This window comes from Plecotus auritus (genome assembly GCF_963455305.1).
Source record: "Plecotus auritus genome assembly, chromosome: 2".
NCBI classification, from domain to species: Eukaryota; Metazoa; Chordata; class Mammalia; order Chiroptera; family Vespertilionidae; genus Plecotus; species Plecotus auritus.
The window spans coordinates 220,964,123-221,034,158 of NC_137771.1; the positions used below are offsets into that span (position 1 = coordinate 220,964,123).

A 70,036-nucleotide genomic window follows, 5' to 3' on the forward strand; every position below is an offset into this window, starting at 1 on the left:
CCTCGCTCTTCTTCCTCACCTCTCACCTCCACCCCCACCGTGGACACCATCCAGCTTCCTAAGCCCCCAAGGAACTCCCTCCCCCCGCTCCTCCTCCTTCTCCCTTTCTCTCTCCCCCTCCTCCTCCAGCCCTGCCCCCACCCACGCCCGGAGAACTGAGCCCCCTAAGCCCCGCCCCGGAGTGCCACGCCCCTCCCCCACTGAGCTCCAGTCCTGAACCCGCCACCCAACTCCATACTTCGCTTAGCATCCCTTTATTGAACCCCCTCACCCTGCCCCCAAGCCCCTTCCCTCCCACTGAGCACTTAACCCCACCCCACCTCTCCTCCCCCTCCTCCCTTCCGGAACTTTCTATCCCACCCACCCATATAAGCTGCCTGCAGGAGCTCCTCACCCTTTCACCCAACACCCCTTCACACAGAAGGTTGCTCACCCCTCCCCCGCACATCTGGGGGACCCTGCGCCCCCTCCCCTAGTGCTCCTCAGCCCCACACCCAATGACCCCCAGGCCTCCCACCTGACCTGCTTCCTGCGGGTGCCTGGGAGGCCCCTTCCCCTGGTCCCATGGCCCTCTCCTCCCCTGGGATCCTGAGCCTGGAGCGCCTGGACAGCCCGGACCCTGACCCCGCCGGGCAGCTGGAAGAGGAGCTGTGGCAGCCGCCCTGTGAAATCCGTGAGGCCCTTTCTCCTTCTCCCTCGCCTTCCGCCTTGAGGGTCCAGCAGATCTGCGGGACACTTGCAGGCGGGAGCACGGGAGTGGCCGTGGGGCCCACAGCTGCTGGTGGGTGCAGATGGAGGTGGGGGCTGCATGGGTCTTAGCTCTGGACCCCTCCAAGGCCTCTCCCTTTGTGGAGAGAAGACCGCCTGACCTCACGCTGTGGCTGGGGCCGAGGTGGGGAGGGACCCGGCACAGGGGCCACACCAAGCTCCCTCTCAAGGTTGGCACTCACCACCAGCCTTCCTGCCAGGAAGACCTTTCCCGGGGTTGGGAGGGGTGGGTGTCACTGTGGAAGGTGGGTGGGGGCTGAGCTGCGTGCTGGGCCCCGTCGCCCTTGCTGGGGGCCAGGGGCTCCAAGGCAGAGGCTGACGGGCCATTTTCTCCCCCGCCCCCCACCCCCGCTTGTGCCTGTCCTGTCTCCTGGGCGGTGTCCAATGGCAGCTGCCCCAGCCATGGACCCAGAGGCAGAGTGCAGCATGGACATCATCCTGGTGGGCTCCAGTGAGCCCCGCAGAGGTGAGGGCTCTTTTGGGTGCTGGACCCATCACTTGGGATGCCAACCCCAGGCTTGGGTTCCAGGCTTCTCGAATCTTCACGCCTAAATCAGATGCTAGGGCAGGGGCAGGAGGGCCCCACCCAGAGGCTGTCCCCACCCTCAAGCTTGGGTGGGTAACATTCCAGGAAAGATAGGTAGAGGGCTGGGGTGGGGGTGGGGGTGGGGTCCTCTGGCTCCTGTGGCTTCAGACAATCAACTTGTGACACTCACTTGTGGCTGTGTTTAAACTACCGACCGACCACCGGTAGAAGGAAGGCCCCACCTAACTCTCTTTTCCAGATCGGATTGCCTATGAAGTCAAGGTGAACCAGCGAGCCATAGAAGGTGAGTGGTCGCACACGTGCCCACACCCCCAGGTAAAGGGACCCGCTGGCTGCAGCCTCACACAGGCCTCCATCCGGGAAGGAGGCCGCGGGCGTACCTGGTGCCCTGCTGCTCCTCTCCCTCCATGGCCCCAGCCCCCATGGCTCCCTTTAAGGTACACAGTTCAGTGTCTTACATTCCCAGAGTTGTGCAACCATCACCGCTATCTAATTTTAGGACATTCTATCACCCCCTCAACCTCCCCCCCCCCAAAAAAAAACTCCCAGCCCCAAGCCATTCCCCATTCCTTCTCACTTCCCCCTTCCACATTGGGCAATCACAAATCTACTTGTTTTCTCTACGGCTTTGCCTATTCTGGAGTCCTGGCATTTCCATACGCAGTTCAGGATCAGCTTGTCAACTTTTGTACGCACACACAAAAGCCAGCCGGGATTTCGAGAGGAATGTGTGGATGAGCTTGGGCAGGCACGTCATTTTAACAATATTCCGTCTGACCCATGTGTTAGGGGCACGTCATTTTAACGATATTCCGTCTGATCCATGCGTTAGGGTCACTGAAGGAGGAACGCACGAGGCCAAAGTGGTGAGGGATTATGAATGTATTAGGTCCTGGGGATACCGGATGGGCTGAGCCCCAAAATGGCGCCAGCACCCAGGGATGGGACGCGGAGTCAGAGATTTTAAAGGACTGAAGCAGGCTTTTTACGGGCGGAGAATTCTCTGGGCGGGTCCAGATCCTAGGAAAGTCCTGGAGGGGAGAGATAATGGTCTTAGCACGCGGAATGTGGTCTTCACAAGTGGAATGTGGTCTAAGCAAAAAGGGAATGACCTCGTGACGTGGCCTAAAGGTCAGATCCCAGGGGAGGGGGTACCCATTCAATTAGTTGATCAGACTTCACACCATGAACCTGGGACGTGGTTTCCCAGTTATCTAGATTTTTCTCTCAACAGCGTTTGTGGTTTTCAGTGCAGGGTCTTGTACCTCTTTTGTTAAATGTATTCCCAAGTCTGTGGCTCTGTCTGGTGGTGTCGTGACACCGTTGCGCCTTGGCTGTCCCCTTAGAGCTGTGCATCTGCTGTGGAAGCTTCCAGGTGCACAGGCAGCACCCCCTGTTCGAGGGTGGGATGTGCTCCCCCTGCAAGGTAAGCCGGGAGCCGAGGGGCGGCTGGGGAGGCCTCTGTGGGAGCAGAGGGGGCACTGGCTGCTGTGCCCTCTCCAAGGACAAGTTCCGGGACTACTTCTTCATGTACGATGACGACGGGTACCAGTCCTACTGCTCCATCTGCTGCGCGGGACAGACGCTGCTCATCTGCGAAAACCCCGACTGTACCCGGTGAGGCGAGGGGTGCCCGGTGGGGCCCGGGTGAAGGCCAAGGACCCTAGGAAATGTCCATCCTCCTCAGCCACGCATCTGAGAATGTGGGGGGGCTCCCCCCACAAAGGATGACCTTCTCCAAAGCTCTTAATTCCCATCTCTCATAGTTCATTTGATGTCGAGCCTTGACATATGGGGTGTCAAAAGATTTGTGTTTTTCAATTTTTCTTTTTATTATTGTTATCTCCAAGAGGTAGCTGGTCCCCCAGTCATTACGGAGGGTGGGCACCCTGCACCCTTGAGGGCTGCTGGTCACAGCGGGAGGAAGAGGGAGACAGTCAGGGACATGTTCATTCCTCGTTACATGCCAGTTACATGCCAACAGGAGCTCCATTCATAGTCCCCTCCCCTTCAGTCCCCCAGGGCTATCCTTGCATCACCACCCCCCCCAACCCACTGGTGTTGGAAAACCTTAACTGTGTCCCTGGCTCCCGGGTGGGGGAAGACAGGTGGCTTAGGGGGTTCTCTGAAATCTGTCCTTGCTCATAAACAGCCCACTGTCTTCTGCTGATGGCTTGGTTCCCGTCCCTCTAGGTCCCTAAGAGGGACCGCCCCCCCCCCCCCCCCCACACACACACTCTGATCCACAGTCTCGCCTTCCCACTGTGTGGGGTGCCGACGAACAGGGCCAACTTTGTCTTTTCACAGGAGCCTGGGTGTACACGGCTCCGAGAGCTCCCTCCAAAGCGAGGGGCAGGCTCCCCTCGGCCTGCAGACGGTCTGTGGTTTCAGTCGGTGGCCAAAGCGATGTCATCTCAGTCACTGTGGCTTTCTGTTTGACTCTAGGTGCTACTGCTTCGAGTGCGTGGACACCCTGGTGGGGCCCGGGACCTCGGGGAAAGTTCAGGCCATGAGTAACTGGGTGTGCTTCCTGTGCCTGCCCTCCCCCCGCAACGGGCTGCTGCAGCGCCGGCGGAAGTGGCGGGAGCGGCTGAAGGCCTTCTATGACCAGGATTCGGTAAGGAGCCGCTCACCGGACAGGACGGACCGCCGCCAGGGGCGCCAGCTTTGCTGGCTTTCTCTGGCCACTAGTTGCAGAATGCCCACCTGCTCTGGTACAAGGTGAAGCGAAAGGCGTTTGAGCAAACGTGCTTTCCCTTTGACAGCAGGTTCCCTGAGATGGTCTGCTTTGCAACGACTTTAGCAGGCGGTTGGGCTTGTGCCGAGCCTGGGAATGAGGTGCTTGTAGCAGGTAGGAGAGGAGCACGAACGCCTGGGCAGCCGGCTAGACCGGGGCCTCTTGAGGGCTGAAGGTCACAGTCAGGGGCCAGGATCTAGGCAGGAGCAGTGGCTCATCACAATGGGATGAACTGTGACCCCAAAAAAACACACCCAAGTGCTGACCCTGGTACCTGTGAAGGTGACTTGTTTTGCAAATAGGGTCCTTGCAAATGCAATTGAGTTAAGGATCTCTGTGTCTCCGGGATTAGGGTGGGTCTGGAATGCAGTGACTGGTGTCCTCTAGAGAAAGGAGAGGAGACTGGGAGAGGACGGCCATGTGACTTAGGGCCATGTGACTTAGGGGAGAGAGGCTGGAGTGTGGTCTACAACGCCCAGGCCCCAAGCACTGCCAGCCCCTCAAGACGCTGGGGAGAGGCCTGGGTCAGAGCCCCCCTCACACTCCCAGAGGGAACCAGTGCTGCTGACACGGTGATTAAAGACTTGGGCCTCCTGAGTAAATTTGTGGCCACACAGTTTATTCCCATTTGTTGTCGTTGGGAGAGGAGGGTGCTTGGCGATGCAGCAGTGGACAGTAGGGGCCCACAGCCAGAACCGCTTCTGGGGACTTGCACACAGAATTGCTGGGCCCACCCATAGGGTGCGCAGGTGGGCGATCCGTCCCACCTCTCCCTGACACAGGCTGGGGGCATGTACGCATTTACAACCACCTTGGCAGGTGTCTTTATGGTGCTTTTCGGAGAACAGGCACCTGTGCTCATAGAACCTCCTTCCGGGGCCACCTAGTGGCAGAAACCGTCCATCTTGGTGTCGGTCGACCCAGGCTTGCACGTTGCAGGACTTTCACTTTGCAAGAACATGAAGTTGACATTTGGAAATGTCCTTACACCAGCCCAGTGCCAGGCGCAGGGGGCAGCAGCTCTGCGCCTGCAGTGCAGCCGGGCACCAGGACACATGTCCCACACTGTCCGTCAGTCACAGCTGCCCCTGTGCCCGATGGCCCACCTAGTGGCAGAAACTGTCCATCTCAGTGTGGGACGACCAGGCTTGCAAGCTGCAGGAGGACTCCACTTTGCAAGAAAATGCCCACACTCGGCGTGGGCACACCTGCCCTGCCCAGACTGCCCTGCTCATTCACTGGCTGCCTGTGTGGGTGCTGTCCTGTCTGCTTGCGCCCAGGCAGGCCCTTCCTCATGTGGCTTGGGGTCCCCTGCAAGCCTCCCACACAGGCAGGCCCCCCGCTCAGGCCTGGTCTCGACAATGGGCAGCTTGATTCCTTGTGTGCAGGAGGCCAGGTTCCCCCCAAGCGCACCTCCTGGGGGCAGGGGTCTGGAGTGGGGGGGAGGTCGTTCTCCAAATGGATCAATAGTCTCTCCCCGGGCCTCCTGGAAGAGGAAGGGAAGGGGAAGGGGAAGGGCGGCATCATCCTTTGTCTCCAGTGTGGCTTCTTCGTAGCTGAGCACGGCATAGGTCTCATCCTTGGCCTGGGAGGGCCTCCCGTTAGTGACGTTCAGGGGTGCTAGGGGGCTTGGGGCTGCACTCAGAGCCCACACAGGGAAGGAGAGGAATGGGGTGGATCCCACCGCTGCGTGTATTCAGAAGCCCCCCGATGTGAGGCTCTCCCCAAGAAATGCACAGCGAGTGCCCCCCACGGGACTGTCTTCCTCACACTCTGGAAGGCCACACCTGCCTGCCTTTGCTAGCGATGGCCTGGGGAGGGTTCAGGGCAGGAGGCCCGGCCTGGGGGTGTGCAGTGAGGTCAGGGCGGGCCAGCCCCTGGGCAGGGGAGCCCCAGGTGTGCCTCTGCTCAGGGGGACCCCTCTGCTGGCCAGAAAGGAGCCTCCTTGTGACTCATGGGCTCTGCAACCACGTCGGCCCAGAGCGTCGTCTTTTTTTCTTTTTTTAATAAATAGGAGAGTCCCCTTGAGATGTATAAAACGGTGCCTGTGTGCAAGAGAGAGCCAGTGCGCGTGCTGTCCCTTTTTGGGGACATCAGGAAAGGTGAGTGTGGTAGAGGGGACTCACACCGGAAAATGCACCTGCCTATCCTAGGGGTGCGTGTGTGTGTGGGGGTGGTGGGGGGAAGGGGTGGGGGGGTGTTAGAATGTTCCCAGTGTCACACTTGCTGAGCACCTGGGGCAACTCCAGGGGCTGAGGCTCACTTTGGGGGCTGGGAGAGGGTGCAGGAGCCGTGGTGCTCACTCCCTCAGAAGTCGTGCCTTGGAAAGAAAATGCAGACGATGGATATAAAGTGCCCATGAGGGCCGTACGGCCAGGCTCTCTGCCCACGACCACCACACAAAGTCCACTTCAGATACCACCACACCCCGGCCACCTTGCAGGGCCGCCTGCTCCTCCTGGGGCTCCCCGTGCCCGCCCTCGGCAGTGAGCCCCACTGGCCCAGCACTGCTGTGCTCCAGCCTTGCCTCTCTGAACCCCAAGCTGAGCGCCCCCTGCTGGTGCCTTTGCATAGAACAGATTCTTCTGGGCTCTGCAGCCATGAGAATGCATGAAAATACATCCTAGTCCCAGACCAAATGGCAGGGGGAACCTGCCCCACTTCTAGCATTTGCCTCCCACCCTGAGCAGTGGTCACTGCAGCCTCAAGCACCGTGTCATGGACCAGGGGCCGAGACTCACAATGGGCACAGCTTAACGGCTGAAGGCACCCAGGAGTCAGGCCACGGCCGCCCTGCCTTCATCTCCCGCCCAGGACGCATCCCTGACCCATTTGTAAGGTCCTTTCTGGGATCTTCCTGTCCCCCGGCCACAGACTCTCCAAAGCTGTGACGAGGCTCCAGCCGCCCACCCACCGGGTCACACAGCCTGGCCGGGTGACATCTGGATTTCCTAACCCAGAGTGCGGCCGACATCGCAGCCCAGGAAGGCGGCTTCACAGCAAACCGCTTGACTTTCTCAAATCAACACACCTTCGTCCCCATCGTGTCCTTCAAAAGATAAAGCTTGCTTTTCTGGTCATTTGTGGGCCTTTTGATCCCCGTTGGGCTCAGAGTCAACGTGTTCTGCATCCTTATGTTTCCCCACCCAGAGCTGACGAGTTTGGGCTTTCTGGAAAACGGTTCTGGCTCAGGAAGACTGAAATACCTGGACGATGTTACCAACGTAGTGAGGAGGAACGTAAGTATAGCGTGTCCGTCCAAGCGCCAAGGTGGAAGCAGGTGTGCACGTGGCCCCAGGTGGGGGTGTGGGCAGTGGGGATGCGGACAGCCCCGATGCTGCCCGGCTCTGGCCCCAGCCTGGCCGACGTGAGGGTCTCACAGGAATTGGCACTCGTCCGCAGAGCTGCTGGCGGCTCGTCCCGCAGTGGGAGAGATGAGAGGGGCATTTCCGTGGCCCCCACACTGGCCACAGCCCAGAGCAGAGTGATCAGCCAAGCCTCCTGTTCAACTTGCTGAAATCCCAGGGGCCAGTCCCGCCACCGGTGATGGTGCCGCCCAGAGAGGGGGCGAATCCCCGCCCCGCCCTCTAAAACGAACATGGCCGGTTGAAAACATCCCCCAAACATCTCCACCATGAAATGTCTTGGCTCCTTGAAGGCTGTCTCCGGTGTCCTGGACTGTGGCCCTGGGCGAAGTGCCTCGAGCACTTCCCAGCCCCTGCGTCCGGGGCCAGGGCACTGATTCTCAGGAGTGACCTGCAGGGTGACGCCTGCCACGGGCAATCCCTGGGGCTCCCAGTGGCCTGGGGAGGGCCAGCCTCTCCTCAAACGATGACAGGCAGCCCCGAATGTCCCGAGGCCTGTGGTGACTGAGGAGGTCACTGGTGGGTCTGACCCGGCGGCTTCACTGCCCGCCCGAGTGGTGCCACCGCTGGGCACACGGGAGCCTGCTGCTGGGACGGGCCCGCCCACTGTATGCGTTTCCCGTGTCCCGTGTCCTGCAGGTGGAAGAGTGGGGCCCATTCGACCTCGTGTACGGCTGCACACCTCCCCTCCGCCAGGCCTGTGACCGCCCTCCGGGTAAAAGAGCAACCTTTGCCCCAATACCTGGGCCCTCTCATCCCCGCCCCCCCCCATGGCCCACCAACCCCCCTCTGGGAGGGCGGAAATTACAAATTGACTGCATTTTATAAAAACAGCTTTACTGAGGGATCACTGGCATCCATGAAATGTCCACTTCAGCAAGTACAATGTGATGTGCTCTGACATCTGTCCCCTGTGAGGCCATCGCTACATCCCAGACCCCTGTGCCCTCTGACCCTGTCCTGCCCCTTCCACCTGCAAGCCCTGCCTCGTTTTAACCACCTCTGCCCATTAACACCGGGCACTGGGTGAGGCTGGGTCGGCACGCCGGGCGACAGCGAGCCCCAGGGCGACAGAATTATCCTGGGCAGTAGGGGTGCCGGGGGCCCAGACCGGCCCTGCGGAACGGGTCCTTCCGCAGTCTCCACCCCACCCTGCCCCCATGCCCATGCCCCTGCGCTGGGCAGAGCCAGATGCACCCGGATGTCCCCCAGGGTGGTACCTGTTCCAGTTCCACCGCATCCTGCAGTACTCGCGGCCCCAGCCCAGCAGCTCACAGCCCTTCTTCTGGATGTTTGTGGACAACCTGATGCTGACTGAGGACGACCACGCCATTGCCACACGCTTCCTGGAGGTGTGTGCAGGGCGCGGGCGGTCTCGGGATGCCAGCCAGGCCGGGCCTCTCCTGGAACACTCAGCCTTGGTCTAGGGGTGGTGGTTTAGGGTCTGACCCCCGAGGCCTCGGGTTTCAGAGTTCACAGGGACCCTGAGGGTCGCCTTGTGCCATTGGGGCCTCAGAGGGTGCCCCCTTCACTCTACGCTCAGGGTACACCACCGGGCTCTCCACCTGGGCACATGCGCACACGCACACACCACATACAACACCACATGCAGTGCACAAACGACTGGCACACACCACACATAAAATCCCACGCACTCACACACCCTCTGGGCCACCGACAGCTGCTTTTGCTCTCCGTGTGTCTGAATCCTGACCCTTAGAGCAGCCAGGACTCGGGGACAACTCTGCCCGGGCTGAGTCCTCCCCACGCACAGGGCAGCCCCTGGGTGAGCCTGGGGCCCACTCCTCACATCCGAACTTAAGGCCAACAGTGTCCTTGCTGTCCGGACCCCCATCTGTCCCACCTCCAGTCTCTTGGTCACCTCCAGGGTTCTTTTTTTTTATTATTTTATTTTATTTTTTTTATGGATTTTTAATGACAGAAACAAAAAATATCTAAAACCGCAGCTTCTGGAAGAACCATTTGTTCTTGCCGGTCTTGTACCTCTCTTCAAACTTGACTTTGGCCTCCTGTCGGGCCTTGCGTTTTAGAGCAGGGTCTCTGAAAAAGTCCTTGTTGACAACACTTTTGTCCAAGGGGATGTCCACAGAGTACCTTGTGGGCATGAGGTGATTGTAGTTATAAACTTTCACAAAAGACTTGATCTTTGACCTCTTGGCAATTTTCTTCTTGCCCATGGCAGCCGTCACTTTTCGGGGGTAGCGGTCAATTCCAGCCACCAGAGCATGGCTGTCGGGGCGGTCTGAGGTGCCATCATCAATGTTCGAACGCAGCCACTCGGGCCTAGAGCGGAAAAAACCTCCAGGGTTCTTTATGCAAACACAGCGGCTCTGCCCAAGCTGCTCCTCCTCCGTGGCTGGATTTCCCAGAACCAGATCCTCCCGTACAGAGGACCGCCTCTTTCCTTGTTTCATTTGTGTTTTGTCCCCCTCCGTTTGACTCTGTGTGGATATAAAAGTGGATTAACCTGCTCCTTGTTGGTAGCGGGGTGGTTTCTAACCCTTTGCTCCGGCGAGCACGGCTGCGAGGAAGGAGCGTGTGTGCGAGTGCTTGTCACTTCCACGGGTGGGCCCGGTGGCCTCGGGGCGGCAGGGGCAGAGGTTGTCCTGACCCCCTCCCGCTGCCCGCTTTCCTGGGCCTGCCCGGGTGACACCAGCTCTCTGGTGCAGCTCTTGTTACTTTTGTCCGAAGCCTTGTGGCAGCTGGGATCTCCGTCTCATCTTCTAACTGGTTTTGCCTTGTCTACAGCAAACTATTGATTGCTGTGCCTTAATTTTGCTTCTGCTGCCTTATCAAGTGACCTTCTAATTCACCGTAGTTTTCAGCAGGCTCCATTAGACTTTCTAGGTATTTGAGCAGATCACCTGCAACTTGACACGGTTCTGTCCTTCGACTTTTACACCTCGGGTACCTTTCTCTTGTCTCCTGCTGTGGCCTCTGGGACAACATTGAACCGCAGCAGTGATGGGACACAGCGGTCTTTCCTGTCCCTGACTTTCATGGAAATGCTTCCAGGGTTTCCCTACTAAGTTGATGCTGCATGAGGGTGAGGCTGGTAGATTTCACTACACTAAGGAAGTTTCCATCGATTTCTATTTTTTATCAGGAATAGCTGTTGGATTTTGTCAAATGTTCTTTTTAATGTCAATGGAGATAATTAGATAATTTTCCTCTTTCAAGCTACTAATAAGGTCCTATATAATAAAAGGGTAATATGCAAATCGACCGAACAGCAGAATGACCAGTCGCCATGACACGCACTGACCACCAGAGGACAGACGCTCAGTGCAGGAGCTGCCCCCTGGTGGTCAGCGCACATCATAGCGAGCAATAGAACTCCCGGTCGAACTCTCGCATGGACACTGTGTGTGTGTGTGATGTGCAGCAGTGTGGACTGTGTAACGTAGACAGTCTGGGAAGACTGTTGACCGAATTCTGAGGGCCACACATGGTTCCGACAGTGGCCGAGGCCTGTGGGCACCCCAGGGGACGGGCTATTGTCCAGGTCACCCTGATCCACAGCCGATGTTTCCACCCCAGACAGACCCCGTGACCATCCTGGACACCTGCGGCAGGGCCGTCAGGAACGCCGTGCACGTGTGGAGCAACATCCCGGCCGTGAGGAGGTATTTCCTGTGCACTCGAGCCCTTTGGGAGCGAGGAGGGACACTGGCCATCGAGGAGACGGGAGTCTGAGGGGACAGGGAGCCAGCCATGCCCAGCAGCCTCTCTGCCAGGTCGGGATCTATGTCTGGTGGGTCTCTGAGGCAACCCCAAAAATTCTGGGCATGCTCAAGGTCGGGGACACCTCTTCCACTTTGGGGACCTTCTCCCCAAAAGCGGTTGCACGAACGCTCCTGAGGTTCTCACCCCAGGACTTCCCTGCATCCAGAGAAGAAGTCCACACCCCTGGCCGCCTGCCACATGGCCAACCTCACCCTCATGCGCCCGGGCCTGGTACCCCTCCCAGCCTTTGGCAGCACAGCCCACCCTACACACCGGACACTCACACCCGCACAGCCCCGCTCACTCACTCACCCCCACTCACTGACACAATCACACACTCACACCAGCTCACGTACACCCCTCCGCACCCACCAGACACTCTCCTGACTATTCCTGCTTGTGAATATTCTCTCTGCTCCACCTCCTTCCCCAACAACCCTCCCCCTGAGCCCTGTGTCAGCCTGCTCCGGGACACCTGCCCTGGCTCCGTCTCATCCCACACGGTCCTGCCCTGGAGGGGACAGCTGGCTCCTCCGTGGCACCCCACCCCGGGCAGCCCGTGTGAGCCTCGCTGATGCATCTTCAGGGGCGGCTGGGTCCTCCCTCCTCACAGTGGCCGCTGGAGCCTTTCCCACCCACCCCAGTCCCAGACCCTCCCCTCGCCAGGCCCACGTCCAGGATCAGTTTTAGGTGCAGCTAACGTGAGGCGGCTTTCCGGGACGTGTTCTCCCTGAAGCCTGGACGGGCATTCTGTGGGTGGTGCTTACGCCTGTTCTCCCTGCCCAGCCCTGCCCAGCAGCTGGCTCCCTCCCCACATGGTTCCCGGAAACAGGCGGGGAGGCCCTGCTCTGAAGGGCAGGTCCCCTCAGGCTCCTGCTGTCCTGACAGCAAGGAGGGGGCCCTCACTGAAAGCAGACATCGTCCTGCTGAGAGGGTGGGCGGCTGCCCTGGACGGCCATGTCGCCCTCTGCCAGTCCAGCTGCCCCGGGTGTGTAGATGGGGGGAGGAGGGGTTGCCAGGAGGAGCCCTTCATGTTTCTGGCGCCTCCTCCCTGGCCTTCCAAAGCGAACCAAGGAATGTGTCTGACTGCAGTGGGGTGCCTGGGAGCATGAGACGCAAGTGCTGGGCGCCATGTTCACGAAGCCTCGAGTCCCATGGCTTGCATCACATTGCAAGTTGGGGTCCTGTGCTCTCCCCACCCACCTGCCCCTCAGGCAGGGTCTGCAGCTCAGGCTGCCACAGGACCCCCGGGACCTGCTCAGGTCTCTCTGTCTTGGGGAGATCAGAATCCCTTGGGAATGACATTCCTCTCTGTGGGGTCTCTCCATGATGCTTCTTCTCACTGAAAGGGGGACTCCCCAGGTGGGCCAAGATCTGTCCTTGGGGACCCTCTGCCTCTCACCAGCCTGCCTGCTTCTCACAGGACGGAGGGAGGTGGGAGGGGTGGGGCCATCGTCCCCTGATGCCCAGGCCATGTGAGAGACTCTGAATAATCGCGAGAGACTGGCACTAGCCAGCCCTCTGCCCATCACCGGCAGCCCTGCCCTGGGAGCGCGTGGAGCAGGTGGGTGATGGGCTGCCCTCTCCTCCGCAGCAGGCATTCGGCCCAGGTTCCCCACGAGGAGTTATCCCTGCTGGCCCAAGACAGGCAGAGAGCACGGGCCGCCGCCGCCGGGCCGGCCACGCTGGTGAAGAAGTGTTTCCTCCCCCTGAGAGAATATTTCAAGTATTTTCAACCGAACTCACTTCCTCTTTATAAGTGAGTCATTATACCGTGAAGAAAAAAAAAAGACTTTTCTTAGAACTAAGATAACTTTCCTGATATTGTCTCCATTTCCCTTTTCAAATGATTATTTTATTTGCTTGACTTTGGATTTCCCATGGTGGCCTCAGACTCCTCTGCCCTTTGGGTCTGGAGCCATGGCGCTCCCCGCCCCCCCAGGTCCTCTCAAGGGAGGGGGCGAAGTGCCCAGCGTCTCACCAGGGACAACATCCTGATGTTCAAGTGCGTGTGTGCTGCTGAAAGTGTTTCTGTGTGCTGTTTGAGGAATTAAAAATACACTGATGTCGTGGGTTAGTGGTCATTTTTGGTGTTTTGAAGTGTGCGCACGGCCTTGATGCTGTAGGACACGGGGCTGGGGCGGGAAAGAAGCAGGACGCGTTTCACAGGCGTCTGCTGCAGGCGCTCCACAGGTGCAGGAGCGGTGCTGTCACGTGACCACTCTCCCCCCTGACAGCCACACAGCAGCCCGGACCTCAGCAAAGTGCAGAATTCCGAGCTTGGTGAGCGGAAGGAGAGGGTGTGGAGACAGCACGGAGGCAGACACGGGTATGCCATGAAGTGTGCGGCCCTCCCGTTCTTGCTGGGCTCCAGGGAGGGGAGACCCTTGCAGAGCACTGGTTCCAGCTGGATTCGAATCCTGTGGTGAATCCTAAAGGGATCTTCCCAGCTCAGCCAGGAACCCCCCAAAGGGCCCAGGGCTGAGGTCATTAACCACTCAGCTTGTCCTGGGCATGATGGCCAGGGCTTGGTACTGTTAGTGGGATGAGGACCCTTTGTGGAAGAAAGGTTGGGCTAAAATTGGATCTTTTGTTGAAGATTTTATTTTATTTATTTATTTATTTAAATATATATTTTATTGATTTTTTACAGAGAGGAAGGGAGAGGATAGAGAGTTAGAAACATCGATGAGAGAGAAACATTGATCAGCTGCCTCCTGCACAACCCCTACTGGGGATGTGCCTGCAACCAAGGTACATGCCCTTGACTGGAATTGAACCTGGGACCCCCCAGTCCGAAGGCCAACGCTCTATCCACTGAGCCAAACCAGTCAGGGCTTTTGTTGAAGATTTAAAAAAAAAACCACATACATTGTTAAGAAGATTAGCTGTTTCATGGTTAATTTTCTCCCAACTTGGCGGGGCCAGGTGCCCAGACGTGTGTTCGAACATTATTCCGGATGAGATTAACATTTAAATCGGTGGGCTCTGAGTAAAGCAGACCACCCTCAAGATGGGTGGGTGCTGTGGTCTGAATGTGTGGGTTCCCTCACCACATTCACATGTTGAGATCCTAACCCCAACATGAAGGTGTGAGGTGAGGTCTTGGGAGCTGACTCCAAAATGAGATTTGTGCCCAAATCAAAGAGGCACCAGCGAGCGTCCTGCCCCTTCCACCATGTGAGGACCCACGAAAAGGACTCCTACCTGACTGTGCTGGCACCCCGACCCCCCACTTCCAGCCTCCAGCGCCGTGTGTGGTACTCTGTTCTAGCAGTCTGATGGGATCAAGACACGGCCTCATCCAAGCCACTGAAGGAAGCAAGACTGACCTCGGAGTTCTGCACACCACCTGTGGGTCCAATTACAACTCGTCCTTGGTGCCCTTAAAATAAATTCCCTATCATTCATATATATGACACTGAGGGGAGGACCCAGATGCTCCCCTAAGGCCCCTGGGGATGAAGCCTCCTTTTTTCCCTCCTCTTCCTGTCCCTCCTTTTCCTTCCTTTGATTTAGAAGCTCTTTACTAAATTATTTCCTAAACAATAGGATTTATTGGAAACTTTCCTGCTTTAACGTGCTCTGTGACTCTAAAAACGACTGTTCTTGCTCTTGATATCTTCCTGGTTTGTCACAAAAACATTTCTCCTGAGGGTTTCCAGGAGGATCTCGGGAACACTTCTCTAACCCAGGCATTGTCTCCAGCACAGGCACGATGGTAACATGAGGGGAAATGTTTTGATCTTAATTGGGGGTGGTAGAATTCTTAGGCAGGAAGCAGTCCTTGTTTGGGAAAATATTTTGATAAGCTGAAGGCTTGGGAGTAGGAGCCGGAGAACTGGGTGTTTCTGTAGGCCATGCACTCAAGATAAGGTGCAGACAGCTCTGCCTGAGATCAAGAGGGAATCTGGCCTCCGAGAAGGAGGAGAGGAAATTCAGGGAAGCTAGGGGAAGAGTAGGAAGAATATATATATATATATATATATATATATATATATATATATTGAGAGAGAGAGAGAGAGAGAATTTATATATATATAGTCCTGTTAGAGAGAATTTATACATATATAAATTAGAATATATTCCTGTTAGAATATATATATATATATATATATATGGTCCTGTTAGAGAGAGAATTTGTATATAGTCCTGTTGGTTTTGTTTCTCTGGAGAGCCCTGAGATACAGACGTCTTCATTGATCAATGTGAACTTTCTCGGCAGTAGACAGGAGGACACTCCTGGGCTCTGAGGCAGGTCCTATGTCCAGGGGCTAATTTAGCAAGATTTGCAATGAAACCAAGGGCACGGCAGCCCCAGAAACGCAGAGGGACGGGAGCATCCAGGCACAGATAAGACTTCCTGGGGGTCAAGCTCTGGATCCAAGCTTGTGGCAGCAACAGAGCCTGGCGGTGGCTGTGCCCTGGGGGGCTGACTCCAGGCTGCTTCCACTCCAGTGACCGATGTCACAGGGTCCAACCTAACTGCTGTCCACTTTCCATCAGGGTGCTCCCAAGAAGGCCCAGAGCCACTCGGAACAGCTTTATGCACTCAGCTCACTCACAAATACCTGGAGATCCCCCTCTAACTATTTAAACCCCATCCGCAGAGCCCCTTTCTGGGACCCTCTGAGTTTGGCTGAAAGTGACCCCTTCTGGCTTCCACATCTAAACCCAGAGCTTCAAGTCCCTGGCATGAATACAACTCCTACTGGGTCCCCAGGTCTGCCCAGATGTTCCTCCAGGCCGATTCTCTCCCCACACCCCCCACTGTGGTCTTTTCCCCATTTGTCTCAAAACTGTAATCCACGCATTAACTCAGCTGCTTTCTGAGGGATACCTTATAACCCCCCACTTCACAAGGGGAAAATGCAGGCACAGAAGGGTCCTGTAACTTTCTGAGGTCACACAGCTCCTGAATTGCAGAGCTGAGAGAGGAAGCCAGCATGCACTTCTCAGGTGGGGGGTTCTGGGGCTGGCCTTGGTCCCACTCCTGGGGGTGTCCCTCCCTCCATGACCCAGTCCCCCTTGATGTCCCTCCAGCCCAGCTGCACTCCCTACTACTTCACTGCCTGCTCAATGCAGTCTTTCTCCATCCAGCGTCCCCCACTCCGGTGCGCCTGGCCTTCTGGGTCTGGGGCTGCCCAGGAAGCAGAGCTCGGCTCCTCCCTCACCAGCCTCAGCTCCTGCCAGCTCTACCTTGTGGGCCCCTTAAAGGCCTCTCTCCTGCCTCCCACCTGCCTTGGGGCAGTGCCCAGGCTGCAATGAGGGCACTTTCCCTTCTTAGCTCCACAGGGAGGTTCTCCCTCCCCCAAGAGCCGCTTCTATTCAACAACAGCCCCAGAGATTGCATATGGGGTCCACCCCTTCCCGTTCAGCATCCCTGAGGGCAAAGTAAGGATTCCTCTGGGAGCGGGAAGTAAAGTCACAGCCTCAGTGAAGCCTAACCAATTGGAAAGCTTCCCGGAGTTGAGGGCGGGGCTGCTCGCGGCCAGGTGCGGGAGGTGAGGCGCAGCCTGCCCCGCCCTCCTGCCCCATCTGCGGGAAAACTTGAGGCTGGCCCTCCCCAAACTCTGTCTTCCTTTGCCAGCTGCTGCCAATCCATGGGGAGAAGAACCAAGGCTACAGAAATCAGGTCCCCTCCAGCTCCACGGGGACTGACGAGGTGTCCCCGTCCCTCGCCCCTGCCTGCATTTGTGCCAGCTGCGGCCCTGGACAGATTGGTTCTCTGGCTCCAGGAATGGGGTGAGTCCGATACACCCCCCCTCCCCCCGCCATTTGATGTATGCCCACGCCCTGCGCTCCTAGCCAAATCTTATATTTCCTCCCGGCCCCCACACGACGCCCCCCTCCCCCCAATTCAGATTGTATCTGCCCTTCCTGCCTCCCGCCCCTATTCTCCACCGCTAAGAGGGAGGGTGGCCCCCGCTTGGTCTCTTTAAATCCTCCACACCAATCTCCCAGCCTACCCGGACGGGTGGAACCCAGGTTTGAGAACCGCAAGTCCACCCCCTCCTGGCAGCCAGCCCTCCCGTCCAGGCCTGTCTTCTGCAGCCTGCGTCCCACCTCCCAGAAGTTGTACACGGAATCTTGGTTGGACGAGTGACAACTTGCAGAAGGTTGGCTCCGCCCTCACCTTACACCTGGCCTCTCCTGCCCCCCAGAGGCGGGCCTCTGCCTCTGAATCAGCCTGGGTGCCCAGACACGCCCCTCCTGCCTGCTCCACGGGGACCTGGACCCCAGACCTGAGCTGGGTGCCTTGGATCCCAGGCCCTTCCTGGGGGCCTCTGCAGGGAGGGCACCCTGTTCCCTCGTGGCCCCACCTCTCTCACCTCAGTGGCACCTGGCCCGTGAGGGCGGGAGTGGGGAGCACTGACCCAGGGGGCCCAGAGGGCTCGGCGGGGGAACCGAGCAAAAAACAAGAGGGCCAGGTCTCACCAACGTGGGAGAGCAAAGATGAAATGGTTTCCACGCGGCGGGCCTCCCAGAGCCTTCAGTACACAAGCATGTTGCGGCACGTGGCCCAGGAGCCACGCAGAATCGGAGAGCAAAGCTGGGGGGGCAGGAGGGGTACACCCAGGGCCGGACTGGACAGTAGAGCCTGGGGCCTTCCCTCCTTCCATCCATCCATTCATTCCAGATGTGGAGCTCACTTCACCTGAGAGCTGCAGGTACCGAGGGAGGGAGGGAGGGAGGGAGGGGGCCTAGGGAGGGGACCTTGAGGCGAAGGGGCGGTCTGCGCGACTTTGGGGGGCAGCACTTAGCCTTCCAAGGCCCTTCCACACGGGCAAGCCCTTCCACAGCGCCCACGGACGCCGCCTCCCTGGTGCCACACTCCCCCCAACTTCCCGGGCACCTGCAGCACCCATGCCCGTGGCCCGGCGCCCTCGGGGCCCACTTGAACCCGTCTGAAGACTGGTGGCCGAGCTTCCCTTCCGCGGAGCTCCGCCTAAGGCTGGGGGTGCGGGGGTGGGACCGTGGGCGGGCCGGGGCGGGGCGGGGCCGGGGGCGGGACCGAGCCCCAGTCAGCCTTCCCGGGTTTCTCAGAAACTGGTGTCCAGGCGGCGGGCGCGCAGCGCGCAGTTAGAGCTCGGCTCGGCGGAGGCGGAGGTGGAGGCGCGAGGTCCCTGCGCTCCGAGGTCTCCCGCGCCCCGAGGTCTTCGCTTCCACCATGAAGCTAAGAAGGTGAGAGGCCATCGGCCAGGCCCTGCGAGAGCCGGGAAAGAAGCGGAGGCGCCACCGTAGAGAGCTGGGTGCCCAGGAGGGACCGACCCAGGGCGCCCGGCCGGGGATGCACTCACCTGGCGGCAGAGCGGCGGGGTCCGCGCGGAGGGTGGGCAGCCAGGAGCCGGGCGGAATCGGGCAGGGCCCGCCGGCATCGGGCAGGGCCGGCATCGGGCAGGGCCGGCATCGGGCAGGGCCGGCATCGGGCAGGGCCGGCATCGGGCAGGGCCGGCGGGTGCGGTTACCTGCTAGTCCGTGGCATTAGCCAAGGGGTGGCTTGGGGGTCGACAGCAGTGCGTGGGGACGGAGGGCAGTGCGTGGGGACCCACGCTGTGTGTGGGTGTGCTAGGAGGCGGGTCCCTGGGAAGGGAAGGGAAAGCGCTCGCTCCCCCCACTCCTCCCTCACTCCTTCTCCCTCCCCTCCTGGCCCCAGAGGACTGCCAGGGGTGGAAGAATGAAGGATGTGATACCTCAAGGCCAGCGGCGCCGCCCTGACTCCCACACCCCGGGGATTCCCCCTCCCCTATCAGCAGAGCCAAACTGGGAAGGTGTGCCTGCCTAGGTCCAGCCCATCACTCCAGGTCTCCTGCCAGCCTGGGGGTGGGCAGCTTTGTTACTAGCTTTTCGCAAAGCACCACCTTCAGGGCTCATTGTACGATTAACAGCCTCTGACTCCCTGGATAAACTGGAGAGGCACCTGGTCCCCAGGTTTCCAGCCACACAGCCCACAAGCCTGCCCACACCGGGTGGGTCCCGCAGCCCCGCCTCCCCAGTCAGACATGTGGGTAGTTCTACAGTGTTCTGTTTGCTCAAAAGAGAAAAAAATGTGCTAGATTGTCACAGCCACCAGCCACCCTGACCTGGGAACCGTGGCCCTGTCTGTCTGACTCAAGGAGGGTGGGCTAGGGTGGTGACAGGGTGCAGGCAAGGGTGGTGGGCCTTGCGGGAGGGGTGTGGTGTTTGACAGCAGGGACCAGAGGACCATGCAGGGAGAGGTACAGAGAGGCCCGCACGCAGGCAGCACCCAGGACAGGGCTCACTGTATCCCCTGCAGGAGCCCAGAGGCCCCGAAGAGGCCCTGACAGGTGCACGCATGTGCCTTGGACCCTGCGCACAGACAGGGCGAGCCTCGTGAGCACCCATAGGCGGGCTCCACGGGAGAGAAATGGGGGCCACAGAGGCGTCTTCATAGCTTTGTATTTTAGAAGGCTGCTCTGGCTCAGGGGAAGATGGATGGAGGGGTCAAGACTGGAGGTGGTCATCACAGCTGTCCCCACAAACTGGAATGGAGGCCCCAACAGGGACAGTGAGAGCGGACAGCCCCACCCGCAGGCTGTGGCCTCCGTGGGGTATGGGGAGCCCCTGGTGGCAAGGGACATGCCTCTAGACAGAGTCCGATGACAGCTGTCAGGGGTCTCCGCCCAGAGCTCAGGGCACACAGCATCCTGGGAGGCCGGTAGGAGGGGGTGGCTGGGTTGAGGGCACCAGGAGCCTGGAAGTTGGGAAGTTCTCACCCCCGCAGCCCAGCTGCCCACCGGCTGGGAGGAGCCTCCCATGTGGTTTCGGAATGAGTTCCTTCCTCAGAGGGTTGTCCTGCAGCTCACCGACTGCCACTGGGCATCTTAGACCTTCTCTTTCTCCCCCAAATTAAATGCAGCTCTTGCCATGGATACTGTGGAAGTGTTCTTTTCTGATTCCATGCAGTTTCTTGGAATCTCTTCCTGTATGGCTAGGTCACCAGGGTGTCGAAAGCTATGGCCTTGGGAGTGTCTTTCACTACCTTTATCGCACGTTCCTCCTTGTGTTGGGGGGGTCAACACGGGAGCTGGCTGGTTGCGGGGACGCTGGCCCCTCGGGACTTGCTGTGCTGGGCAGGGAGGTGGGCGCCTCCTGCTGCAGGGGCCTGGCTGATGGGCTGGCTGTCAGCGGATGTGCTGATGGGCTGGCTGTCAGCGGATGTGCTGATGGGCTGGCTGTCAGCGGATGTGCTGATGGGCTGGCTGTCCGTGGATGTGCTGATGGGCTGGCTGTCCGTGGATGTGCTGATGGGCTGGCTGTCAGCGGATGTGCTGATGGGCTGGCTGTCCGTGGATGTGCTGATGGGCTGGCTGTCAGTGGATGTGCTGATGGGCTGGCTGTCAGTGGATGTGCTGATGGGCTGGCTGTCAGTGGATGTGCTGATGGGCTGGCTGTCAGCGGATGTGTTCACTTTTCTGCAATGGGTGTGACCCGCTCCTGCCCGTGAGGAGGAGTCTTCACCTTCTGGAAGAAGGCGGACTCACCTGCCTTTCTGGTTCCTTTCCAGTGCTGGCCTGCTCCTACTGCTGCTCAGCGGCCTGCGAGCCGGTAAGTCCGACAGCCCTCATGGTCCGGAGGCCAGTTCCCAGCCCTTCAGTGTGGAGAGTGGGGTGCAGGTGTCAGTGGGGGTCTTGCCACAGTCCTTCTTGTTTTTCCAGGGACTCCTGCGAGGTCGCTGGGCCCCAAGCGTGTGGGATTGAAAGCCACAAAGGGGTTGCTTGTCTAGACCCTGTAGCTCTTGTTTTATCGTGTTCGTTAGGTGTAGATGGAATGCACTTCCTCCCGCATGCTTCAGTCCTCTGCTTTCCCGATGAGCTGGGAGCAAGGAACAGGGATGCACCCAGCTCAGAGGGAGGGAGGGCAGAGCATGGCCACTTTCCTGCAGCCCTCCGAGTGTCTGTATGGATGGGAGAGCCAGTCTGGACACGTCACGTGGCCTGCCTTGGCACAGTGCCAGCAGCATTATAAGTCTGTTGTTGAGAAACTGATGTTTTCTTTTAAATGTCTAATGTTTTACAAACCCTTTTCGGTTGAATTAATTATAAACTCGCAAGAAGGAGCAGACAGAGTGCAGCCTGGTCCCAGTGGCCACCCCCGCTTCTCCCAACACTGGCCTCTTCCATACTGACAGGAAGTCAACATTAGACAACACATCGCAGGAGCTTACCGCAAATTCCGAATTTTTAAAATATTGCATTCCTATGTGTATCTTATGAATACATTCCTTTTCTACTGAAATGAGTCAGAATTGGTGTTTGAGAGAGTTCCCTCAAACCCCGTCCCCCCTCCCCCCAGAGTAACTTCGCAGGCTAGGTAAGACTCAACCTCAAAAAATAAATGTACTTTTTGAATCACTACAGATGATCAAGAAAAAGAAGTCAGAGCAATGGTGGGCAGTGACGTTCAGCTCAGCTGCATTTACACCAAAGAAAAGAGTTTTGATTTAAATGAAGTTTATGTTTATTGGCAAATCACTGATACTAGCAGCAAGCCAAAAACTGTGACTTACTACCTGCCCGGGAACAGCTCCGTGGGCCATCACAACAACCGGTACAAGGACCGGGCCCAGATGTCACTGGACAGCATAAAGCAGGGCAACTTCTCTCTGCGTCTGTACAACATCACCCCCCAAGACGAACAGAAGTATTACTGCCTGGTGTTTAGGAAGCTGACAGAGCAGATTTTGAATGTTGAGGTCACGTTGCACGTGGCAGGTAAGGGCGTCAACGCTGACAGCCGAGTTCATCCCAGCCCCTGGCCTGGAGAAAACATTAAGGAGACCCATTTTCTGGCTCATCCATCTGATTCTTTCTATGAAAAAAAACCCAGTCTCAATGAGCAGCCTTCTGCTTAACTGTGCATGAAGCTGAGTTGGTTGAAACATCAACTTGTAAGAAAGTTTTCATAACCTGAGGCTCCCTGGTTTCACAGAAATACTCCTAATCTTGCTGTCTTTGCTTTGAACGTGCGCCAACTCAACTCAAACTAGATTTAAAAAAATATATATATTTTATTGATTTCAGAGAGGAAGAGAGAGGGAGAGAGAGATAGAAACATCAATGATGAGAGAGAATCATTGATCAGCTGCCTCCCCCACACCACCTACTGGGGACCGAGCCCGAAACCCGGGCATGTGCCCCTGACCATAATCGAACCTGGGACCCTTCAGGCTAATGCTCTACCCACTGAGCCAAACCGGGCAGGGCTCAAATTAGATTTTTTAAAAAAATATATTTTATTGATATTTTACAGAGAGGAAGGGAGAGGGATAGAGAGTTAGAAACATCGATGAGAGAGAAACATCCATCAGCTGCCTCCTGCACACCTCCCACTGGGGATGTGCCCGCAACCAAGGTACATGCCCTTGACCGGAATCGAACCCGGGACCCTTCAGTCCGCAGGCCGACACTCTATCCACTGAGCCAAACCGGTTTCGGCTCAAATTAGATTTTTAAAATAAAATTAGGAAGGAGTGCTATAAGGCAGTTTTGAGGTCAGAATTTAGGAAGAAAATGAAAGTCAATCAAGATGCTCAGGGCACCGCTAGTTCAGAGATGGGCTGTTCCTTTCAGATGACGGCAAGCTCTCCGTGTCACTAGATGCAAATGACCGGCCTCTTTGGAGCAGGGAGTGGGTGACAGTCCCTGCCCTCAGGCTTAGTAACCCCCCTATTGGAGTCGGAGGAGTGACTCTTGGGCAGAACAGGGCCAGTGCCCGCTGCCCAGACCAGAGCCCTGGTCCTGTCTCTCTACCAGGGTCAGGGGCACGACGGGCTGACTCCCCTCTAACCTGGCCCTGGGCCCCGAGCACTGGGTACCCCTCCATTTCTGACCTTCAGAACCTGGTACCCCTCACCTCCGTTTCTTCCCCTGCAGCAAATTACAGCATGCCCGTGGTCATCGCCCCCACGGCCGCCCCCCAGGACGAGGAGCTCACCTTCACGTGCACGTCCACGGATGGCTACCCCAGGCCAAACGTGTACTGGATCAACAAGACGGACAACAGCCTGATGGATGAGACCCTGCAGAACAGCACCGTCTCCCTGAACGCGCGGGGCTTGTACGACGTGGTCAGCGTCCTGAGGATCCGGCGCACCCCCCACGTGAACGTCGGCTGCTGCATTGAGAATGTGCTGCTGCACCAGAACCTGACTGTCAGCAGCCAGAAAGGGAGCGGTAAGGATCTGCATGCCTGCCCCAGCCACGGTTCTGGGCCCGGGGAGATGGGAGATCCTCTCAGAGGACAAAGCCTCTCCGAGGTGACCCGGCAGCGGCATCAGAAAGGTGGTTGGAAGGGAGAGGAGGGAAGAGTCAGGTGCGCGGTGATGGGATCACCACGTCTGTGGCGATGGGCACGGGGCTGGATGCTCAATGCACCCTGCTTGGCTTCATCTTCAGTCATGGGGCCAGTTTGGTGACCCATTTCACAGGGGAGGGACTGAGGCTCTGAAAGGCTGTGTAACAGATCCAAAGCGCCAGGACTAGGACGCAACAGTGTCCGGACTGAAGCCCACACCTGCGCTGCCCTGCCCCCACCAAGCTCTTTGCTTTTGGGTGTGTGCCCCCGAGAAGACTGCACCCTCCCTCCCCCCCCTCTCCCCCCCATGCTAGGGGTCCAGCTGGGCCTGGCTCCTGGCCTGAGGCCTCCCCGTGGAAGGGGCACAGACAGGTGACTCCTTCGTAGAGGCCACGGGCTCGCTCCATCTGTGTCCCTGTCACAGTGCTGAGATGAGAGGTGGAAGGCGAGGTGTGCCTGTGGGCCGTGCCGCTGCAGGACCTGTGGGGCTCGGTGCACAGTGGGAAGCACAGGGCTCCTTGTTCAAGAATCGCGATGGTGACAGAGCACTGCCCCAAGCACAGGGCCTCTGGTGCGGCCCCGGGAACTTGCAGGGGTCACAGGCCTTGAAGGTGGCCCTGACCTACAGTGTGGGTGAAGCATGTCCCCCTGACTTCCTTCCTTCTGTTCTTGCGTTCCTTTCTCTGTTTTCTTGAGGTCTTCTTCTTCCCATCTAGCCATGTCTTGAAAGTCTATGTCTGGGTTCCTTTTTCTCTGCGTAATCCAAGGAATCAAATCATGCCAAAGCCAGTGGTCTTGCCACCACCAAAGTGGGTTCTGAATCCAAACACAAAGATGGCATCAGGTGTGGCCTTACACATTTTGGCTAGTTTTTCCCGAATTTCTGTCTTGGGTGCTGTTGCCTTCCCTGGGTGAGGGACATCAATGACCATTTGCTTCCGCTGAAGCGGTCTGTTGGTCATGAACTTCCTGGTCCGGATGGTTACCGTGTCGTTCATGATGAAGGGTGATCTTCAAGCAGTCAGGGAGGAAAAGAGCCACTTGGATTTTTTTTTAAAGTCAGCAATAAAGCTAGACAAAGAGTAAATTACGTTAAATGTAAAAAGCCAGGAAGAACCTGTGCTTCCTGCCACCACCCAGGGCTGCACATCCCGGGGCAGGTGGGGCGGAGCGGCTCCTGGGAGGGAAGGCCCTTCCGTCCACCAGCTTTCTGTCCAGAAGGCACCGCGCGATGCCAGGGACGTGCTTCGGAAGTAATGCTCCCGGGTGCCTTCTTCCTCGGGATGAAGCGAGGCCCTTTCCCCTTTCCCCTTTCCCCTTTCCCCTTTCCCCAAAAGCCTCAGGCTAGTTTCCTCTTTCTTGCAGAGCCAACCCCTGGAACCACCAGGGGCAGCAACACAGAGACCCCAGGCGCCGAGGCGGGGAGATCCAGGACCGTGGTGGCCACCATCGCGCTGCTGCTGACCGTGGTCCTGGCGGCGGCTGCAGGCTGGTGGTGCAGGAGCCGGTGTCCTCGCAGGGGCTACGCAGGTACCAGGCGGGGCGCACGTGCTGCTGGTTGGCGTTTATTTATTTGGTGGGAAGCGGTGTTTTTGCCTTTCTGAAGATGTTTACAAACTCTGCAAGGAGTTGGTTTCATTTTAAGTGCAGTTTTAGTGGCGTTAGCATCCTGAGCGAGCACAGCTCCGCCAAAGCTCCCGCACGTGGATTTGAAGCCCGAGCCTGAGGCCCCACGTTCCTGACGCCTTCTCCCAGGTGTGGGAGTGGGGGGAGAGGATGGACTCTGAATCTAGAGGTCAGGATGGAGTTCATTTCTGCGGATGCCGAGCTGCCCATCGGCCAGGCCGCAGAGGGCGCCCCGAGTCCAGGCACAGAGCCTCTCAGTGTGCTTCCCACGCTTCCCTCCCGCAGAGCGTCTGCCCTGAGGCGGGGTGGCCCTGGGAGTCTGTTCTCGGCCCAAGCCCTTGAGCCACGGGGGTCTTAGACCGACCCCTCACCACCCTCCACGGCCTGCCCTGAGCATTCCTGGTTTGTTCCAACAGGTGCCCAGGCTGCGAGGCCCGAGCTGGGGCTCACCGGTGAGTTTGCCAGAGGCTCGGGGAGAAAGCGGGCAGGTTCCGTGGGCCTAGGTGGCTTGGCAGCCGCTTCCTCCACGTTCGCCACTTAGCACGAGCATTACCTGGTGACTGGGACACACACAGGGGCCTCTGTTTTCAGAGACACGGAACCCCCAGGGAAGGCACATTCCACTGGCCCCTGCCGCACACAGTCCTGCCCGTGGGGCCGCTTGCTGACGTCGGGTTATGGAATTTTCCATGCACACACAGGGCAGGGAGAGCGAGTCGGATGAGGGCCCCGCACCTCCACCCAGCCTCCATTCTCCTTCCTAACTGCCTCTGTGCATATGCCCTACCTTCCCACCCACCTCTACGGGGGGGCTTAAGTGGGTTCAGACACTGAGTCCTTCCTAATAGAACAGTTAACTGGTGTTTCCCGGGGAACTGAGCACCCCACAGTCCTGGAAGCAAAGGTCGATGTGACTCCCATCCCAATTCGAGAACAATATTCACCCACAGTCTTGTTTCCCAGCAGCTGCCTCGGGCTGTGCGTAGCTTTGCAGTCAGACCAGCCCTCGCTCGACACCATACCAGGGGTCCTCAAACTTTTTAAACAGGGGGCCAGTTCACTGTCCCTCAGACAGTTGGAGGGCCAGACTATAGTAAAAAAAAAACAACTATGAACAACTTCCTATGCGCACTGCGGGCCCGGGACGAGTCGGCTGCTAAGCAGGACAGGCATGGATAAATGTCCTTGGCGGGCCGGATAAATGTCCTTGGCGGGCCGCGTTTGGCCCGTGGGCCGTAGTTTGAGGACGCCTGCCGTAGGCAAATCACTGCGCCTGTCTGAGCCCCATTCCTCTACCCGGGGGGCCTGGGCCACGCCGGCTGACTGTGGCCGCGGGAGATGTGCTCGCAGGGCCCGCAAGCCAGTTTGGAATAACTCCGGGACACGTCTCTCAAACAGCGGGGGCTGCCCAACCGGAGACCCGCGGAGCGCGCCGCTGCAGGCGGAGTATTTCACATTCCTCTCCCTTCTCTTTCTTCCAAGACCACGTTTGACCAGAACTCACCTCCCAGGACACGGACAAGGCTCCCGTGAGACGCCACCCAGAGGGACGTCAGAAGGCGGCTTGCCACCGGCAGGCTGGTGGCAAAGGGGAGCTCAGCTGCGCCCTTAACAAGGACCTTCATGGACACGAAGCCTCTCCGGCCTGGGGGCCCTTCCCCTGGAAAGACCGCACTTAACCCCACGTGAGCGGGCGCCCCAGCTTCGCTGCCAAACACAGCTCCTCCCCGCCTCCAGCCCTTCTCCGTGTCCCCGACTCACACTGTGGGGCGAGGGGTCTGAGAGTGAGCGGAGGACGGGCGCCGGTGTGGACGGAAGAGGGAAGGCGCCGCTCTCCTCCCGGCGGCCCTGATGGGTGAGGCGTGGACAGTGTTTGCGGGGGCCTCCCGTGATTGTCTGTGCACGTGTGCGTGTCCCGCGTGCAGGGAACGGTCAACACGGAGACCCCGGGATTCCCTGTCCTCTGGCACCCTCACCGGGGAGAACAACCTGGGTGTTTGGGTGAAAAGCTACGTTGCCCTCCCGTAAAAGCACAACCGAACCCACGCCAAGAAGGTTGTTGCAGGCGCCCACGTGCCTGGGCCCGCCAGGAGAGCCGAGCTCCGGTCGGATTGAGGGCCAGCCAGCGGACACCGACGTGTGACCGCCAGTCCTTGGGAGTGGCGCAGCGGCACGAAGAGGGCGCTCCAGTCGCTGGCCCAGCAGTTTCCTCCGAGTGTGGTCTGGGCAGCTCCCTGCCCTGTTGCCACGGCCTCTCGCCCGGCCGCCCCTGAGAACCTGCAGGGGGTGATGGAGACCCCAACTCCAACACCGCTTCCTCGGAGCCCACGGGCCCCCCAGGTGATGGGAGGCGGGCGGTGTCCTGGCCCTCCCGGGCAGTGTCCACGGTGTGGCCTGGAATGAATCTTGCAGTTTGAAGTTTCCAGGACGTTCTGCGAAGGAGGCTGCCAGGTAACTAACCCAGGTGTGCGCACCCCCGAAGACGGGCCTGAGGTTCCGCCCGTGGCCCTGCAGCACGGATGGGCCCCAGACCCAGACTTGGAGCAGAAATGAGGACCGGACTCCGTGGTGAAGCCGAGTTCCACACTTGTCACAAGAAATCCTTGGTGTGTCCTTGTGGCAAGAAGCCCTCATGTGGCTTCTACATGAGGGCGACAAGGGCCCACCAGACTTTTAACATGGAAGCATTAGAAGACATGTGTCATCCCTGAAGAGTGGCAGAAGGGCCACTAACTAGCATTTGGTGCAAAGCACTGGATGTGGTGCCCACCCTCCGTCCAGGCCCTGGGGGCCCGGGAGGTGCTAGGGCCGGTGTCCCCAGGGATGCGGCAGCCACGAAGGGAAGCTGGTTTCCTTCTTGGAGGAGGCAGCAGGGACGGCCACCCTCAGCCTTCCCCCAGCACGTGCGGACCTGACCTGGGGCTCCCCATGCCACGACCATGCTCTCCAGGCTCCGTGTCCTGATTCCTCATCTCGCCGCTGGCCCCCCACAACCCTCAGCCCCAGCCTGGCAGCCCCGCCCCTGGGCCTGGGGAAGGCGGACTGGCCTTAGGACACAGCGCACCTCCGAGTCCTCCAGGCTTGCACTGCCCACGCCCCACCCCCCGCCATCGCCACTTGCTGCCTGTGCTGTAGACCCGCGGAATGCCATGCCGGTGCTTGACACCTGTTCCCACACACCCAGTTGGGGAGAATGCAAGATAAGCTGTGTCGTGGCTTTGGTCAGCTCTGCTGGTCCTCATGGCAGGTCTGGGCCCCTGCCTCGCCATCGGCTCTCGCTCTGAGGGTTTCTGCCCCTCCCCGGGGACGCTGGGCAAGGTCTGGAGACATTTTAGTTGTCTCACTGGGGGATTCTACTGGCCTCCGGGGTGTAGAAGGCAGGGGCGCTGCTCCAAGTCCAAAAACAGACGGCCCATCGCAGAGAAGTGTCCCCCCTGAAGGCTGGTCCAAGGGTGAGTCCCTGCCCTCCGAGGCCACTTTCCCAGGGCGGGCAGGGCAAGGGGAGCCCCTGCCTTCCATCCCCATCCACACTGGGTCTCTGGTGGAGGCGTATGGTTAGCAAGGTTAGAGGGTTAGGCCTGGAGGGTCCAGGTCAGGGCTGTTGCTTGCCCCCCTCCCACCCCCATCCCAGTCTACACCAGGCCCTCTGCTGCATCCTGACCAGGACGGCCTCCCCTTGGTCTCCAATATCCCAGATCCCCAGTGGTGAGTCTCCTTGGGGACGGCTAACGCTTTCCTCGAATCCATACTGGTCCTGCTTAGTCAGGGAGAAGTGACAAGCCGGGCACTTCTGTGAGGAGAGCGGGGCCAGGCAGATCCCCAGTGTGCAGGGTGGACCCCGGTCCGAGGATCCAGTGGTTCTTGATTAAATGCAAATGGAGTGAGTGCTCCCATCAGAAGACAGGCTGTGGCTGAATGGGTGATAAAGCAATCTCCTTACACACTCTGTCTATGGGAGACTCACTTCAGATCAGAACACACACAGACTTAGAGTAAAGGGATGGGAAGAGATGTGAAAGCAGAAACAAAAAAGCTGGTAGCAATACTCATGCTGGGCAAAACAGACTTTGAAACAAAGGCTAGAACAAGAGACAAAGACCCAGCAATTCCACGTCTGGGTATTTATCCACAAAGCCCAAACCCTACATAAAAAGACAGACAGCCGTATGTTCACTGCAGCATTATTTACAAGAGCCAAGATATGGAAGCAACCTAAGTGCCCGTCAATTAGATGAGTGGGTAAAGACGTGCGGGGTGCAGTCCTAGCTGGTTTGGCTCAGTGGATAGAGGGCCGGCCTGCGGACTGAAGGGTCCTGGGTTTGATTCCAGTCAGGGGCACATGCCCAATTGTGGGCTCGATCCCCGATGGGGGGCATGCAGGAGGCAGCCAATCGATAATTCTCATCATTGATGCTTCTATCTCTCTCTCCCTCTGTGAAATCAATAAAAATATATATTTTTTAAAAAGACGTGGTGCATATACACAATGGAATGACTCGGCCATAAAGAAGAATGAAATCTTACCATCTGCAACCACGTGGATGGACCTAAAAGGTATTGTGCTGAGTGAAATAAGACAGACCGGGAAAGACAATTGTCACGTGATTTCACTGACATGTGGATCTGAAAAACAAAAACCAGCAGACCAGAAGCAGACTCAAATACAGAGAACATTTTGACAGTTGCCAGATGGGATGGGGTTGAGGGTGGGGAGAGAAGGTGCAGGGATTAAGCAGTACAAATCGGTAGTTACAGAATAGTCATGGACAACGTAGGGAATATAGTCAATAATACTGGGACAACTCTGTATGATGCCAGATGGGTACTAGACTTATTGGGGGTGATCACTTTGTAAGTTACATAAATGTCTAATCACTAGGTTGCACACCTGAAATGGATATAATATTGCATATCAACTATAACTGAAAAGTAAAACATTAAAATTTAAAAAATAATTTTCTGAAAAGAAGGTGGGAGGGGTGTGGATACATTGTAGAGGCTTGAACCTGTGAGTTACGCACAGCAATCCTAGGGGCCCAGTGTCTCAGGGGACAGGCCTGGCCATGAAGTGGGCATGTAAGGTCTGGTGTGTCCAGACCTCGAAGATACAGCAATTCCTGCCCTGAAAGTGGTGTGATCTGTGGAGGGGACCCCAGGTCTTGGCAACAACTGGGAAAGGCTGGAGGCACCCAGGGCGAGGCACAGACCAGCGGGCAGCACTGCCATCACCCAGGGACGTGGGGGTTCTCCGATTCTGCTCAGCTGCCCGGTAACCTGGCATCTGAGCCCGTCGGGGACTTTCCACGCTGCCCTCAGCGCTGACCATGCAGGGCTCTTTGCAAAAAGGTGTCCAGTGTCTCACATGTCCGGAAACGTTCCATTTGTCCCCATGCCTGCATCATAAATCTGACTTTTGTTTTTATAACTGATTGGGTTCTCTGTTCATCTTCCAATACACCCTCCAAATTTGAAAAAGAAAAAACTATGAGGCTGAGCAGACCCATTTGGGAAGGAAGAGAGTTCATGTCACCATCTAAATTTTTTTATATATCTTATTGATTTTTTACAGAGAGGAAGGGAGAGGGATAGTTAGAAACATCAATGAGAGAGAAACATTGATCAGCTGCTTCCTGCACACCCCCTACTGGGGATGTGTCCGAAACCAAGGTACATGCCCTTGACCAGAATCAAACCTGGGACCCTTCAGTCTGCAGGCCGATGCTCTATCCACTGAGCCAAACCAGTTAGGGCTCACCATCTAAATTTAATGTGTCCTCGGCGGGGTCAGGCGGGGATGAGATGTCGGAGGGGAAGGGCCTGAGCCAGTGGGGTCAGTGTCTGGGGCTCAGGGACCGTGGGAGAGCCTGCACTTTGTGTTTCAAAGGACCGTGAAATCTCACAGCGTGGGAAGGGTTGTTTATAATCATTACTTCTCCGTGGGACACATCTAGGAATCCCTTACCCTCTGCAATCAATCAAGCACCAAGTAAAAACTAGTGGTAACAGGCAACAATCAAGGACACTGAAAGAATTGTGAATTTGAGGGCCCAGATCTGGGGCAGGCTACTGGCTGTAGACAAGAGACCCATGAACAGAAGGGGCCCCACAGTCAGAGGGAGACCCCACAGCAAGAGGGGACCCATGGAGGGGGACACCATATTCAGGAGACCCCCAGTCAGAGGGTGACCTGCGGTGCATCGAGGAGGACATAGTCCTGGAATCGCTCCATCGCGAAGAATCATGGCATGAGTCAGCATTCGTGAATCTGCTCCTGGGCTTCGGGCCCAGTGCTTCCTCAAGGTCCCTGCCAGCTGGTGTCCTGGCCCCAGAGTGGCTTCCCTCGTCCTGGGGAGACCTGGGCCTGCCCCCCGGGGAGTGAGTGCTGAGTGAGTGGTCGTTTCTGGGAGGGTTCTGGGTTTTGGGGACCACTGTCTGAGCCCCAGGACAGATGTGGGGGGCATGGGGGTTGCTTGACAATAGGATTTAAGCATCATGCACCTTCTACGTGGCCAGGGCATGGGCCAACAGCCATGGGGAGAATTGCAATAAAACCCAACAAACTTTTAGTTAAAATTACCTCCCCAAATGAACTTCCTGTCTGCCTTTAGGGCCTAAAAGAGGAAGTGACACTTTGGTGGCCCAAGAACCAAGTCGGAAAAGACCCTCTTAAGCACCTAGGTTTCCCAAAGCTGCCCTGGCATTCTTTCCACAACAAAGGAGGAGGGCATCTTGGCGGCCACGGCTTGGGGCCAGGGCCTGAGAGCGGGGTGCCAGCCAGGCTCATCCACCTTGCTATGTGCTTGGCCAAGTGACTAACCCCCTCTGTGCAAGATGCAAGCAATGCCAGTGGGGTGGGGTGGGGGAGAGGGGGTCTCTGTGAGGACAATGAGAAGGGGCGTGCAGTGTGTGGGAAAAGGATAGGTGCGCTAGGATGCTAGGTATGCATCATCACCACTCTCCTCCTCCTCCTCCCCTCCTCCTCCTCTTCCCCTACTCCTTCTTCTCTTCCCCTCTTCCTCCTTCTCCTTCTCCTCTTCCCCTTCCCCCTCCTCCTCCTCCCCTCCCCCTCCTCCTCCTCCCCTCCTCTCTTCCTCTCTTCTTCCTCCTCCTCCCGCCCCTCCTCCTCCTCCTTAACCAAGAGCTTGCTCTGCGGGGGTGGGCCGGCCAGCTCTGGAGGGCGCAGAATTTTCAGATGCTGAATTGTGCTTCAGGAGGGGGCAGGACCCTGTCCCAACCAAATCTCTGGCTGTCCTTGGGCTGGGCATGATAGCCCCACCCAGGGCAGGGGATGGCGGGGGAAGGGCCTGGGAGGCAGAAGCCACTCTCTCCTTGGAGTGGGCTCTGTGCCCGTAGGTCAGCTGGAATCAACCCCATGGGTGTGGCTCAGGTGAGACACAGAGTTCATGCACTTTTCCCGCCCTAAGGCACCGGCTCCTCTGACTGAGCTCTGGGCTTCCAGGGAGGCTGCAAGGTGTCCCATATGGAGGTGAAGCCTTTGAGGGCGGGGCAGCAGGGCCAGGTCCCTCCTGGGCCCCGCTGTGGTCCTGCAGAGGAAGTGTGCCTGGCCCAAGGAGGGCTGTCCAGGGCCACCAGCAAGTCAGGACTGGCAGCCATGCTCCAGGCCCGAGCCCCGCCCATGTCAGCAGGTGAGGTTTAGTAGGGCCACAGGTGGGGGAGGGAGGGACGAAGCAGCCACGTAGGTTACGTTTTACACAGGAAATCATGGTGAACCAAAGAGTATGATTAGGTAAATACATCAGCTGGTTTTTAAACTCTTCGCATCAAATTCCAAAAGCCCGCAGTATTTTTCCTGGGAAAACTCCAGACGCACTGCTCTAGACTCCGGCCCATTTCCATGAAGCGGCGGTTGGCCTTCTTCCCCCGGACAAGCGCAGCTTAGGGGTTGTCCCCAAACCCGGGCCTCTGTTCCGGGGCCACTCCCAGCCCTGCCCTTCCCTGCGGTTCCAGCCAGTGGGACGGGCAGAGAGGATGGGTCTCCCCCAGCTCCCTGGCGAGAGGTCAGGCTGTGCCCGGTGAAGGTCTCCATCGACAAGGTGGCCGCGCTGCCGGTGCTCACCACTGAGCCTGTCACGCTCTGTCACTTGTGGGACCGACGCCCCCGGCCTTGAAAACAAGCCCCTGCATTTAGCCTGTGTGTCTTCCTGCAGCCGCACCATGAATGGCCGGCATTTGCATGGCACAGCAGCAGTCACAGCTCACTGGGCGTTCACAATAACATTGTCATGCAGCCAGACGGGCACCGTTGCCCCTTCCCAGGGGCCTGGAAGCTGAGCAGAACCTACCAGCCCACCCCCTGTGGATGGCAGCATTTCCTGACCCCATAGATGGGCTGCCTTTCACGGCACTAGAATGAGGTCCCAGTAATTTACTAAGAGAAGACAAGGCTCAGGGGTTTGTGACCCGGGCCGAACCTGGCTGAGACAAGCAAGGCACCCAGGGCGCAAAGCCTAGGGCAACGCTCCCTCCAGGGGCTGAGTCTGCACTCGAACCTGCCAGCGTGGTCCTCCGTCAGCCGGCTCTCGGGCACCTCAATCCCTTCACCTTTGGTCTGGCCCTGCCTGTCCGAGGCTGTGGGAGACAGTGATTACATATTTAGGATTTTGCATAATACCCTCTAGGTTCATCCGTGTGGTTGAAAACGGCAAGATTTCATTTTTATGGCTGAGTAATATTCCATTTTGTATCTATACCACATCTTTACCCATTCGCCTATCAACGGGTATCTAGGTTGTTGCCATATCGTGGCTATTGTAAACAGTGCTGCGACGGACATGGGGTCCATTCATGTTTTCACATGTTTTCCTTTTCTTGGGGTACACACCCAGAACGGGATGCTGAGTGGTACGGCAGCTCTCGTTTTAGCTTTTTGAGGCACCTCCATGCTGTTTTCCATGTCACTGTGCCAATTTACACGAGGGTTCCCCTTCCTCCACATCCTCCCCAATGCTTACCACGAGTTGACTTTCTGATGATAGTAACTCCAACAGGTGTGCGGTGACACCTCATTGTGGTTGTGATTTGCATGTCCCTGATGATGAGTGATGTTGAGCATCTTTTCGTGTGTCTGTTGGCCATCTCTACGTCCTCTTGGGAGAAATGTGTTGTGTTATGTGAAATAAGCCAGAGAAAGACAAATGCTGTATGATCTTACTTATGTGTGCGCTCAAAAAATAAAAAACAAAATAAATGGGCAAACAAACCAAAATAGAAGCAAACTCAGAGATTCAGAGAACAATCGATGGTTGTCAGACCGAGGGGCCGAGGGGGCTGAGGGAAATGGGAAGGGACTAAGAAGTACACATCGCCAGTTATAAAGCAGTCACGGGAGGCAACGTCACAGCACAGGAACACAGCCAGGACAGTGTAATAACCATGTGGGGTGCCCGGTAGGTACCAGGGTTATCGGGTGATCACTTTGTAAGGCATATAAATGCCTAATCACTATGTTGTACACCTGAAACTAACAAGGTCATCTATAATTAAAAGTCAATTGTTTAAAAGTTTGGGAATTTGCAGGCAGTTGTGAAAGGGCTGGCAGCTTGCACAGGCTGTGGGGGGAGTCAGGGGCATCCACCCGACAGGAGTTGGCACACAGGTGGGCGGACTGGACGCACGACTCAGTCCCTTCCCAGAGAACCAAGGTACCAGCAACACTCCACTGTGGTCTCTGACACCCAACTCTTAGCCCAGACCGTCCCCCACCACCACCCCAAATTATTTACCTGGACCTTTGCCTTTCCTGTCCAAATGTCCTACCTGCTGAAGTGCTGTCTATCCAAAAAGTCCTCAGTCCTCAGAGGCCTTTTCCCTAAATAACAGTCCTTTCCATGGGGCAGTCCTTTACCTGCAAACTTGTCAGGAAGGCACCGGCAGTGTCTGTTCTTAAATGACGGTTGAATGACTAATTTCAGTAGGACAGCACTGAAACCAGGCCCCCAGGTGGGACTGGGGGCCTCTCTCACACGCTCTCCCCAGGGAAGCCGACTGCCCCTCCCCCCACCCCCAGCTCATTATTAGCTCAGGAAACAGTCCTCAGCTCCTGGACATAGCGGTTGTGTGGCTTGATTGACAACAGTTCCTTTTGACAAAGGGAATTTCCATTGGTTCGTTTAAAACGTTTTTGTTAACGGCTTCTATTTTTCACACTCTCGGCTGAGGTCCCCAGCTTGCCTTTGCGAGGTCTGAGATCCAAGAGATACCCCTTCTCACGAATCGGTTCCGTCACAGCACTCAGCGCTGCGCCGCGGTGGCTTTCTGTTCAGTCATTCATTCCTTCATCCAGCACTCACCTGCCACTCATTCATTCCCCCAGCGTTCACTCAGTCATTTATTCCTTCATCCAGCATGCCTCCACCCAGCACTCATCTGCCACTCATTCATTCCCCCAGCGTTCACTCAGTCATTCATTCCTCCATCCGGCATGCCTCCACCCAGCACTCACCCAGCATTCATCTGCCACTCATTCATTCCCCCAGCGTTCACCCAGTCATTCATTCCTTCATCCAGCATGCCTCCATCCAGCACTCACCCAGCACTCATCTGCCACTCATTCATTCCCCCAGCGTTCACCCAGTCATTCATTCCTTCATCCAGCATGCCTCCACCCAACACTCACCCAGCACTCATCTGCCACTCATTCATTCCCCCAGCGTTCTCTCAGTCATTCATTCCTCCATCCAGCATGCCTCCACTCAGCACTCACCCAGCACTCACCTGCCACTCATTCATTCCCCCAGCGTTCTCTCAGTCATTCATTCCTCCATCCAGCATGCCTCCACTCAGCACTCACCCAGCACTCACCTGCCACTCATTCATTCCCCCAGCATTCACTCGGTCATTCATTCCTTCATCCAGCATGCCTCCACCCAGCACTCACCTGCCACTCATTCATTCCCCCAGCGTTCTCTCAGTCATTCATCCCTTCATCCAGCATGCCTCCATCCAGCACTCACCCAGCACTCATCTGCCACTCATTCATTCCCCCAGCGTTCACCCAGTCATTCATTCCTTCATCCAGCACTCACCCAGCACTCATCTGCCACTCATTCATTCCCCCAGCATTCTCTCAGTCATTCATCCCTTCATCCAGCATGCCTCCATCCAGCACTCACCCAGCACTCATCTGCCACTCATTCATTCCCCCAGCATTCTCTCAGTCATTCATCCCTTCATCCAGCATGCCTCCACCCAGCACTCACCCATCACTCATCTGCCACTCATTCATTCCCCCAGCATTCTCTCAGTCATTCATTCCTTCATCCAGCATGCCTCCATCCAGCACTCGCCCAGCACTCATCTGCCACTCATTCATTCCCCCAGCGTTCACTCAGTCATTCATTCCTTCTTCCAATATGCACCCCCAGGAGGGCAGGATTGTTCCCCAAATGCCAAGTGGTGGGGCCGTGGCAGGAACTGTCCCAGGCACAGGGATGTTGGCGAACTTCACAGAAGACAGGGAAACGAGACAATGTCAGAGCGGCCAGGGTTCTGGAAGAGGATAAAAGGGGTGATGGGGCAGACCTTTTCTGTTCTTTCTGTAGAGGCTCCTGAGGAGGTGACACGTGTCCAAACCTATTCCCCTGTACCATTCATTCATTCATTCACTCTGGGCACAGGACATTCAGGCCTCCCACTGACCAGCAGTGACCCACTGAAGACTCGACACAAGTTCAGTCATCGCTGTGTCCCTGGGGTGGACTTGACTGACGACCGGGCTGACCGAGAAACCAGATCGTTCTCCCACGGTGGATGGGGAGGCCTGCGGGGAGGGGCCCTCTGGGGCTGGTCTTGCTCAGTGGGGAGCAGGACGGGAGGCCCCTGGCCCATTCCCCACGATGGAGGACGGCTGGGGTGGTCTCGAGGTTGGTGGGTTTCTTTGAAAAGTTAGAACATATTGTGAGTCAATAAGGACGTTCACTCACTGACACGGCGAATGTTCCCTGCGTCCCCTCCTTGTCCCACTCCCCACCGTGTGTTATTTTGCCCAAATCCTCAGCTACTATCCAAGGAGGCTCTTCCTGCCACAGGGTCCTGGGCTGGGCACATCGAGGGTGACCGACCACCCCCTGTGGGGTTTGCTACCCAAAGCGTGGCCTGTCTACTCAGGCTCCAGGCCCCTGGGTGTCCTGGCACTGAGCTGTGCCAAGGAGGACGCTGCCCAGTGAGCAGGGTGGGAGGTGCCCACCTTCTCCTGGTGCCCCCACTACAAGGTATTGGAAAGGTCCAGAGCCTCAGAGTCTTAGCATTGAAGGGCCTGCCTACCAGGAGGCAGGGGAAGGGCTGTTGGTGGGGGGTGGTTTGCACGGCTCTGAGTCAATGACCTGATTTCCCTGGTGGGTGAAGGGAGGCGGGAAGAGGAGGTCTGAGCCTCTTTCTCAGGCTGGACAGGCGTTTGAGGAACTTCGTCCAGAATCTGCTCCTTGGCGACTCCTGACATTATCTGACCGGACGGCTGCTCCTGGGCTCCACCAAGAGGAAGGCTGCTTCTGGCCCCACGGGGCCCTGCTCTGTGCTCCTGACCCCACGGGGCCCTGCTCTGTGCCCCTGACCCCACGGGGCCTGCTCTGTGCTCCTGACCCCACGGGGCCCTGCTCCGTGCTCCTGACCCCACGGGGCCCTGCTCTGTGCCCCTGACCCCACGGGGCCCTGCTCTGTGCTCCTGACCCCACGGGGCCCTGCTCTGTGCTCCTGACCCCACGGGGCCCTGCTCCGTGCCCCTGACCCCACGGGCCCTGCTCTGTGCCCCTGACCCCACGGGGCCCTGCTCTGTGCTCCTGACCCCTCGGGGCCCTGCTCTGTGCTCCTGACCCACGGGGCCCTGCTCTGGGCTCCTGACCCCACGGGGCCCTGCTCTGTGCCCCTGACCCCACGGGGCCCTGCTCTGGGCTCCTGACCCCACGGGGCCCTGCTCCGTGCTCCTGGCCCCACGGGGCCCTGCTCTGTGCCCCTGACCCCACGGGCCCTGCTCTGTGCTCCTGACCCCACGGGGCCCTGCTCCGTGCTCCTGGCCCCACGGGGCCCAGCTCCGTGCTCCTGACCCCCCGGGGCCCTGCTCCGTGCTCCTGACCCCACGGGGCCCTGCTCCGTGCTCCTGACCCCACGGGGCCCTCCTCTGTGGTGATGGAACAAACTAGACCCTTATCTTCTGACCTGGACACATTAAAAAAAAGCAAGATTTTAAATAACTTGCTCAGGATAAACCCTTAAGAACAAGCCTGCCTGTGTGCCCGGGGACACTGGCCCTGTGTGAGCAGGAGAGCCCCTGAGAGCCGTGCAGGTGGACACATGAGGGACGCCCTCCAGGGCACCTCCCAAGGCTGGGCCTCACCCTGCCTCCCTGTCCAGCCTCATGCCTCATGAGTCTTCCAGCCACGTGGAGTGTTGTGGGCCCCCCAGACTTGCAGGGACCCATGCCTCCTGCAAGACAAGAACTGCCTTTTAGCCCCACGTGGCCGCGCGTGCCCACTGCCCTTTCCACCCCACTCCACGGGCTTGGGCCATCCCTGGCCCTCCCAGGGGCCTGATCTCACCCACCGCGCCTTCCCACCAAGGCGTCCCCCGCCCGCCCTGCCTCTCCCTCCTGCAACCACCTAGCTCCCAGGTGCCTCCGGATCCCCAGAAGCCCCATCTCCCCGACAAAGCCTTCTCCGTGGCTCCAGCGGCAATGGTATGACAGGACCCCCCCCCCCCCCCCACCGCCACCACCACCTGCACAGGAGTCAGAGAGTGACAATCTGGGCTCCAGTGGGTCCCCCAGCACGGCCGTCCTTCACGGCCGTGGGGTGTGAGGAGCAGATGAGGTCCTGACCACGCTCCGCCTGCACCAGTGACATGGGCGTCGCTGCCCCTACCCTCTGAGGTTCATTCTGACACACTGTGTCCCAGGAGAGAGTCAGAAGGACACCAGAGGGGCCAGTAAGATGGGGTCGGGCCAAGAGCAGCTTCTCCGGGAGGATGCGGGCGTGGATGGAGGGCCCACTGTGCCGGGCTAAAGGGAGCAAGCTGGGCTTGTGGGGGCCCTGCTAGAGGGAGTGGGCCACAGACGGCGGGACATGGGGCCACTTCACAGGCAGCAGCAGCGACACCAGCGCCGCCCGCCCACAAGCCTAACGCAGGCTCAGAACACAGCCAGAGGGTCTACGCAGGGCTTGTCCCCAGCACACAGCCATCTGTCCACTTACTCTGTCCTGGTCTGCGCAGTGTGCTGGCCTCCGCTCTCTACGGGCCAGCAGCACCTGCCCAGCAGTGACAACCCAAATGTCTCCAGACTTTGCACATCACAATCATCTCAGGTGGCCCTAGCTGGTTTGGCTCAGTGGATAGAGTGTCGGCCTGCAGACTGAAAGGTCCCAGGTTCGATTCCAGTCAAGGGCACATGCCTAGGGTGCAGGCTCGATCCCCAGTGTGGGGAGTGCAGGAGGCAGCCAATCCATGATTCTCTCTCATCATTGATGTTTCTATCTCTCTCTCCCCCTCTCACTTCTTCTCTGAAATTAATAAAAATATATAATTAAAAAAAATCATCTCAGGTGAGGATCCTGGTTCAGACCCCGCTGTGTCCCCAGATAAAGACTGTGTCCACTCTGCCTGCCCCTGAGGGTCCGAGTCACCGGCCCGGCCACTGGTTGTGGCCTGAGACAGTATCAGGGACGAAGACACCAGTGAATGGACAAATGAAAGAAAGGATGAGTGGATCAACCAGCACATGAATGAATGACGAGGAGGACGGGAACGCTCCCCGGGAGGCAAGGCTGTGCCTGTGTGCTGTCCCTAACCACAGATGCCCATCCGAGCCCTGGAGCTGAATTCACTTTGGAAAACCCCTTCAGAAACGTCTAGAAACAGAGCAGGTGTGCAGTTTGAGGGCAGGAAATAGAAAACAGGTGCTACACGAGTGACTGGCAGGCAGCCACCTGCAGGCCCTGCGAAGCAGGACCCCTCTGCACAGACGGGGGCCGAGGTGGTGGTGGCTGGTCCCCCGTGGCCCTGGGCACCTGCTGGGCCTCAGTGTCCCATGGGAGGCGCTGGCAGTATCAGTGACTCTGCTCCTGGCCTCAGGTGACCGTCTGTGTAGTGGGCATGGACCCCCAGGCCTGCAGCTGGGGGTGAGTGGGGAGGGACAGGACAGAGTGAGCCTCCGCAGAGGGCACATGTTGCTGCCCGGGGTCTCTGTGAGGCCCACAGAGCGATTCTGAGCCCAGCTCCCACGGACGCCCTCTAGAATTACTATTATTGCCTTTGCTGTTGTTGTCAGGGCCATTACTGATTTCAGCAGCTTGGGGCTGGGCCCTGGCAATTGAGTGTGGGGAGAGGGAGGGAAGGAGCCAGGTGGGATGCAGGAGGGGAGGGGGCTGGTGGCCGTGCTGGGACAGGGCTGCAGGCTGCTCGCCTCCAGCTGCCTGGAGAGGGCCCAGCCGTCAGGCCCAGGCCCAGGGCCCCAGCTCTGACTTCCCTGCACTGCCCCCCCGCGCCCCCCCCACTGAGGGGGTCCCAGGGGAGCAGCGGAACCGCCCCACCTTATTCAGGCCGGGGACGCAGACTGGCCATCGGCCCCACATTGCCCTGGTATGGAGGTTCTGGAGTGGGCCCGGGGCCCTGCCCTGTGACCTCACCTGGTGGCTGTCACATTAGGAAAGCCCCCCATCTCCTGCCACCGGCACCCCGGACGAACTGGTCCCTGGTGCTTCCTGAGGCTCCCGTGCGTGTCTCCTCCTCAGGGCCACATCCGGGGCCTCGCCAGACCTGCTCGCAGGGGTCACTTCCTCCTGGTTTCAGGCTGGTGCGTCTCATGGGGTTAAAACCATTTCCCCAGGAACATTTGAACTTATTTATTTTCTTAAGGCATGAGTGAATCACAGCTGCTGCAAGCACTTGGATCAGCCCAGGGAGACTGACTATCCAGAAGTTTCTATTTGCAATCCCTAAACTATTCATGTGCAAAGATAGCCTTTACCAAGAAGAAAGCAGGACTCAGACGGACATAAAGAGGATTCATGCACATGAGCGCGCTAGCTCGTTTCTAGTGAGGGGACAGCAAGGTGTCCCAGCTGGTTCAAAGGAGCGGAGCAGAAAGCACAGATGCACACGGAGTAAAGGGATGGGGACTCGGATTCAAACGCGGTGGGAGCTGGCTTCCCGGGGCGGGGGCGGGGGCTGACGGCCCCCACGGGCAGGATGAATCTGCAGGTTCCAGTCCTTTCCTGGCGCTGCTGGAACCCAGTACACAGATGGACAGAGCAGCTTAAAATAAGAGATGGGAGCTCTCACTGCCCTGAGACTAAGTGGCCGGGCTGGTTCCATCGGAGGCACTGAGGGGGCCTGCCTGCCTCTTCCCAGAGCCCCGTGCTGCCAGCCTCCATCCCTCAATCTCTGCCTCCACTTCCATGGCTTTCCTCTCTGCCACGTGGCTCGAATCTCCTTTCCTCTCTCTTGTAATTGCGTAAGTAACTGAATTTCAGGCCCACCCTAAATCCAGAATAATTTCACGCCGAGGTTCTTAAATGAATGACATCTGCAAAGACTCTTATTTCCAAAGGAGGTCACGCCCATGGGGAGGAGGGGTGAGGGTGTGGACCTATATCCTTGGGGGCCACTCTTCAACCCACTGCCTACAAGCGAGAAACAGCTGTATTGCTGTCAGTTATCCAGAACGTGCAGAGCAAGAAGTGTTCAAAGGCAATCAAGGTTAGAACCAGAGACCCTAGGAGGCAGTGCAGGGAAGACGCCCTGTCATCTTTGAGTCCTTGCTGCTTATTGCGAATTCCCGGGCACTGAGGTCTCAGAAATCATCTCCAGACTCCAGGGTGACAGCCGGTCTTTTACCCCCACTGGCCTGAGAGCTGCAGGCATGGGGCAGGGGGACCTGGTACGCTGTGTAGTAGACTGGGGTTCTGAGGTCTGTGGGACACCAAGGAGGTGTCCACAGCACCCACAGGCCTGGGGCTGAATGGGGGGCTGGGATTTGGGCGGCCTCGGTGTGTGAGGTGGGGTGGGGTGGGGTGGGGTGTGGGATGGAACCTTGGGAAGGACCTGCACTGAGAGCCCAGGCCTCTCTGGTTACTCCTTCTCTCCCAGCCTCCGCCCTTCTCCCGCTTCCCTGCATCTGTCCCCCAACACCTAAGACTGTAGGCTTCACCCTTCTGCAAAGGCCAAACCACCACCAGGAAACCCACATCTCTGCCCTCTCCTCCTCCCCTTTCACACGCCTTCACTTGCAGAAGGTCTGTGGCCCCAGGGCCTTTGCACCTGCCTATCCCTCTCCCAACACTCCTCCCCAGGTACCTGAGGGCACACCTCCTCTTTCTAGTTGGTCTCTGCTCTGAGAGGCCCCCTATCCCCTCACAGTGGGAAACACACACACACACACACACACAGCTTGCATTTGCCTCAGGCCTCCACACAGGACCCTGTCTTCTCCACCCTGCATCTCCAGTGCCTGCCCACAGCCATCACTGTCAACACCATAGTGCTCAGCAAAGGATACTTGCATGGGTGAGGGGTGAGCCCTCACTCCTCCAGCCTGGGGGAGAAGTGGCTCCTCCTTGTCCCCCATCCCAGGCCCATTTCAAGGGCAGACCTGCTGGCCTCACTCCTTATCTGGGTTGGCCCTGGGGCGAGTGATGTCTGGATCCCCTCTCCCTGGGGACACAGCCAGCAGGGTCTGGGAGGGAACAGGCGGGGTGGGGGTGCTGGGTGGGATGGAGCAGGACCCAGCGGAGGGACCACAGGGGAGGGCAGCGGGTTGAGGTGCTGGGACCTGCTCTGATGGCCATGACCTAGCGCATGCCCACTAGGCTCACCCTGGTCCTGGGGCACCTTCTGTCCTGTAGGTGCTCTGGAGACAGAAACCCACCTTTTACACAAAATAACCGGCTGCCCAGACCTGGGCTGGGAACGCGTTCCTTCTCACTGCCTATGGAATCTTCCTGTCTGCTTCAGAGGCCATGGCGGGAGGTTTGTTTTCTTGTAAGAAGCAGCAGGGATGCTAACAGTTTCACCCCAGCTGCCACAATCACCAGCATTCCTAAGGAATTTCGTATTCCGGGGGGGCAGGGCAGTGGGACTTGGCTTCACCCCCACAAACAAGCTCAGCTGTTGTACTGATGACCACATCACTCCTGCCTCTGCAAGGGTACTGGTTACTTTGGGGAGCACCTTGGAAGTTGGGGGGCTTCCTTGAGGTGTCAAGGGCTCCCCAACAGCTCCTTGTGGCCAAGCACCCTGCACTGTGGTAGCTACATTTTCTGGGGCTCCAGGAACCCCAGCGATGTGGGGACAGGTGGGAAAGAAAGGGGGCTCTCCCCGTCCCCCGCCCGTGCAAACGCCTTCCTGGCTCAAGTCCGAAGGTCTGTCTCTCACTGAAGTGGCTACTCCACGGCGGGGAAGTCGGCTGGAGCTGGGTGTCTTGGACCCTGGGAGCCCAGCTGCCTGGGCTCGGCGGTGTGTTTATGGTGCGGCTGCCAGCAAGAACACAATGTTGAAACATCCTTAACAATGTAGCTGCCATGAAAGTTATCGGAGGTGGTGAGATAAACATCCCTGTCAAGTTCTGGATCGAGGCCACTCCATTTGCTAAGATGGATGGGCGGCTGTGTACTGGGATACGACTTAAATGATCATTAGTTCTTGTTTTTATTCGGCTTTTTTCTTGTGATCTCGTTATGCAAGTGTTCCCGTTCTCATGCTGCTCCAGCATATTTTATGGAGATTTTTATAATAGTTTGTGCATTCTCTTCCTGCAGCTGCTGGAATAAATCACCACAATTTAGTGGCTTACAACAATATAACTTTACTCTCCATGATTTTGGAGGTCAGAAGTTCACAGTCAGTCCCCACGGGCTCCTTCTGGAGGGTTGGGGGAGGGGAGCCATGTCCTGCCTCTTCAAGGTTCTGGAGGCGCCCCATTCCTTGGCTGCTGGCCCCTCCCTTGGTCTTCAGAGCCGACAGGGTACCATTTCCTCCCTCTCTGGCCTCTGTTTCCGTCATTGCATCTGCTCTCTCTGACCTTCCTGCCTCCTTCTCTGCAGATCATCTCCCATCTCAGGACCCTTAACTAATCCCATATGCAAAGTGCCTTAACCCTGTAGGGTCACATTTTCACAGGTTCTGGGATTAGAACTCAGACCCCTGGGGGCCATTATTCGGTCTTGTTCAACTGGATTTCGTAGCAAAGTTCTTCCGTTAAATAGGAAATTAATTGAAGATGAAAAATATAAAGGACAGCAGCAGCAGACCTAGGAAAAGAGAACAGCTTTTCTCAGTGAGCTCTTCAGATTTCAATTCTATTTTCTTTTTGTTTAAGTGCAATTACTATTTAGTGACATTTCTTCAATTAAAAAACAAAAAGAACGTTATGTCCATACCCAGGATGTTGGCAGTGGGTGGAGGAGATGGTGCCAAGGGCCAGGAGAACCTGGGGCCAGGACAGAGGGGCCCTCTAGGCTGTGGCCTTCACACGGGGGCGCAGAAGCACCTCACATTTTCAGGGGCCGAGCTTCAGCTCAGCTTCTACATGTTCCTTCCTGGAGACGACTTTCAGAGGGTCCCTGTTCCTGTCCCTGCTCTTGGGCCCACGCCAGGGCACTGTGGCCAGAGAGCCAGACACAGGTGGCAGGGTGGGGGTGGGGGAGCCCCTGAGTCACAGCACAAACCCTAACTCCACGAGGCAGAGCCCGACCTTCTCAGCTGCTCTCAGCACCCTCTGAGGGGATGACAGCGGGACAGCCGAACGCTTCGGGCCAGTGCTTCTGACACCGCAAGTGTGGGTGGGCGGACTTCCTGCAGGGCCACGGCGTCACGCGGCCTGGACACAGATCACATTGTATACATTCTACAGATGGAGTGAAGCGCCCTCCCTCCCCGGGCTCAGAGTCCGAGGATTCTGCGAAACGCCCAGGGCGCTGGGCTCTGTGGTTAATGGACACAACGTGTTAACCTGAATTGCACTCGATTCTTAACGCAATAACTCCCCAAAGCTGGACGCGGAGTTGAGTCCCTTCAGCGCGTGTACACTCACATGCACGCACTGCTGCACCCACAGTTCACCGGGGAGTTCCAGCTGAACTGCTCCCTCCTTTCCCAGAGCGCATCCTGGCAGCCACACCTCCGCCACATCACTGGGAGGGGAGGGAGGGAGGGAGCGCACGGACTGGGCTCCTGTTTAGATTTCTTCTGAGCGCTTGGGGAGTTACATGGGACGATCATCACTCCTGCCTCGGCTGCTGCTCGGCTCGGACAGCACACCCAGCAGGTTCTGGAATCTTCTCTGAAGCTCATATTAGCCTGTGTCCATAACTGACAGGTGAAACCAGCTGGTTTCTGGGACAGAAAGCTCCATTTGTCAATTGGTATGCAAGAGGGAAGTGACAGGGAGGATGTTTCCCCTCGTGGGGCACACAATCTGCAGCTCCGTGTCTTTTGGCAAGAAATAATTTGAGGCACATGAAATGCAAAAATACTGAGCCGAGAAGTTAATAAAACGTTAAAAAAATGTTTTGCGCCGAACCGGTTTGGCTCAGTGGATAGAGCGTCGGCTTGCGGACTGAAGGGTCCTGGGTTCGATTCCGGTCAAGGGCATGTACCTTGGTTGTGGGCACATCCCCAGTGGGAGGTGTGCAGGAGGCAGCTGATCGATGTTTCTCTCTCATCGATGTTTCTGACTCTCTATCCCTCTCCGTAAAAATCAATAAAATATATTTTAAAAAAAAATGTTTTGCCCGACCTTTTGTAAACAGGCGAGGTTACAGTCGGCGCCCCCACGTCAGCATCAGCCTGGCCTGGAGAACCACCGCCTCCCAAGGCTCAGCAAAGCCTTGTGGCCTCCAAGGTGAAGACACCAGGTCCGGGGCCACGGAGGCCTTCGTAAGCCAGGGACTCCCACGCAGACACGGGAGGAGGCCTCACCGAGTCGGCACCCGGCGGGACCTCACAAATCACACATCCCATGACTTCGGGCACTTTTCTAGGAAAGAATTCACAGACTCAGTTTTTTAATTTTTAATTTTTACTGCTACAAAGCCTTCCCCTCCCCTCCCCTCCTCTCCCCTCCCCACCCCTCCCTTCCCCTCCCCACCCCTCCCCACCCCTCCCTTCCCCTCCCCACCCCTCCCCCTCCCCTCCCCTCCCCTCCCCCTCCCCTCCCCCTCCCCTCCCTCCCCCCTCCCCTCCCCTCCCCCTCCCCTCCCCTCCCCCCTCCCCTCCCCTCCCCTCTCCCCTCCCCTCCCCTTCCCCCTCCCCTGCCCTCCCCCCTCCCCTCCCCTTCCTCCCCTCCCCACCCCTCCCCTCCCCTCCCCCACCCCTTGTAGAAATGAAGCAGGGGACAGAGTTGTGCTGAGCTCTGGGTAGCTGCAGCACTGAGAGAGCTCCTTGCTGGAAACGTGACCTCAAGGTGAGGAGACCGGGCCCCAGCACCTCACAGGGAGATGCTTCCCAATAAGCTCCGGCTCTCACGTGTAACAGTAACTTGTCTACAGGATAACAAGTTGGTTGTTTTCGTCAAATGCATAATCATTATTGTAATGCTCACAACCCAGAAAAACAAATTTAGCACCTAAAGCCTCATGGTCACAGTCAATAAAGTGACTTTCATTTTCCACTGATTTGCATACTTAGCTGCAGAAAAGTAAGAAGGAGATCAAGACTGTTAAGCATAAAAATATGTTAGGAGAAGTTCACTGGGAAGAGACGAATGAAAATGCATGGTCTACCCTCCCCCACCTTAGGGACCCACCCATGTGCACTGGGTGTCGCCAGCCACTGACAGGGACAAGGATGGTGGCAGGTGGAGCCCTTAGTCTCGAGGGGTGTCCAGCCTAGGAGGGGGAACAAAGGCCTGACACTCTGACTGAGTGGGAGCTGCCTGGCCTGGAGGGAGAGAAAATGGGAGCACGGCTGAGAAGTGGCTGCTCCCCAAGTCCACACACGTGGGCACACCCAGCCACAGACCCTCACACACGTGAGGGCCGGGAAAAGCACGGCCTGGGTCAACCACAGCGGCGGGGGCACACAAGGCAGGCCCCAAAGTTAACAAGTCCTCTCTCCGAGATGGTGACCGTGGGGAGTGGACAGGACTGTGGACAGGGGGGTGGAGGTCGGAGGAGGAGCAGTGAGACAGCCTCAAGGCTAAGGTGGGTAACTCCACAATGACAACAAGACCAGACCCACGCATCACCCACTTTTACATGGCCACTGAGCACACTAGGAGTTGAGCAACAGCGGCCGAGACACAACGTTTACATTGCCAAATCTCTGTCAGTGTGAATTTTTATTGTTTTTAGCTGAGATTCATTGTGTGATTTTTAGATGACTAGGTCTGTCTCTAAGTGTACTCAGAAATCTAAGCCAAGTTTAAACAAATGGCCTCAATTAAACATCCACTCTGCCCCAGTTCCATAGCCTGCTAGGGATGCCGCCAGAGCAAAGCAAGACAAGAGCGTAGGGACATCTCCAGAGAAGAAACACGGTGAACTCTTCCTGAGAAAGCCCCAACGTGTCCACGGGCAGAAACGTGAGGTTGGAGCCTCACCTCACACCACGGACAAACATGAACTCACACTCTTCCCAAGTCCTAAGTGAGAGCTAAGACTACAAAATTGTTAAACAAAAACACAGGGGGAAAACTTCATGACATGGGGCGGGGCAATGACTTCTTGGATATGCTACCAAAAGCACAAGCAATGGAAGAGAAAATAAATAAACTAGATTGCATCAAAATTAAAAACTCCTGTGCACCAGGGAACACACTCAACAGAGGGAAAAGGCAATCCACACAATATTTGCAAGTGATATGCCTGATAAAAGGCTAATATATACAAAGAACTCCTAAAATTCAACAACAACAAAAAAAGAAAAACAAACAACCTTCATTTTAAAATGGGCAAAGAACTTGAATATAAATTTCTGCAAAGAAGTTATAAAAATGGGCAATAAGCACATGAAAAGATGCTCAACTTCACTAATCATTAGTGAAATGAAAATCAAAACCATGAGACATGACTTCACACTCATCAGGATGGCTTTTATTAAAATAACTAGAGGCCTAGTGCATGAAATCCGTGCATGGGAAGGGTCCCTAGTCCTGGCCGGCGATCAGGGCCAATCAGAGCCTTCTGGCTGCAGGCCGGTATGTCCCTTCCCCAGCTGCTGGTGGGGCCTTCCTTCACTCCGTGCCGCCTCCTGGTGGTCAGCACACGTCATAGTGAGTGATCGAACTCCTGGTCTCCCGGTCGAACTCCCAAGGGGACACTTTGCATATTAGCCTTTTATATATATAGATAACAATAAAAAACGAAACAAGACAACAACACCGTGTTGGCAAGGATGCGGAAAAGTTGGAACCCTTGTGCACATGTAAGATGGAAGACAGAATGGCAGTTCTTCAAAAAATTAAACACAGAGCTGCCTCATGACCCAGCAATCACAGGGTATACAGCCCAACGTGAAAGCAGGGACTTGCACAGATATTTGTACACCCATGTTCATAGCAGCACCATTCACAACAGTCAAAAAGTGAAAGGAAACAACCCACATGTCCCTCAACAGATGACTGTGATACCCCTGTAACTGGTTATTAGTAATAGGAAAGGAGCAAAACGGAGGCCAGACATTGTAAGCCGGCCATTTGGGCAGCTTCACCAGGAAGCTGCAATTCCACACTCCCCAGGGAACCACCAGCCCATTTCCTGAAAATTACGGGAAAGGACTGGACAAAGGGGAAGGTGGGTGCATATGCACTGAGTCAGGGTGACCTAAGGGAAGGTGCTTGTCAATCAAACCTGGGAACAGAGATGATTGTCAATCAAAGCTTGGAACGGAGAGTAGGCAGGACCACTGCAAGCACACAAAAATTTGGAGATACATAATCTGCTATGAGCTCCCTCTCTGGCTCTGAGCTCACTCTTGGCTCTCTAGTTTCTTTGGCTTTGCTCCTGCCCGTGTCGCCTCCAGAGCCATGTGGCCAAGCGGATCCCACGTGCAATGGACTGGTGGACTGCAGCTGCACACCCAAGCTAAGCTAGCCTGATGCTCCCACATGGAGCAGGAACTCTGGGCTCTGGCCCTGACACTAGCTCTGCAAAGCAATAGCTTCGCTTCTTCCTTGCGGGGACGGAAGGAGATGGGACCTCGGAAACTCAGGGGCTTGATTCCACAGAAATTAAGCTTTCTACAATATCTCATCCACTCATGGGGGCCTCCAGAAATTCTTATTCCAGCAGTACCCCCAAAACCCCACTTCCACTGATAATAACTGGATAAGTAAAAGGTGGTCCATCCATACAATGGAATATTATTCAGCCTTAAAAAGGAAGGATGTTATGCTAAGTGAAATAAGCCAGACACAAAAAGACAAATACAGCATGATTCTACTTAGATGAGGTACCTAAGATAGTGAGATTTATGGAGACAAAAAGTAGAATGGTATTTGCCAGGGAGTGAGAGGAAGGGAAATTATTTAATGGGTACAGTTTTAGTTATAGAAGATGGAGAAGTCCTGTAGGTAGACGGTGGTGATGGTTACACAACAATGTGAATGAGCTTAATAATATTTAATTATATACTTAAAAATAGCTAAAATGATAAATTATGTGATATATATATAACCACTATTTTAAAAATTAAGTGCCTAAACATAATAACATGTATATTTTCATAATAAAAATGTTAAGCTTTATAGCTCATTAAATTCTTTATAGTTACATCAATTTAGCATTAAACTATACTTCATTGAAACAAAAAATTAATAGAAATAATGCACTATGTCAACTTCTTTGTATTAGCTATCTTTATTTTATTTTATTTATTTAAATGTATTTTATTGATTTTAGAGAGGAAGGGAGAGGGAAAGAGAGATAGAAACATCAATGATGAGAGAGAATCATTGACTGGCTGCCTACTGGGGATTGAGCCCACAACCCAGGCATGTGCCCTTGGCCGGAATCGAACCTGGGACCCTTCAGTCTGCAGGTCAATGCTCTATCCATTGAGCCAAACCAGCTAGGGCTGTATTAGCTATCTTTAAAGTGAAGTTTAGGAATAACCTAAATGTCTATTTCTATTAGAGTTGTGATTTTAAGCTGAGATGTTAAGTAATTTAAGTTTGAAAAACAGTATTAGAATGTGTGAGTGGACTTTATTTGTTATAAGCTTAATATACTAGCTGAATAAGAGTAATTTACCTGTTGGAGACGTTTGGTTTGTGTTGCAAATATCTTGCCAGGTACTTGAAATGCGGAAAAAGAAAAATGCACACGTTAAATTATAACTGAACTTAAAATGTTAAAGGAATTTACCTTTGATAAAGAGCTGATCAACAACCATCAACCTGGGGCTAGGGAACCTCCCAGCCTGCCACCCTGAGCTTGATTAACCAGCTGAACTTGTTTCCAAACAGTAAGATGATATCTGGTGAGGGCTGGGTGAGGTGGGACTAGCATGTGCTGATTAGGAGGCAGCACTGGGAATAAAACTGTGTGAAATCTAAACGATATCCACCCTGCTCAGTCTCCCTAAGGGTCTCTTATTGGCACTGCCAAGAAAACACATCCCATTCACTGTGCACTTCCAAAGTGAGGGCCGCTCTGTGAGCACAGCCATGTGACAATCCGGACGTGGGCCGACGGAGCCCTGCTGGTCCTGCCCAGGCCTGTGCCTGAGGGTGGGCAGAGAGCCTGTGCTGGGCAGCAGGCCTGCTCCAGGAGGAAGGGAGTCAGGCCCATCCCCTGAAAACAGGGAGGAAATGGCCGCTCTTCAAGCAAAACAGAAATTACCAAAATCACTCCTGGGAGAATTGGAACATTTGAATAGTTCAACTTCCATATTAGAAATTAAAAAGCTGATTAAAGAACTACCTTTGGGAAAATTCAGTCCAATTGAATTTTATTTACTTTTTAAATAGATATTTCAAATTGTTGTAAACATTCTTAGACAATAGGAAAAGGTGGAAAGCATCCTTTAATTTATGAAAACATAACTGCATAAATTAGCATATGAAAATGATGCTACTTTGCCCAGCTTAGTGGTTGAGCATCGACCTATGAACCAGGAGGTCATGGTTTGATGCCCGGGTTGCGGGCTGGATCCCAGTGTGGGGTGTGCAGAAGGCAGCTGATCAATGATTCTCTCTCATCATTGATGTTTCTATCTTTCTCTCCCCCTCCCTTCCTCTCTGAAATCAATAAAAATATTTAAAAAAAAAGAAAATGATGCTATTTCAAGTAAGTCTATAGATGCAAACACAGTGGGTAAAATAGTAGCAAAATGACTCTACCAACGTATCAAATGTGTGTCAATGTACCCAGTCATCTACACTACCACCAAGCCGGGTCTGCTCAGCAGTGCAAGGATGGTTCAAGAGCAGGATATTGATCAGTATTAAGGAGAAAAACTAGTGAAAGGAGAAAGATGCAGAGGGCCTACGCTAAGCAATCAGAGAACAAATGCCCCTTATCTGCCCAGTCTTCTCCCAGGAGGTCTGAGGGAGCTGCAGAGGGTGCAGGCTGAGCCAGGGTGAACAGTGGGGGTGAGTGCCAGGAGCATGGGGACGGCTTGCTGAGGGGTCAGATCCATCGTGCGATAGGCAGGGAAACTTCAGGGCAACAGAGAACGTTGTGTTGGTGGAGGGACTGAAAGGTGGGGAAGGTCTTGCTCTTGGTTGTGACAGTTTGCCTGCAGGTCACAGATACCCAACTCAAACTGTCAGACGTGGACAGGGAACTTCCTAGAAGGGTGACAGTGGGCAGCTGACCTCAGGGACATCTGCCCCCAGACTCTAGTCTCAGCCCTCCTCTCTGCTCCTCTCTGGGACTGGATGCCACCCTCCTTGTGCTCCTGCTAGCCACTGTTCTAGTCCATGGGCAGGGACCTGGGCCGTCTCTGAAAACGGCTCATCCTCCCGCCCAGGTGTCATGGCAGGTGGCTGCAGCCACAGATCCACACTCCTGAGGAAGGCCTGAAGGGCCTGTGTGGGCCTGCGCCCATCCTGGTCAGAGGTCAGAGCCAGGCTGTCCCAGGGACAGGAGGTGGATAGCTCAGTTCAGCCCTCTCCCCATCCTCTGATCCTCTCCTGGCTCCTCAGGGGGGTGGCAGACAGCATCCAGGCATCTGGGCTGAGTTCACATTAGCCAAGGTTATGCGGGGGCCTCAACGGAGACGGGGTGTTTTACGTCTGTATTTGAGGGTCACAATAACAGTAAAAGTGAACAAAATAGCTCTGCAGGTCGTGCGTGTTTACAGTGATTTTAATACTCCCGCCCACTTGATGGAGGAAGTGCTGTGACAGCCTCTATTTCACAGATAGGGAAACTGAGGCAGAACTTGTCCACAGACAACCAGCCACCCAGGTAACCAAGCTCTGGGGGGCTCCTAAGCCCTCACCTCCTACTTACCTGTGACAGGTAAGGACAGTGCAGTGTGTTTGGGAGAGGCTCCCTGTTCCCAGGCCCCGCCTCCTTACCACCATATTCTTCCGGGTGTGTCTATGAGAGCGGAGCTGTGCAGGCCCATGGGAGCAGCAGGAGGAGGAGCAGGAGAGGTGGATCCTAGGTGGGTGAGGGTCTTGTGTCTGCAGGCCTCGGGCCTGCTCCCAGGTCTTCAGGTCTCAAAATACTGGGACAAGGGGCCAGGCTTGGAGGCAAACTGGTACCGGTCACAGGGGGCACTTCTTGGTGGGGGGGGAGGGGGGGGAGGGGGAGAGGGGACATGCTGACAGTGATCCCTGCTCTGGTTCCACTCAGACTCACCTGTTTGCTAGAACACGTCCTCCAAAGGCCCCCCAAAGTACAAACACACCACACGGGCCTGTGAGCCCAAGTGTCGCCAAGCCCACCAGTGACTGAAACCCAGGCGTGGTGGGCCTGGGAGTGACGGGCTCCTGGGGTTGTCTGAAGGAAGATGACAGCACCAAGGAGGGGAGTGAAGGCCAGGACCTGAGGCCCTGGTGTGGAGGCTGAGCCCCGAAGGCATCAGGGCTGGACAGAGAACTGCAGCACCTGTGGCACAGGTGGCACGGGGGCGTGGGGCTGGGCAGGGGGCGTCTCCTGAGCTGCGGCTGGAGCAGCTGGCGGGTCTGTGAGTAGCATGGGCTGCCCAGGGAAGCAGGGCCCAGGCGGGTGGGGGGCGGGGGTCTGTGGCAGGGCCCAGCCCACACTGGGCTTCACTCCACAGGAGAGAAAGCCACAGACGTGAAGTCCCCCCAGTGGAATTCCCCCTGCCCCGGAGCAGCTGAAAATCAAGTGCCAAACATCACCCACGGAAGGAAGAGCAGGAACAGAACCACCAGGTGGAAGGGAGGGGAGCGGGAAGAACCACTCTCCTAGCAGGGGAACAGCAGCCTCCGTAAAACTCCGAGATGACCGGGAGGAGAAAAGAGAAAAATAAAACCAGCATGGAACCATTCAGTGGTCTTTTCAATAAATCCAAGAAACATAGCACCTACTTGTGAAAACAGTTGTTTGAAAGAAAAAGAATACATTCAGGCTACTAGTTTCACTCAGTAAAACTTAAGAAACCCTTACCTGCAGGGAATAAGGACTGAGGAGGAGATGAGACAGACGGCAGGTGAATGGGAAGATAGGCAGGTGGAAATGAGAACGGATGGAATAAGCAAATAATGTGGAATAAAGATGTGATGATGACTTTAGGGACATTTGGAGACAAAAACTAGAGACGCACCAGGTGGATAACTGATTTTCCAGATGAATAAACAAAACAGAGACAATAATCAAAGAAATAAAAGAAGAAACTTTCTTGGGCTGGAGATAGATCTCAATCTATTTAACAAAAGAACTTGTTGGGTATCAAAAATATTAATAAATATTTTATAATCAAGTATAAAATATCAGCAGGAAAAGCACAGAAAGACAGAGTGACCCAAGAGAGTTCTGTGCAAACACCAGGAGACAATGCGAATGGCCACAGTGTCCTGGCTGCAAACGCAGGCTTCTGTGCACAGCCAGGTCATCGCAGGGTGACCTGCTGTGCGTCAGCTACACGGGGGACCAGAAACTGCACTAAGGACATTTCCTCCCTGAAAAACCAACTCAAAAATTATCCAGCAACCAGAGGTGACCCAAAATAAAGACCCACAAACAAGGGATGGTTGGATGGGGGAAGAGAGGTGACTGAAGCTAGAGTTAAGTCCAAGTAGATTTTGTGAATAAAATCTGAAAACTGAAAAAAGAACTATCCTTGCCCTGGCTGTTTTTAAAGGCTGATGCTCTGGCCCTAGCTGGTTGCTCAGTGGTTAGAGCGCCAGCCCACAGACTGAAGGGTCCCGGCTTTGATTCCAGTCAAGGGCACGTACCTTGGTTGCAGGCTCGATCCCTGGCCCCAGTCAGGGCACATGAAGGAGGCAACCAGTTAATGTGTGTGTCTCTCTCTTTCTTTCCCTTCCACTCTCCCTAAAAAAATAAAATAAAAAAAATCAATGGACAAAATATCCTCAGGTGAGGATTAACAACAACAAAAAGAACTATCCTTAACGCTAAAACCTTCTCCACCTGTTAGAAGTGATGGTTCTTTGGGGGTCTCACTGCAAAGGAGACAAAGATGCACATGGCAGACAGCACCCGGGAGAGGTGTGGACGCCATCATGTCCATAGCACCAGAGTCTCAGTGCTCCCTGCCCACCCCAGGGCCCTTCTGACCTGACTCACATAAGCAGGAACACTGGTCCCCCTTCTACCCCACGAACTGCACCCTTAGCTCAGCCAACTACCTCCTGCCAGGACCCTCCACACCTTCTCGTGCTTTGCAGCTTCATAACATTCACTCTATCTTCCCTTGTGTAGTAGTTGGGGTTCTCCAGAGACATAAACCAATGGTGATATATCTCCATCTCCATCTCTATCATCTCCACCTCCATCTCCATCTCCTCCACCTCCATCTCCATCATCTCCATCTCCATCTCCATCATCTCCATCTCCATCTCCATCATCTCCATCTCCATCTCTACCTCCATCTCCATCATCTCCATTTCCATCTCCATCTCCATCTCCATCATCTCCATCTCCATCTCCTCCACCTCCATCTCCATCATCTCCATTTCCATCTCCATCATCTCCATCTCCATCATCTCCATCTCCATCATCTCCACCTCCATCATCTCCATCTCCATCATCTCCATCATCTCCATCTCCATCTCTATAACTATATCTAGAGACAGATTTAGTTTAAGGAATCACCTCATGTGATTGTGGTGCCTGGCAAGTCCAAATTCAGAAGGGTAGACCAGAGACCCACAGAAGAGTTGATGGTGTGGAGGGAGAATCCTTTCTTCCTCAAGCAATCTCAGTATGTTTTCTCTTAAAACATACCCACATCTGGAGGCCAATCTGCTTTACTTAAACACTATGGATTCCATGCTAATCTTGTCTAAAAAATACCTTCAAGGCAACATCCAGATGTGTTTGACCAAATATCCGAGTACCATGGTCCAGCCAAGTTGACATAAGATTAACCATCAGGCCTTGTCGGTCCTTTAAAAATTAAGGTTTCAAGATGCTATAAGGACAGGCAAACATTTCCCTTTCCAAAGAATAAACCACCTAATCTTACCTCACACAACATGGGTTATTTCTACCATTTATGTGTATATTTATTATTATGTTTCATAAATATAACTTCATTCTGAATTACACAGTCAGGGCAGGGGAAAGGACCCTTTAAGGTATTAATCTCCCCCTTAATATTGGCATATCTTCTTTCTACTTACTTTTTAAAAAATCCTTACTCAAGGGTATGTTTTTATTGATTTGAGAGAGAGTGGAAGAGAAAGAGAGAGAGAGAGAGAGAGAGAGAGAGAGAGAGAGAGAGAGAGAGAAACATCGATCAGTTGCCTCCTGTACACACTCCAACCAGGGATTGAACCTGCAACCTGGGTATGTGCCTTGACCAGGGATCAAACCCGCCACCTTTTGGTGACAAAACTCAACCAACAGGGCCACAGACCGGGGCTTTGCATACATTTTTAATGCTGAGAAATTTGACAGCAAATCACAGACATCATGGCATGCCTTCCGGAAATATTTCTGTGTGCATCTCTAAAAAAATACAAATATTTCCCCCGCAACCAAATAACATCCTCACACTTAACAAAACTAAGACGAATTCTTTCATACCATCTAAGGTCCTTAAACCAAAAAAAATATCTTCAACAGCTGGTCTCGCCCAAAGACCTCCCTTGTGGGTGAATGTCCCCGGGGGTCAGGTCCGGAGCACATGTTGTTTCCACGACCCTGACAAGCAGGAGACGGGCCAGCTGTGCTGTGAACGCGGAAACTTAGATCTAAAGGCTTGTCGGATTCCAGTGAAACATTTTTGGCGAGAGCGCCTTGTGGCTGACGTTCATTTGCAGCGTTGTTTCACAGGAAGAAACACGAAATCCAGTTGTTGCCCTGTATGGGGCCAAGACTAGCCTTCAGGGTCAGGCTTGTGGTTTCAAATCAGGACACTGAAATTGGCTGGATGAGCTAAAGAAACAGCCTCATTTACAAAGGAAAATTTCTATAATCCCATAACCAGCCACTGGGATCTACAGTAACGCCTGTCCGTGACCATCATGGATTTACTTCCCATTGCCCAGCCGCTCTTAGAAAAACTCGGTCTGGGTTTCACCTGAGAACACCCGTGGGAGGCTTCATTCTGTCACTGGGCCCGGGTGCTGCCACGTCGCAGCTGAGGAACCTTCCCTCGTGGCCCAGAGCCCAGTGGCCTTTGCTCCCTCCCGCCTCACCTCCACTCTGATAACTGCCTTGTCTGGGTCCCACCCTCACTCCTGGGGCCGCAGATCTGAAGCCTCTGGACTGTCATGTTCCCCTCCAGCCCCACAGCCCCGGGCTGGCCGGGCCTGCGCATGTCATGAAAGGTGGCTCGAGCTGTTGGTAAAGAGGCCCAAGTGCCAGCACTGAATGGCAAGACAGGCACGTGTGGGCGCTGGCGGGGCCTGCTGTCACCTGTGCCCTCAGCAGCGTCGTCACCGCGGCCTCCTGAGCCGGCTGCCCAATCTCCTGCGGCTCCGCCACTGCAGGGCCTTTCCCTCGCCCGGGAGGGCGATGACCTGACGAGTGGGGGCGTTAGCTAATTCTGTCCACTGCGACCGCCCCGCCCAGGCCACTCCCGCAACGCTGCCCTCCGCCCACATCACGGATCCCCCACCCTCGAGGGCCATCCCATCCTCATTCTCCTGCGAGGGCCTGAGCCCCTCACAGTGAGGCCAGCACAGGTCCTGGCACCGAGTCGTGTTTTGAGAAACGGGGCCTTTTCCTGTTGAACAGACAGTAACAGAGCGGGGATGGCGCTGGTCGCCGTGCACCCCGGGCTTCCGTGCACGCCACCACTTCCCGAAGTGGCAGTCCCTCCGCTCGCTTTTCCACATTATGTCTTCATGTCGCCCCAGCTGCCCTGCCACGAGGGAGTCTCCTCGGGTTGGCTCGGCAGGAAAGCCAGCGTGGACCGTGAAGGTGGAGGGGCCCCTAGGCCAGGACCAAGGGCGGCGTCTGGGAGCTGAGAGCGGTCCTGCCCGACCAGCAGCAGGAAACAAGGCCTGTCCTGCCCCCAGGAACTGAACCCTGCCACAGCCTGAGCGCCCCGTGGCCCCGCGTTGGTTTCAGCAGGAGAACCTTGAGCAGGGCCCGGCCTGCCGCACCGACTGCAGACCTACAGGTGAAGCTGATAAAGGGGGTGGGTTCTTCCCACTCACTTATTCCTTGTTGCTGCGGTCAAGTACACATAACGTAACATCTACCATTTTAACGGATTTAAAGTACACGGTTCCGTGCCTTGAGTACCTTCACAGTATTGTGCGACCATCACCTCTGTGTGGGTCCAGAACCTTCTACCCACCCGGACTCGCTGAGTGAACCCCAAATTCAGGTCAATGAGGACATAACTGGAGAAAGTGGTTGCGGGTCTCTGCCTGAGGCCCCTGGAGCCTCGGGAAGCCCCTGGGGGACGTTCACCAACGACCAGGCCACAGGGGCCGCTTCCTCCAGACAAGCCGACCTGCTCACTTTCTCCTCCCTGCCCAGGGGAACTCCACGCCCGCAGGGGAGACTGGCTCTCAGGAGAACATTCTGCCCAGGACAAACCTCAGACGCAGCGAGGAAGTGGCACGACCTTTCTCCCGCCCGAAGATCCCCGCGCAGCTCGGGTTACCTGGCAGGGAAGAGGAAGGCGCCTGCCCTGCTCTTGACTCGGGGCATCTGGAGTCGGCGGGTCACCTCCCCCTGGGCATTTCCGGACATCCTGGCTGGCATCTGCACCCCGGGACTCCTCCAGGGGAGGGGCTGGGCGCCAGGCAGAGAGAGGGGGGCTGGTCAGCACGTGGCCTGTCTTTGGAGGGGGTGGGGGGCTGACAGGACCCCCAGGCACCACCTCTGGGCAAGCACTGCTGGTTCCTGGCAAGAAGCCCGCAGGAAGGCTGCAGGCCCTGACCTTCCCCAGCACCTGTCACCGTGGGCACTGCTGATCCGCTGGCCCCACGACAGGTCCTGACACAGGTGCCTCCCCTGGAGAGGAGGTCCTGCAGAGCGCCCCTCTCTGGCCAGGCACGAACCCGTCCGTCCATTCCAGTGAAAGCATGCACATATAATGGGTATTCACACGTGTGCCCCCATGGTCTGCGGGGTGGGCGAGTGTGGGCCATCACATCACGGTGGCCACCTGCCTGTCCCCTCCCACAACCAGATGGGACTAGGGGTGGGGGTCTGGGGGGCATTTGGGGCCCTCTTTTGACCACACCAAGACCCTTGTCCTAGAAACTTCTTTCTGCCCATCAAAATAATTGGGAATGCAATGAACCCAGTCCTAACATTCCCCACCCCCTCAAGACTGCCAGCCTCAGCTTTCCTCTTTAAAACCTTTCCATTTTTGCAGGAGACCCAAATGAAGGTCAAGGCACCATGGGGGTTATGGGCTTGGCTTAGTGGCAGCTGCTGGCTCAGCAGTCCCCTCGTCGGTTTGAAAGGCCCATTCATTTGTAACGGCGGATGAGATGGTGCTCGCTTTGCAAGGTTAACAGGAGCCAGTGTCTGGCCCTTCTGTGGGGCTCAGGAACCTCACCTGCCACCCTCACCCCTGCGGAGCGGACCTGCGCGTCCCTGGTGAGGCGGCGCTGGGGAGTGGATGTGAGCTCTCCCACGGACCCAGTGTCCTGGCGGGAAATGTAGTTACAGTGAGATGAGAGCACAAATACAGGCCACACGTGTGAGGCTTCCATGCTCCCCTCCCTCCGTGGCGACAGGAAACAGTATTCTCCCTGATTGTGTGCACTTCCTGGGGAATTTGGAAAGTACAGAAGACCACGGAGAAGAATCTAAAAACCACCCAGCTTGTGGCCAGCAACTGCCAGTGTGTGTATTTCTTCCCAGAAAGACTCGTAGAGAGAACAAACTGATGGGTCCCAGGTGGGCAGGGGCTTGGGGGCTGGGCGAAAAAGGGGAAGGTATTGCCCTGGCCAGTGGGCTCAGTCGTCCCATACACCAAGAGGTGGTGGGTTCGAGCCCAGGTCAGGGCACATACCCAGGCTAGGGGTTTGATCCCTGGTTGGGGCACGTGTGGGAGGCAACCAATCAATGTTCCTTTCTCACACTGATGTTTTTCTCTCTCTCTCCCTCTCTCTAAAAATCAACAAAAATGTAAATCGAATTAGAAAGGTGAAGGGATTAAGGAGTACAAATTGGTAGTTACAAAATAGTCACAGGGATGTGAAGTACAGCATAGGGAGTATACGCAACAATACTGTAATGACAACGTACGGTGCCAGGTGGGTGCGAGACTAGCCGAGGGATCACTTCGTAAGGTGCATACATGTATAACCACTATGTTGTGCAACTGAAATTGTACATGATATTGAATGTCAACCATAACTGAAATATAAATTTAAGTTTTTAAAAATAAAATTTAAAAGTTAAAAACAAAAAGAAGTTACCTGGCTGGGTTTGATAATGTGTGAATTCTGTCTCTAAGTGAAACGGTCACGTGATGGCTTCAGGTGGCTGAGGTGTGCAGCTCTCTGCAGAAAGTGTGTGTGTGTGGGGGGGCGGGGGGGGGCGGCGCGAGGGAGGGTGCCTTCACGCAGAGAAAGGCAAGCCCGTGAATGTCACACACGATATCGGTTCGTTCACTAGGGACAGCAAGGTGCATGGCAAGAACGTCACAGGAGAAGACGACCCGCAGGACCAAGTCCACGCCTTCTGTCGACATGCAAGTCAGAGTGACTCCGTGTACCTCTGTCCTGATTCCTGACGTCCAGGGAGGATCGAGGTAAAATTACATGACTCCTATATCTGCATGTCTATAGACAGAGCTGTGTGCAACGTGTCCCGGGACAGAGCAGCCAGAGCCCTAACAGCGGGGTGCCGTGGGGGACCAGGGCTGGGCAGGTGGACGCAGGGGAGAACCGGACCTTGAGCGGCTCCTCTGAGCCACCCTCCGAGCACACGGGCCTCCCAGGTCGGTCCAGGTTCACGGGAATGTCGTCTGCCCAAATTCTCCGTGCGGGTTATTCTATAAAACCAGACAGATGTTGCCCTGATCATGACATGGCCCTCTCCTGGCCCAGCGGGAAGGCTGCCTGGCGAGGCCAATAGACCCACTGGATTCAGGACGGACACGAGTAGGGATGCCTTCCTCACGGAGGCCCGAGGCCACTGAGGGATGGTGCCATCTTCCCAGCTGCCTCTTCCAGGAGCGTGACCCTCTTACCCACAGGGCCAGAGCACTCACCCCGTCTGCAAATTCACCTCCCACCTTGTGCAGGTGCCGGACGCCATGTACACGTGGACATCCTGCTGCTGGGATGCGCATGCAGCAGCAAGCACACTGCAGTGGGAAAGGCCCGGGGTCCCGGGGCAGGAGCCATCGTGGCCATGGTGCATGGGAAACCACAGACCAGCTGACCACCTGAACCATCCCCGTCACAGCGACCGAGGATGCAGGTTACACGGGGGAAACGGAGACTTGGCCAGGTGAAGAGCCATGGCCCCATTCCGGGGGAAGACGTGTGCTACCAGGACCGTATTCTGAGCACTTCAGCCCAGCAGCAGCCACCTTCCAACCTCCCAGACCAGCAGTTAAGGGGGACCCCCAAGCCTGCCCGGACCCACACCCCATGCCCTCTGCTCTCGGAGGCCAGGAGTCAAGGGGCTGCGAGTCGGCCCCCTCCTCGAGTGTGGCTGTTCCCGCGTCCAGTGCTTCGCTGGCAGGGACACCTCCCTGCACCCAGCTGGGTGCCGGCCGGAAGCCTGTCAGAACAGCTCACTTCCTCCAGCCGGGCTGCGGGCCAGGTTCCCACGTGGAGAAATGAAAGTCGGGGCAAGTCCCAGGCTGCTTCCCAGGAAAGCCCCTGCAAAGCCCCACAGCAGCGGGCTCACCGGCTCATGTTGGCCCAAGTAGGAAAGGGGGTTTCTCTCTCCCATCTGCAGGCATCACCTGCCTGTCGCATGTCCCAGTCTGGCCCTAACGCTGGCTGTCACCAGTGTGTCCTACAGTCTCCAGGGAGAGGGGATGAGGGGCCACCCCACGAAGGCCAGTGCCTGCCGTACCCCATGATTGAGGGGCACTAGAACACTCCAGCCTGCATCACACCTTTCTAGGCCTTTCTTGGGGTGCAGGTGTCTGCACATTGAATTCTGCACTTACTCGGGGAGGGCCTCAGCTTCCCTGCGGGGCCTTGTGAGGCCCCCTGGTCTCAGCCCCCAATTCCAGCCTTCCCTGCCCCATAGTCACCCATCTCTCTCTCATCTGGGATGTTTCTCTTTGGTCTCTGATCTCTCTAAGAGTCAGCTAGTCTGTACAGACGACCTTCACTGACCTTCAGCCAACAAGCCTGTAATGGGCATCCACTCTGTGCCAGGCCCCTGGGAGTGGGAACAAACCTCAAGGCAGGGAACAGCCCATCCAAAGGCCCTGGGCAGAGGTGCTTGGACAGGGCAGAGTGGCTGAGCTCAGTGAGGTCCAGGGTCAAGGTCGGGCGAGTGTGGCCTGACCAGACAGGCACTGTGAGGGTGTGAGCTGGGAGAGTGAAATCTGACCCAGGTTTTGGGCAGTGCCCTCCCAGCTCCTGGGACGTGGGTGGGTCTCTCCAAAGGGTGTTGGCCCAGCCTGCGCTCTCCCTGGCCTCTGGCTGTGGGTGACTCCACTTTCACATGGGGTTTCCCCGGGAGCTGTCTCTGTGGCAAGGAGCCTGACCAGGAAAGTCCCGGACCACAGCCAGCGAGGAGAAGACTGCTCCAGGCCAGGCCCGGCGAGGCCAGGCCAGCCGTGCCCTAAGAGCCTCCCGAGGGCACGGGCTCTGACAGCACAGAGGGCCTGCGGGCCCGGAGCCTCCATGGGCCCTCTCCTGTGGGACAGCAGGATGCCTTTGCCTCAGGCTGGTGTCCCTGCCTCGGTCTGGCCTGGCCCTCAGTTGTGCAGGGACACTCAGGGAGGCGGGTGTGGCCCACTGTCCTGAGGGGGCCAGCTCCCCCTCGCCTGGTGGACGGCTGTGTCTACAAAGGGAAATCAGACCCAGGTTTTGGGAGGTGCCCTCCCAGCTCCTCTGCACGGCGTCGTCCAGCGGGTAGACGGGGCCAGCAGGGAGCTTGGAGGGACACGCTTTCCACAGAGACGGGAATGGCCTGGGGACAGGCGACCAGCTGACCGATAGCCGGTGTAGGTGTTAACTGAGCCCTGCTGACGGGGTGACAGTGAGCCCCATTCTCCCCAGCCAGGGCACCTCCTCTCCCTGGAGCTTGCTGCTCTCACCACCCTTGGTCCACTAAGAGGAAGTTGGGTGCCCTGTGCCCTTTGGGCCCCAGTCTCCCTCGCTCCTCCTCGGACCCTGACCTCTGCCCCAGACGGCTGGGTCACCGTGACAAGAACACAACAAGGGGAGGTGAATGGAGGCCCGGAGCACGTGCTCCTATGCCTGTGCGCCACCCAGGACACTGACTGGCTGTGTTCTCCAGAGTCCTCAGGGCACTGCCAGGCGCAAGGACACATGCTGCCCGTGTTTAGAGCATGACTTTCACCTCCTCTCTGGACGCCCGAGAATACCGCCTCCCAGACCCTGCTCTGTCCACCAAGGCACCCATCCAAGACCTACGACCTTCCTGCACTCCCACCCCACACAGACTCTGGCGTTGCCCTCACTGTCCCCTCCTGCCCATGCCCTTCTTTCCATGTGCACCCAGCAGGCTTGCCCTTGGCAGGGGGTGGCGTCCTCTTATGAGCAGGAGCGATGGACACCTGCCATTCAGACATGAGCAAATCCAACCCCATTCTACGGAGTCCGCTCCGACAGCCTGGTCATGTCCGCATGTGCCAGGTCCATAGCCCAACACCTCACGCCCCTCGCCTGTGGTACTCACTAACCCACCTCAACCCCATGCACCCAGCAAGTCGCCTCCCTATTTCCCCATTTCACAGGTGAGGAAGTTGAGGCCCAAAGAGCTGGGCAGGCTGCTTCAGGCCACGCAGCACAGAGGGTGGTGCCCACTAAGAGTGTAGCTCAGCCCTGGCCGCCCCCCTCTTCAGCCTCCCTGTGTCCTTTGGGCCCCTTTCTCCCCAGCCAGGGCACCTGCTCTCCCCCCTAACCAGTGGGGACACCTCCAAAGGGAGGCATGCAGTTTTGGAGGAGAAGGCCCGAGCCACCGTGTGTTCCTGCTGACACAAGATCGAAGATTGGCTCCCTGGATGGCAGCTGGGACCCGGACGCGCGCTGCTGTGGACCGCCAGCCCAGGCAGCAGGAGAGCTGGAGAAGGACCGGCAAAGCCCAGGGCACTGTCCCAGCCTGACACCCGTGGGCTAGCCCTGCAAGATGGAGGCGCCACTGATCGCCCCCAGGTGGCTGGGCCTGATGCAGGCACCTGGACAGCCCCCTGGCCGGGAGCAGGCGGGGACTCCAGGGCGGCGTGGCCACTGGCAGTGTGGGACGCGGGGGCGCAGGGAGGGCAGAAATGCCGGGCCTCAGGTTCTGGGGTGTGGGCCAGGTGTGGCATATCTTTAAAATATTTCCAAGATTTGAAAGACAAATGTCTATGTGAAAGGCATTGTTTTGGTAATTTGAGGGCACGGATAACAGCCACTCTGAGAAGAGTGACAGCTGAGGCGGTTCTGGCTCAGTCCTCACAGGGCCTGGCGCAGGCAGGATAACTCAGGGAAATCTTCGCCTCGACGACGTGCTGAGCTGTGGGTGCGGCTGAGTAATAAGGTGACGTTCTTGGAAACCGAGAGTTTCGGTCTAAGCAGAGGGTGACGCAGACACACAACAAGAGAGGTTAGACGTCCTCCTGCTCATTTAAGTTGGGATGTGGTACGTGCTTTGCATTTCTGTATTTATTTCACATTCTAGATCTGCCCCAGGCTCGTCCCGTGGGAAAGCCTGAGCACCTTGACACCAGCAGCCCTCCCTCCTCCCGGGCCGGGTTCTGCAATTCCATTCCCACCCGAGAGGCAGCAGGAGCAGCGAGGCCGGCCCGAGGGCACAGGTGAGCCTGGCACCTCAGCGGCAGGAGGGCGGCCCAGGGGCTAAGTTTTGGACAATTTGGACTTCAAACAGAATAATGACTGTAACTCATTGAAGGAGGGAAAACCCACATGTCCAGAGAAACACTGTTTAAAACCTAAAATGGAAACCAAATAAAACAGCAGAAGAGACTGGGGAGAGGAGAGGGAAGGAGGCTCTCCTGAAGGCAGCGAGTCAGCCAGTGGATGCAGAGGTGCTGATGTGTTCAAGCATCTCATCAGCAGCCCCTGTGATCACCGATGACCCGGGACCGGCAGCGGTGGCAGGAGCCACCAGGTGCAGGGGTCCTGGGGACCAGGGTACCTCTTGGGGGCTGAAGCAGAGCACCTGTGACTTGGTAGTTGCCAAGGTGGGAATACACCTGCATGGTGGAGGCCAAAATGGGGGCCCGGGGTCGGCTCCTGAGCAAGCACTCGGGACACAGTGAGTGTCTGACCAGCGCTGACTGCCAGCCAAGACGTTTGGGGTGAGGATCTCTGTGGGGCCCGGGCTGCACTACACATGGTGGGCGCTGAACAGCACCCTCGCCAGGGTGACAGCCCCTAACTCCTCCAGATGTTGCAAACATCTCCTTGGGGGCAAAGTTAAGGTTAAGAACGGCGGCTCCAGACCCAACCTCCAGGTTACAGGAAGTCAGGGAGGGGACAACAGACAAGTTAAAGACCCCAGGAGGGGCGGGGAGACAGATCCAGAATGTGCGACGCTGCCACAGCCAGGTCATCAGGAAGAGTCAGACAGATGGATGGAGGCTGGGACCCAGTGTGGAGCCTGGCAGACGGGGACGAGTGGGGACCTGTGGACGGGGACTGGAGTGGGCACTGCTACAGGACGTTCTGAGGCGGGAGGTGGCGCGCCCATGTTCTCCTCACCCCGGAAGTGTGCTAGCACCAGTGTGCAGCGTTACACCTGCTTCTAGGACCGCTCACTGGAGTGCATGCACCGTCAGTGCTGTGAGTGGTGCATGTGCCGTCTTCCTGGGGGGGGGGGGGCAGGGTGCGGCCCTTCCCTCTCCTATTCTTTAAACTTTTTATATCAGTTTTCACAACCCCCCCCCATTAGAATGGTTATTACATAAACACAAAGATGAGAAATTAAAGCCCTCGTGCACTGTGGGTGGGAATGTAAAATGATGCAGCCACCTGAAAAATATTAAGGTGGTTCCTCAAAAAATTAAAAATAGAATTATCATATGACCCAGCAATTCTACTTTTGAATATACACTCAAAAGTGAAAGCGGGGTCTTGAAGAGAGAGTTGCACATCCATGTTCACAGCAGCATTAATCACAGGAGGCAAAGGCAGAAGCAACCTGTGCACACCATGAATGATGGATCAGCATGTGGTCCAGCCACAGAGTGGAATATTACTCAGCTTTGAAAAGGAAGGAAATGCTACACATGCCACAGCATGGGTGAACCTCAGGACACCATGCTCAGTGAACTAAGCCAGACAAGAAAAGACAAATATGGTGCGATCCCACTCATACGAGGTCCCTGGAGTTGTCAGATTCATGCAGAGAGTAGGATGGTGGGTATCAGGGTCTGGGGCAGAGGGATGGAGAATTCGTGTTTAATGGAGACAGTTTCAGTTTGGGAAGATGGAAAGTTCTAGAAATGGGTGGTGCTCAATGCCACTGAACGGTGCACTTAAAAATGGTTAAGATGGTAAATTTTATGTGATGTGTATTCTACCACAATTTTTGAAAAGGTAATGTGGGTTCCAAAAGGTGGGAGGGTCCTGCAGTTAGGCCCCCAGACCCCGGCCCCTGGCCTGGCCCTGGCCCTTCACTGGGAGCACCCACCACGGACCAGCTCACACTGTGAGAACCTTTCTACATGGTGACGTGGCTGCAAAACGCTCCCAACCTGGAGTCTGCAGCCCCATTTCTGGGAAAATACCCCGAGGAAAAGGCCTCTGAGGACAAAATGTTCTTCCCAACATGATTTTAATCAGGAGAAGCTGCCAACAACGGAGCGTCCGCGGGAGCGAGGGGGTGGGCTGCATGTAAGCGCCCGAGAAACAGGACAGGCCCGGCCACTGGGGCCGTGACCCAGCAGGGCCGTCGGAGGGCTGGGAGGCGCAGCGGTTTTAACATGCTAACCTGCACTCGCCGAGAGAGGACTAAGTCGCTCCCACTCCCTGAGCTACAAGACACACGGGCCTGGCAGCTTTAGCTGTAGGGCTGGCAGCTAGGTTTATTTTTTCTTTCCTCAATCTCCAGCAACGTGGCCACAGCCACTTTCACAACAACATAATCAAATATCAAAACTGGGAGCAGCGTGGCTCTAGGGCGGCCCCTGGACATTCCTGCCCTCGGCTTTCTTTCCCACGCTGGCATCATCATGGGGCTCTTCCCTGTCAGGAGGGAGAACCATCTTGGGGCAATTAAGGGCTTTTCCATGGGGAAGGGCCGTCTCATGTCTACTGGGGCACCCACCCCAGCGAGGGGGAGTGCTCCCCACCCTCAGCTCAGCCTCCTGCGAAGCCCTGAGGGGCCTGGGCAGCCTCACAGAGGTGGGCCTCAGGCTAAGGCCCTGGTGGCAGCAGCCCGGAGGCCTGAGGCCCTTGCACTTGGCCAGCGAGGCCGCCAGAGCCAGGTGTGGGGCCCGCATCCAAGCTCCTCGCAGACCCCCAGGGACAGGTCTTGTCTGGCTCCCCAGGACTTGTTTGTTTGGGTTTCCTATCACCTGATTTTGCTGAAATGACCGGGGAAGAGGGTAGAGAGTCCATCCAATCAAGCGCTTATCTCGCCAGGAAATGCCCGCACAGACACACCCAGAATAATGATTAATCTGGGCCTCTGAGGGCAGTTACATTGACACATGAAATTAACCATGACAGCGGAGGTGCCGTCAGGGGATGCAGGGCTGGGGGTGCGGGGGGGATGGCCTTGCTTGTGCCTTGTGCTGCGGAGGGAGCCTGGCACTCCCGCCCCAGCGCTCCTGGGCGTGGACCCAAGACACCGCAGCAGAGTCTTCCTCGGAGGTGACTCATTTGACTGACCTTTCAGAGCCATTTAGCACCTTCAATAAAAGCTGGTCTCCAGCTGGAAATCCCCCTCAGAATCCCCCACAGGCCTCCAGAGAACAACTTCCTCCCAGAGAGAGCGAGGGCTGGGACACCCACGTCACCTGCAGCAACAGCCGGGCAGGTGAGGGGCCTGGAGGGGCAATGCTCTCGATCCCCTCTAGCCTTTTCGTGCCCCACCCACTGCAGGGCACTCTGGGTCTAGTCTGGGCCTGGAGGCACCTGGGACCCTGTGTCCCAGGACCGCTGGACAGGGTGGGGACAAGGAAGTCTCACCCACCTATCCTGCAGGGAATCATGAGGCTGGGTCACCCTCAGAGCCCCACGACCCAGCAACCTACCCTGCTTGCTGCCCCATTCATTCTCCCGTGTCCCCTCCTGTCTCCCCACCTGCCTACCTCACCTGGGCTCCCTTCCTCAGGTGGCTCTGGAGAACCAGTCCAGGACAGCCAGCTGGGCGCCAGGGCTCAACAGCTGGACCCCTCTGGGTGCTGTGGGGTCAGGTCCCAGGCCTGGCAGGATGGCTGACAGAGGAAGGTCCCACAGTGTGCTCACGGACAGACAGGCAGACAGGCAGCGTACGCTGCGGGCATAGGCCCAGGACCCACTGTGTGCTCACGGACAGACGGGCAGACCAGACAGGCAGCGCACGCTGCCGGCACAGGCCCAGGTCCCACTGCGTGCTCACGGACAGACAGGCAGACAGGCAGCGTACGCTGCGGGCACAGGCCCAGGTCCCACTGTGTGCTCACGGATGGACAGGCAGACAGGCAGTGCACGCTGCGGGCACAGGCCCAGGTCCCACTTCGTGCTCACAGACAGACGGGCAGACCAGACAGGCAGCGCACGCTGCCGGCAGAGGCCCAGGTCCCACTGTGTGCTCACAGACAGACAGGCAGACAGGCAGCACACGCTGCCAGCACAGGCCCAGGTCCCACTGCACTCAGGGCAGAGCTGGGATCTGAGATCCAGAGAGCTGCTTTCTACATTTTTTCTGAGGGCCAGCTCAGAGTTTCTAGGATCTAAAACCCATGTCCACCCCAAGTGGATGAGCCCTCAGGCAGGCAGGTGGTGGGCAGTGATGGGGTACCAGGGGTCCTGGACTGACCGTGGGGGCCGCAGAGCACTGTGACTGCCCGTGCGGCCACGGAGCTGCACTCTGACCGGGTACGGTGGTAACTCCTACGTTATGTGTATTTCACATGCATGTCCTGGGCTGTGCTGGGCCAGGTTTGGGCAAGGGTCCCATGAGGCTGTCAAGGGGGCTTGGGGCCCTGCCTCCTTCAGTGTCCTTCCCAGAAAGAGCTCTGCGCTGTCAAAGGCACACCCGCCCGTTAATCCAAGGTGGTCAGCAACTTCACCGTCAGCCTCCGTACTGACTTACAAACCTCCCAAAGACAGGCCCCCAGGCTCCAGTGTGCTCACAGACAGATGGGCAGCCCTGGCCAGTGTGGCTCAGTTGTTTGGCAGTTGTCCCATGAACCAAGAGGCTGAGGGTTCAATTCCTGGTCACAGCACATGCCCAGGTCGCAAGCTTGATCCCTAGTTGAGGGCATGCAGGAGGCAGCCATCAAAGTTTCACTTTCCCATCAATGTCTCCCTCCCTCCCCCTCTCTCTCCCTCCCTTCCCCCCCCCCTCTCTCTTTTCTCTTCAAAAAAAGAGAGATGGTTTTATAGGCTAAACTGTGTCCCCTCAAAGCTGATATGTTGAAGCCCTGACCCTAGGACTTCAAATTGTGACTGTGTTTGGAGACGGGTCTTTGAAGAGGTGATTAAGGTAAAATGAGGTAATTAGGGTGAGACCTGACCCAATCTGACTGTCCTTCTGAGAAGAGACCAGGACACAGACACACAGAGGCACAAGCACGTGAGGACACAGAGAGAAGACGGCTATTTGCAAACCAAGGAGAGGCCTCAGGAGAAAACAGCCCTGCTCACACCTGGATCCCGACTTCCAGCCTCCAGGACTGAGAGAAAATGAATTTGTTGTTTAAGCCGCCGGGTCTGTGGTATCATCATGGTCCCCTGACACTAACACAGCTGGGTTCTTAGTTTCTCCCAAACCATCCTTTAACCCCAGGGAGCAAACCAGGTCTCCCCCAGGCTGGGAACGGCCCCCTCAGGGGGAGAGTCCAGTGTCCCTGCAGGACCCAGAGTGGGGGCTGGGGCCGCAGGTCGAGTGCAAAGAGCCCGTGATGAATGCAGACTTCCGATGACACGTCTCACAGAACTTCCTGTTTTAGATCAGATCAGAAGCTCCAAGAGACACTAATGAAAACTATTTCAGTACTTCTGCTATTTGACCTTAGCCCAAACCAGGAAGTGAAGGGAAGCATGAAAATGAGACAGAAAATATTAAAGAGAACATTTAAAATGATGGA

General features: G+C 56.4%; 2 protein-coding genes and 1 pseudogene across 4 annotated transcripts; 2 read left to right on the forward strand and 1 right to left on the reverse strand.

Moving 5' to 3' along the window:
• Nucleotides 1-564: 564 nt before the first annotated feature.
• On the forward strand, nt 565-12,923 carry DNMT3L (DNA methyltransferase 3 like; the record flags this gene model as incomplete). Its single annotated transcript, XM_080654723.1, is given in 13 exon segments — nt 565-673; nt 1,139-1,234; nt 1,554-1,598; nt 2,662-2,741; nt 2,820-2,932; nt 3,761-3,932; nt 6,067-6,154; nt 7,203-7,291; nt 8,057-8,132; nt 8,630-8,769; nt 10,979-11,064; nt 12,759-12,895; nt 12,898-12,923. Coding segments are annotated over 13 exon segments (1,257 nt in total).
• A 5,336-nt stretch (nt 12,924-18,259) lies between these two features.
• On the forward strand, nt 18,260-29,570 carry ICOSLG (inducible T cell costimulator ligand). Of its 2 annotated transcripts, XM_080655452.1 has the most exons (7): nt 18,260-18,349; nt 20,694-20,734; nt 21,547-21,900; nt 23,062-23,361; nt 24,848-25,012; nt 25,525-25,560; nt 26,591-29,570. In XM_080655452.1, exons 1-7 carry the CDS (start codon nt 18,336-18,338, stop codon nt 26,599-26,601), a joined length of 921 nt encoding a protein of 306 aa, XP_080511578.1. In that variant the 5' UTR covers nt 18,260-18,335; the 3' UTR covers nt 26,602-29,570. The 2 variants fall into 2 exon arrangements, with proteins under 2 accessions (XP_080511578.1, XP_080511579.1); XM_080655453.1 differs by lacking the exon at nt 25,525-25,560 and having other exon boundaries at nt 26,591-29,564.
• LOC308242651 (small ribosomal subunit protein eS24-like) lies at nt 24,079-24,480 on the reverse strand (annotated as a pseudogene). The gene has a single exon. The product of its transcript is annotated as a small ribosomal subunit protein eS24-like (transcript).
• Nucleotides 29,571-70,036: the final 40,466 nt, after the last annotated feature.

Coding starts and splice junctions, on each gene's coding strand:
- ICOSLG (XM_080655452.1), top strand. Junction 20,735..21,546: donor GCTCAGCGGCCTGCGAGCCG/GTAAGTCCGACA, acceptor GAATCACTACAG/ATGATCAAGAAAAAGAAGTC. Junction 21,901..23,061: donor GGTCACGTTGCACGTGGCAG/GTAAGGGCGTCA, acceptor CTTCCCCTGCAG/CAAATTACAGCATGCCCGTG.